We start from the raw sequence: 72,089 nt of genomic DNA on the forward strand, positions 1-72,089 counted from the left end.
GACCTAAAATGACCCATAACTCAACCCAATTGACGGGCCTAAGATACATACAGTTTTAAAATCATATTAGTTGTGAAGTATTTTATTTTCAATTAGAATATATTATAAATGAATGGTAGGTGTACGTTTTGAACTACTTTATTCGCTCCAAAAAAATTACTCATATGATATAAAAAAATAAATTTATATGAAAATTATTGAGAGTTATAATCTTTATTTTTAAATAATATTATAATTTAATTTGTGCATATGAAATAGAGGTATTTTATCAAAAATAAAACTCTAAAAGTTTTTTTTTAAAAAAAAAAAATAAAACTCTAAACCAATAATTTTATCCAAAAATTCTATCTAAATTTTATTGAATATAAAATTTTTAACTAACTTTTTTTTACCTATAAATTCTATCTAATTTTATCCAAATTTTTTATTCAAATAATATATTCAAATTAATCTTATGTGTCAAAATAATCCTTATTTATCGCCAACATGGCGCGACACTTAGCGAAAAGTTGGAACGCCAAATGTCGATATCTCGTCACCTGGCTAACGCCAGGTGTCGCTATTTCGTCACCTGGATAAAAGTTTAGCTTTATATATTAGTTATTTATAATATGATATTTCAAAAAACGAATCTTTTATGAAAATAAACTTTTATTTAGGAACGAAATTGACACACACATTTCTCATCTGACCTACTAGATTAATTATTGTAGCATATTTTATTTCAAAAATAAAAAAATAAAAAAAAATAAAAAAATCCTAGGAGCTGAGGTGGGGTTGCTATATAAGAAGAAGTGTTAATGTGTTATATAGTTAAAACTTAATTATCTTGATTAACTTGATTCCAAAACGAATTTCTGCCACCTTATTGTGAAGGGATATACGATAAATAACATCATGTGACCAGCTTTTGTTTTAGATGATAACGAGGTTCAAATCAAACTCAATCCAGTATAAAACCTTGTTTTTATAAAACTAATTTAGGGTAAAAGACAAAATGACCCATTATTTCCGATCTTTGTTGATTAACCATATGAAATTTCGATGAAAGTTCGTGTGTCGCTGCTTTAGTATTGTTTACGATTCATGTATTGTCATCTTTCGTTCTCTATTCTCTTTTATCATAAATTATATAACTATACCTTGTTTCGCTCTATAAGAAACAATCGCCTTGGTCGAGTTTGCGATGGGTTGATTGAAGACGAGGAAGTAATAAGTTAATGTCGAGAGTCTGTTCGACAAATCTCCTTCAATGCCTAAGTTAGCCTTTGGGCAAAGAGTGATAAGGCAGTTGTTACTAACTTACAAAAAATGTGAACAAATTATTACGGAGTACCCAGGCCATTAGAGGAGTTTGAACAATTATTAGGTTAATTAGGTCAAGATGTACATTGGGATGTGATTGCTTTATGAAGACCTTTATTGAATTGGTTGCGCCCTTTGCTTGGGGCTTATTCAAGCAAAGTCTGTACTGTTTTAACTAGACAGTGTTATACTTAGTATTTGATTTGTGCGAAACAATCAAATCAAACAATAGTCAGCAAAAAGGTAATTGATGAGGTAGTAAATATAAAAGGTAAGAGTAAACAAACAACACATGAATTTACATAGGTCAACGAGATCTTATCCACAAGTAGGCAAGGGACTTCGATTTTTTTTTTTCTTATTTAATCTTTTTTTTTAAACATGAGCTTAAATAAATAAACAGATTAAACCCGTGGTCCACAATAATATTATTGTGAACCTGAAGTTTATACGCACGTAACTGTCGTTATAATGAATATAGTGACTCTTATGTTGAACATAATGACCCTAATTTTAACTAGTAACCTTCATTGACCAGTATATAAAATATTGACCCTAATACGCACGTAACCTGTTTGTAATAGAATTCTGACCTGGCATTCTGTTGTAACAGAATGTTGAGCTAGACAACAACTCATAACAAACTATAGTTGTTTTGAGCTATCTGGGACCTTCCAGAATGCTTGATAGAAGCAATGCAGAAATGTCCCGAGCTATTTGTTCCATGTCTTCTTGTCTGTGGGTTGAGTTGAAAGAAGCAGCAGCAGTGTGAGCATGGGTATCACCAATAACCCCCCCTCAAGCTTGGGGTTGCTGATGGATCAGTAAGACCAAGTTTGGTTAGTAAACTCCTGAACTGTGGACTAGACAGAGCTTTAGTGAAAACATCAGCAAGCTGTTGTTGTGTAGGAAGATAATGCAACCCAAGAAGGCCATCAAGCACTTTGTCTCTAGTGAAATGCACATCAATTTCTATGTGCTTGGTTCGTTCATGATGAACAGGGTTTTTAGCTATGTGTATTGCAGACTGATTGTCGCAATACATAGTGACAGGCTTGAGATTATTAACCCCAAGCTCTTCAAGCAGCCTAACAGCCCAAGCAACCTCAGAAGCTGCAGAAGAAAGAGCCCTATATTCAGCCTCAGAGGAGGACTTTGAAACTGTGCCTTGTTTCTTTGATTTCCATGAACTTGGAGAACCACCAAGGAGCACAACATAACCAGTAACAGAACGTGTGCTGTTAGTACAGCCTGCCCAATCAGAGTTAGAGTAAGCTCTTAATGCAAGGGAATCTAAGGCTTTGAGAAAGATGCCATGACCAATGGTGCCTACAACATAACTTAATATATGATGCAGGGCATTCATGTAAGGAATTCGAGGCTGCTGCATAAACTGACTAAGTGTTTGAACAGAGAAAGAAAGATCAGGTCGAGTGTGAGTTAAAAAGTTCAGCTTGCCAACCAAAGATCTATACAAAGCTGGATCAGGACAAAAATCTCCATCATCAGTGAGACACTAGTAGAAAAATACAAATGGGCACCGAGTTAGTGACACTGGTTTTTAGTATAAAAGAAATGCCACAAGTTCAAACTAAACCGTTGTCAAATTGGTGAAATGGTACCGATTTGAACCGGTGGCAATTCATTAAAAAAAACCCACCCCTCTATTTTCTTTCTCTTTCCTCGATCTGGCGTGCTCTTTCTCTCTCTCTCTCTCTTCTTTCTCCTCTCTCCTCAACTAGATCTCCCTCTTCTCTCTCTCTCTTTCTTCTCTCCACCGTGCCGCCGTCTATCCCTCTTCACCGACGTCGGATCTTTGTAGTGGTGGTGGATCTATGGTTTCTGATTTTTACTCCACCTCACCTCTTATTCCATCTTCTCCTCAATAACTCAAATATCGATTTTTTTGAAGCAATCAAAACCCTCATAAATCTGCTTTTCCCGTGGCCGTCTAGTTCAAGTCCGAAACTGGGTTCTCTATTCCGGCGGCTTCAACAGTTCAACACAGTTAGTAGTACTGTAGCGTCATTCTAGGTAATTCGCTTCTACATATTCAATTTCTTAACAATTTTGGGTAAAATTGGTCTTTGAATTGATATAATAAACTATGGGAGTCGATTGATATAACATGCAAGGTAGAAAACCCAATTTGTTTGCCGAATTTGAGCGTCTATTGGAGTCAATTGATATAATCAATGAATCCTGTTACACTATTTTTTGTTCGTTTTCTCTTTTTTTTTCAATTGTTTTGCGATTCTTTGTTATTAGTTTAAATATGTTTATTTTCTTGCTAATTCTGTATTAAATTGTTATTTTATTTTCGATTTTATTGTGATTTCAATTGCATTTTTCTGGCAATTTTATAGACTGATTATACTCTATATTTGAGTTGGGTATGCAAAATGAAAGATTTTCCACCTAATTTTAACTCCAAATTCTCATAGCAAGTCTGAAAAATAAAAAATGTATTACTGTAGTCATAACTCTGATAAAGTGTAATAAAGAAAGAACTTTGATAAAATGATAAGTAGTTTATTTAACAAAATTCTCCTACCAAAGCTATTCGGGTTTGGGTTAAGGAGGGGCCTTTAGCTATTGCAGATGGTGTTGCTGCAGATTACAGCTTATTCTTCAATAATAATTAAATGCCTTTTGGCCTCTTATTAAAAAAAAAAAAAAAAAAAAAGAGAAGTCATATCCAATTATCCATGGTATTAAGTGCTAGTCTTTAGGCTGATAGCTGATAGCTGATAGCTTTTAGCTTTATAGGCAACACTATTTTAGGGAATCAAGGCCATTCTTTCCTTCTTTCTTCCATTTTGAGGATGTACACTACTTGTTATCTTCAATCCTGCATTACGTTCTAAAGCTCTAACATTTTAGTGATAGCCTCTTTTGTCAAACTCGTAAAGTTCTATCTACTGAGCTCTTGTTACATTAAACTCACTAGTTTTGCTTGTAATTAACTGATTCTAATTTTTTCCTTTATGTTCCTCTAAACTTGTCAGTATTTTAATATGCTAACCCCATCCCTACATAATATTCTATTGATACCTTAAATATATAAAGTATATTGGTATAAATCTATGATGATGTATAAAGTTTTACTAACGAGCTCCTAAAATTTTGGCTCATAGTAGTGTGTGTAAAACTGTAAATGACCAGTCACACATATAGAGTAAGTCTGTATAGTCAAAAACAAGTTAAGAAAAAGTATCAATATCAACGCTGGGCTAGTGTCATAATCCTTGAGTAATTTGGAGTTCAGAAGCCAATTATATCTTAGACAAACTGGGTTTTTAGTTGGTGGTGCTGTGGTGTTGTCATGTGGTGTCTCGGTGTGTGTTGGGTGTTGTGTGTTGCTTGTTTTGCTGCGTCTAATTGTGTGCAAGTGTTTTGAGTTGCTGTGTTTAACTGTGTGCAAGTATTTTGGGGCAATTTCATTAACCAAAGATAATGTGTTAAGACTGAGAATTGGCCTTGGATGAGGGCATACACTTATAGTTGACTCTAACTCTCAAGTGTACCTTGGTAATGGAGTTAAAGATAATGTATCAATAGGAATGGTTTGATTGTGAATTTTATTGTTATTTATGCTATCTATATGATTAGAATGTGAATGATTGAAAAGGGCAATGGGTGATTTTGAAATGCATAGGAAAGGTGAGAGTGAGATATTATGGATAAAAATTTTGGGATTGGGATTGTGCTCTAAAAAATGATTTCACATTCCTATAAATTATTTAGTGTTATGAAGCAAGTGTATGAATAGCTTTTGGTCTAACCGTTTATTTGTGTTGGACTTGTTTGTTTGGGCTAAGAAATGTGAGTATGTGACTCATGTGAGTCTTTTTTTTTTTTATAATTTTTTTTGCTAGCTCTTACCTTGTTCATTGGTAATTATTAGTCTTTTGTTTTTTACGCTTAGAATCTCATAGCTGCCAATCTGCCATATAGTTAAATTAGTACCTAAAAGAGTATATGAGTAGGAGTTGAGTACCTAAGTACCCAGTTTTGATACTTCAGACAGTGAAGCATTTCTCATGATGTTAGCTCCTATTCATCTGTATGTCTTGCTATGTTTAAGTCAGATGAACGTTGTATGGTTTGTCCAAAGTGGAAAAATGTACAAAATCATTTTTAAGCAAATTTTGTAATTGACTAATTGTGCATCTTCTTTGGGCCTGACTTTTTAATTACTCTGCTTTGCCAATCTTTGGGTCTGACTTTTCAATTCTTCATTTTGTTTCTTTGTCTCTGTCAGAAAATTATGAAGCAAACTTGTCAACTTTTAAACATAGTCATTTAATGTCACCCCAAAATTTATTTAGTAGAACATATACTTGTGAGCCTTCAGCTACATCTGGTTTTAGTCTGCCACCAAGTTCTAATTCTGTTTGTGGTGGGGAAGGTAAATGTAGGCTAATTAGCCGTGTTGTGTTACATTGGTGTGACTTGTATTTAACAGTGAACAGCTTTTGAAATACTATATATTTATTCAGTTTGTTTTTCCTTTTTTTTCATGATCAGGAGGATCAGTAAGAATAGTCAAGCAAGAACCAAGAGAGTTAAAGCAAGACCTTTTTGATAATTTGTTGGCAGGTCCCTTATTTGGTGCTCGCTTATCTTTCGATAGGGAGGCCAAAAAAAAAAAACTTTAGTGGTCTTGGCACTAGTGGAAAAAAGGTCATCCGTAACGGGCAAAAAGTGCCCATCCGTAACGGGCAACGGCCGTTACATATGCGGCCGTTACGAATGACCTTTGTTATTTGTAACGAGCACCGCCCGTTACGAATAATGTGTTATTCGTAATGGGCGTAACGGTCATTTTTTTCCAGTTACAAATAACGACTTGTTGCATATATATATGTACTTATTTGTAACGGGCAACAAATATGCCCGTTACAAATAGTGTGTAAAATAATTTTTTTTTTTTTTATAAATTTCGGCAGCATTTATTTATATTTATTATTAATAAATGTTAATTCTCCTGTGATAATAAACATATTCCTGTATATAGATACCTGTCAATAAACAATTATTCCGAACAAACATTCGTGGAAATTATTGACATGATAATATAAAGATATAAATAATACATTACAAATAAAAACTTGTTTAAGTTTATCCAACACATACAACAACACTAATAATATATTATGTTGTTCTACCTAATAGTTATGCATTCAATAAATATTTAGATCTAAACTATTGCGCCCATTGTTCTCGAACCACATTCAACTCGCCAACATCATAAGGGGCTTGTCTTGGACAAAAATCCTTCAAAAAAAAAACAAATGAATGAGGTTACAAAATTAAAAAAAAAAAATCATTACAATATATGTTTTCTTTCCCATATTCATATTAAAGAATTGCAACTCTATCTTTCCCATCTTTCATGTGTTGACTCTAGTCGTTTCAAAATTGCCTAAGGGATTTCTATCTTTCCCATCTTTCATGTGTTGGTCCAAATTATAGAAATAAAACTCATATCATCCATAATTAACTTATTTTTTGGTTTCTATGAAGTGAAATCAATGAAATATGACCATTTACTCACTTTTGAGAGCATTTAGAGCCAAAAATGCTTCAAAATTTCCTAAGGGACTTCTATCTTTCCCATCTTTCATGTGTTGGTCCAAATTAAGAAATAAAACTCATATCATCCATAATTAACTTATTTTTTGGTTTCTATGAATTGAAATTAATGAAATATGACCATTTACTCACTTTTGAGAGCATTTAGAGCCAAAAATGCTTCTAAATTGCCTAAGGGACTTCTATCTTTCCCATCTTTCATGTGTTGGTCCAAATTATAGAAATAAAACTCATAACATCCATAATTAACTTTTTTTTTGGTTTCCATGAATTGAAATCAATGAAATATGACCATTTACTCACTTTTGAAAGCATTTAGAGCCAAAAATGCTTTAAAATTTGCAAAAAAAGCTACTAACCTCCTCTAAGACACCTTTGCACTCCAAGTGAGAAGTAACATCTCATAATGTAGTAGTCACATTCAACGCCTCCTTGTTGTTGAGCACACTATAACATTGTACTGTTCAAATTTGAAATGATAGAAAAAGTTCAAATTCTAAGATAATCAGAAATAGCTTATAAAAGATTAATTAGAAAAATAAGGTTATGCTCTCAAACAGAAGCCAACCCAATTATAGTCTCAAATTGATAGAGGAGTCAGATGAATGTAGCTACTTAGAGTGTTTGTATGGTTACTACTTGGTTATTGTTCCAAGTTAGCTAAACATTGTACTGTTTTTTTAATTGGTTTTCATTTTTTGAGACAAATTGATTGTCATAAGTCTTTGATTTGGATTAATAAACCTTAAGCTGTTTTGTGAATACAAGATATTGATCTTATTATGAGCATAAATAAAAGTTTTTGACTTATCTCCAACATTCTTTATTTTAAGTTCTTTAAAAGGATACTACATATCGGTGAAGAAAGATGCAAATTTTGAATCAAATTCATTGTGGCATCAACTAACAAACTAGGAACATGGTCACACTCAAAAAGTATCAACCAGGTTACCCTCACACCTGCCCCCGTCATTGATAATGCCAAATTGGACTTTCTAGCATAATCACTACTAAAATTCAGCCAAATTGCGACCATTTATTTACGACCACCATAAAAACAGTCGTAAAAGTTGCAATTTGCGACCGTTTTTTAAGCGGTCGCAAAATTGCGACCGTTTTTGGCCAAAAAAACGGTCGTAAGGATATTTAAACAATTTTTTTAAAAAAAATAGATGTGTAAAATAATTGTAAAATAAAAATAATCTATTACGACCGTTTAAAGCGGTCGCAAATTTCACAAATTGCGACCGTTATAAATGGTCGCGAATATCAAAAATTGCGATCTTTTAAAAACGGTCGTAAAAGCGGTCGCAAAAGGGGTTAATATTTTTTTAAAAAAATAGGATATAAAAAGATACCCCTTTCACCCAAACCCTAACCCTCTCTTCACTCACGCCGTTCTTCTACTCTTTCTTTCATTCTCTTCTCTTTCCTTTCTCTCTCCTCTTTCCTTATCTTTCTCTTTCCTTTTTCCTTTTCTCACGCTCCTCCATCTCTCTTGTCATTTCTTAGCTTTCTCTTTCCTTTCTTCTTCTTACGTCTCTATGCCTCCATTAACCGACACTCGCACCACTATTTCCTCCATTTTCGGTTTCTTTTTCTACTTCAGTTTTTCTTTTTCTTCGAATTTTCGTCAACAAAGTATTTCGGGTGTTCGGATTTTCGTCAACAAACGAACAATTATGGTGTTTATGGTCAAATTGGACCATCAAAATTCCAGATCTAGAATTTTTATGGTCCAATTTGACCATATAAACCCAAAAAGGAAGAAATATGAGGAAAGGTTTGTGGTTTACTTCGTTTTTTATTCGATTTTCCAGGTTTATTTTTATACAAATTTTGTTTGATTTTATTTTCGATTTTTGTTTTGAGTTTTTGTTCGAATTTTGTTGATTTTGGGTTTAATTTTTAGTTTCGTTGATTTTGTTTGATTTTGCGAACTTTGTTCATATTTGGTTCGAATTTTGTTAACTTTGTGATTGATTTCGAATTTTCCTTGATTTTGTTAATTATTTCGGTTATTTTGTTCATATTTTCGTTGATTTTATTCGTGTTTTGTTGATTTGTTCATATCTTCGTTAATTTTGTTCGTGTTTTGTTGATTTGTTCATATCTTCATTGATTTTTTTCGTGTTTTGTTGATTTTGTTCATATTTTCGTTAACTTTGTTCGTGTTTGTTGATTTTGTTCATATTTTCGTTAAGTATAGTTTGATTTTCGTTAAATTTTGATAATTTTGTGGGGGGTTTTTTAGGATATTTATTTTTATAAAATCAAATGTTTTGGGTTGGCGGCGATGCTTGGTAAAGGTTGTTTAGGCAGGGTGGTGGTGGTGGGTTGGGTGGAAAGTGGCGGTGGGGCTGGCTTCGAAATACAGTCAGTGAGTGGTTTTTAACTTTTTATTTATTTTTTTAATTAATCAAAAGAATTTGCGACCGCCAGAAGCAGTCGCTATTTTCCAGAATTGCGACCGCCTAAACAAACGGTCGTAATTACATTAATTTGCGACCGCCAGAACCAGTCGCTATTTCCCAGAACTGCGACTGCCTGAACGGTCGTAATTATATTAATTTGCGACCGTTCCTCACACAGTCGTTGAAAATACTGAAAACGGTCGCAGTTTTATTGCGACCGTCAACTAGTCGTAATTTTTTCGTTTTGCGACCAAAGGAATAACGACCACCACATTACAACCGTTGACGGTCGCAATCACTTTTAGCGACTGTTTTTGCTATTTTCTGCGACCGTCAGAGGCAGTCGCAATTCGGCTTAATTTTAGTAGTGAGTGGCAATAGTGATTTTTCATATAAATAATCTCACTCATCAATCATTAAAGTATACAGTTACTAAAAGCCTAAAATTTCAAAAATTAATCACCTCGGATTCCAAAAATAGCAATTCGAAGTTCATAGTTACTAAAAGCCTAAAATTTCAAAAATCAGAATCAAAGAATCAATAATTTCTTTTCTGACTTTTGGGTTTCAGAAAAAATTGATTAATTATCTTTTCAAACACACGTAGTATGATTCTTCCTGCTAGCAACCATTAATTAAGAATCAAAATTTAGAAAAAAAGACCCATAATTACATCACTTTTCCCCCATATATTCATACACAGAAATAAAGTGTGCTAAAATCGCAATGTACTAATTATACAAAAAAAAAAAAAGCTACAAATCACTTACTAATACCAAATTAATGTTAATGTAGTAAATTTGAAACCCTAAACTAACTGAAAATCGAAATGAAAAATTTGTGAAATGAATGAATTTGCATACCTGACCACCGCTGGAGTTACGAACCCTAGCAATAATCGGATTGCCCTAGATTTTCGAACAACCGACTTTGGAGAGAAAAAGGAGCTACGCTTCAATGGAGAGATAAGGGAGCAGCGCTTCAATGGAGAGATAAAGGAGTTACGCTTCAAGGGAGAAGGGAGTTGCGCTTCAATGGAGAAGGAGCAGCGCTTCAATGGAGAATTTGCGAGGGAGAAGGGAAATGCGAGGAGAGAGCTGAGGACCATCGGAGTTTGGGAGTGAGAGATGGAGTCGCGACGACAGAGTTGAGGACCACCGGATCTGATCTGAGGATCGAAGCTAAGGTCATCCGCGCGAACTGAGCTTCAATATTGGAGAGAGAAAGGGGAAATATTTTGAGAGAGAGTGTGAGAAAAGGGGAAATTTAAAATGAAGCAAAATCCCACTTTTTGGCATCCCTCAAATGTTCAACGATTCAAAACCGGTACCATAGCAAGGTTTCGAATCGGTGCCATTTTACATTTTTCTACTAGTGAGAAGTTTAAGATTGATAGGAAGAGGTGTTGAAGTAGTCCTTGACAAATCCATTTCACAAAATGACAGCATGTAGTTCCTTAGTGAACTTTTTCTGAGTCAAAATTATCCCAGGTTCAAGATGAGTCACTTATATTCCAAGAAAATAGCTTAGAAGACCTAGATCCTTAATATTGAAAATGGAATCCAAATGAGCCTTCAGCTTAGATATCTCAGAATTATCATTGCATGTGATGATAATATCGTCAACATAGACAACCACAATAGTAAAATTGCCTTTGATTTTCTTTAGAAATAAAGAATAGTCATTCTTTGACTGATAGGAACCCTGCAAGATCAGTTCATTATGTAGTTTAGAAAACCACTACCTGGAAGCCTATTTAAGGCCATATAAAGACTTTCTCAGCTTGCAAACCTTGTTGTCAGGATTAGGAATACCTTGAGGCATCTTCATATAAACTTCCTCTTTTAGGTTACCATGCAAGAATGCATTATTGATGTCCAATCCATGCAACGGCCATTTGTTAATAACAGCAAGAGACAGAATACATATGACTGTAGACATCTTGTCAACAGGAGAAAAGGTTTCCTCGAAATCTATCCCATATTTCTGAGTAAACCCTTTAGCAACCAGCCTAGCCTTGTATCTCTCTAAAGTCCCATCAACCTTTAGCTTTAGTTTATATACCCACTTACATCCAATAGCCTTTTTGGATAGAGGTAGGGTAAAAATCTCCCAAGTACAGTTCTTCTCAAGAGCTTTTATTTCATTGTCCATGGCTTTCACCCAATTAAGATCCTGAGAAGCATCAAGATATGAGACAGGTTCCACCAGACTAGAGGAATATGTCAAGAAAGCTTTTGAGGTAGAAGGGAGAGAATCAAAGGACACTAGATTACACCTGTGAAGTTGAGAAGTATAACACTTGTAATCTTTCATCCAATAAGGGGGTTTAGTAGGTCTGGAAGATTGTCTAGGCTGAATGGATTGTTGTTGCTGAGTATGCAGAATAGGTGGAGTATGAGAGTGAGAGATAAGGCAGACTCTGAAGTACTATCTTCATGAGAAATGGAATCAGAATTCAGAAAAGAAGAGCTTGGTGAAAAGGGAGGAGAAGGTGGGGGTGATGGAGTAGGGGTGAGAAAAAGAAGCAAGATCATCTGTGAAATTTGTGGTGTGTTTGGGAAGAAAAATAGCAGGAGAAAGCTTATCGGATTCCTTGTAATGAAAAGGAAAATGATTTTCATAAAACACCACATCCCTGGTAATATGGATCTTGTAAGGGCTCAAATCAAGCACCTTATACCCTTTTTGGTGTAAATCATAGCCAATAAACACACCAACAGCATCCCTAACATCAAACTTGGTTCTATGAACCTTGGATGTTGAATAGAAACAAAGACAACCAAAAGATCTTAGTCTGTCAAAGGATGCTAGAATATTATGGAGTTTCTGAAAAGGTGTACAGTAGTTAATGCTCTTAAGTGGCATTCTATTCACCAAGTAAGCTGCACACAGAACAATTTCACCCCAAAACCTCTTACGCAGCTTAGATTGAAAGCTGAGAGCTCTGTCTGTCTCCAATAAGTGTTTGTGTTTGCATTCTACAACTTCATTCTGTTGTGGAGTGTCAGAACAACTTGCCTGATGAATAATCCCATATGTGATATAGAATTGCTTCATATAACCCTCAGTTAGCCCAAAGCATTATCAGACCTCACACATAAAATTTTAGAGTCATATTGAGTGTGAACATATTTGGCAAAACTGATCATGACATTTATAGCATCAGATTTATATTTCAGTAAATGAACCCATGTGTATCTAGTATAATCATTAACAATGGTCAGAAATTGATTGTATCCATTATAAGTATGATCCTCATATGGACCCCATACATCAATATGAACTAGCTCAAAAGGCTTACAAGACATTATTGAACCTTTAAGAAAAGATTTCCTAGGTGCTTTGCAATAGGACAGATTTTACACAAAATGAATCACTACAATCTTTGACGCTCCAAGGTAAAATGTGTTTGAAATTGTGAAATGGTAAATGGCCTAACCTAAGATGCCATAACTCTGCTATCTTAGTGGAATTAATAACTTTATTCCAGCTAGTATCATTACAAGATTTAGAAACTTGACTAGGCAAATCATGACTAGGAGATAATCTCTGAGCTTCAATGTAATACAAACCAGCATGTAGATTACCAAGAAGAATTGAATTCTGAGAAGGGCCCTAAGCAAAACATGCAGTATTTGTGAATAATACAGAATAGTTCATATCCTTGCATAGTTTTGGAACTGAGAGAAGATTAAAATTGAAGGCAGGAACATGTAATACATTAGTCAAATGTATACTATTGTTTATAACAACAGTTCTTATATGCAGCACCTCAATCTTACTTCCATCTGGAATTGTAATTGTATTATTAAGACCATTTAGCTTTTTATAGTTAGTAAACATGCTCAAATTTGTGCATATATGATCTGTTGCACCACTATCTATTAACCAGCCCATATTGAGAAGATGAGAAGCAGAATTTACCTGCCAGATTAGCTTGAGCATCTACATCAGAATTGGATGTCTGATTGGCTGTAGAATTTGTGTTTGGTTTGTTGAGAAGCTCTAGAAGATGGTTGTACTGTACTGATCCATCGTTATGACTGGAGCATTAACTTGCTCATTCTCTCCTTCAACAACTCCAATTGAGGTATTCTCAGATTGTTGAGCAGCAGCTGCAACTCCTTTGCCTTTCTGCCAGACATTTCTCTTCGTGTCTTCTGGATAGCCATGGAGCTTCCAACAGTTGTCAATAGAATGACTAGGCTTGTTGCAATGATTGCAAAAAGTTGATGCATGCTTCCTATTCCCTACCATAGCTCTAAGACAATTAACAGACTGACTACAAGACCTAGTTTCTGGAAGTCTGAAACCTCTATTCTGGAGTCTGTCATTGAACCTCCTGTTTGATGCAAAAACCATAAATTCATTCGAGCCTTGAGTAATGTGCATAGTGCTAAGCTCCTTGTGCCTTCTTGAATTAAGAACCTGTAAGCTTGACTTTAATTAGGTAGAGGATTCATCATCAAGATATTACCTCTCACAGCAGCATATTGTTCATTTAGTTTCATAAGAAACTGTAATAACCTCGATCTGATCCTGTTTTAGCTTAAAAATATTCTGAGTGAGGTTGCAAGTGCACTAATTACAAGTACAACCAGGCAATGGACTAGCAGCATTTAATTCGTCCCACAACATCTTCATCTTGGTGAAGAAAGAAGCAATAGAATCAGACTGACCTCTGACAGTTGTTGCTCAATAGAATACAGTTGAGGACCAGAAGTATAACCATATATATCCTCTAGATCCTTCTAGATCTCAGGGGCGGTGTTGAAATACAAAACACTGCGAGCTATAGTAGTGTCTAGTTTATACAGAATCTAGGAGATAATCATATCATTATATCTCTCCCATTGTTTGTAAGTAACATCATCTGGATTTGGTTTATGAATAATACCAATGACAAAGGCCTAGCTTATTCTTGGCTGAAAGAGCAATAGTCATGCTTCTTTTACAGTTAGCAAAACCTTCTCCATTGAATTTATTCGTGACAAATTGCATAGAGTTCATATCAGAAGGATGAATGTAGAAAGGAGATGAAGGATCTTGTCCAATTGGAAGAGGAATTTGATTATGTGCAGCCATTGTTTAGTTGTTCAATGCAAATTTGAGCTCAAAATCTTTGAAAACTTTTTACAAACAATTGAGATGCACAAAAAGATGCTAAAACTCAATTGTATTATCAAAATCAGAATGAATAACCTCCAAAACAATCAACAAATTGTAGAATATGATCAGCAAAAATTTTGGAAAATACCTCAAAAAACTATCAGAAAGATTTGAACATATTTTTGGATTGAAAAACAACACGGAAAACTTGCGGAAGCTTGAATATGATCAAGATCGAGCTATCAAAGCTCTGATACCATGTAGAAATCTGCAATTTCAAGCAGATTTTCTTCAACTAATTCTGATTTCTAATATAATTCTAGAGAGAAGCTAAGTTTAGAGAGAAAAATATAAAGAGAGGAATTTTGGGGAAAGATTTTTTATTATTGAATGAAATGAAGTATTAAAGCTCTAGGACTATTTATAGCTAAGTATACAAAATTAATCCAACAATAATATAAGCTATATTACAGCAGAAAAAGTTTCTAGAGCTATCTGGGAGCTTCCAGAATGCTTGATAGAAGCAATGCAGAAATGTCCCAAGCTATTTGTTCCATGTCTTCTTGACTGTGGGTTGAGCTGAAAGAAGCAGCAGCAGTGTGAGCATGGGTATCACCAATATTTTTAAAAGCTTTTTAAAATTGTAATTGTCATTGTCAAACTAAAATTGAGTTTTTTTAAAAAATAACCCAAGGGCATTTGGTGAAGAATTTGTAAAACTATTATGTGCCATGATCAGGATGATATGTGCCTTGCTCACTCATTTCCTCTGAACCTTGAGGATGCTATACTAAGCAAGTGCATTAATAGTTCGACAAATATAAACCACGGTAATATAGGTTGTTTCAAGGGTGGGGGGAAGTAGGGGTGGTTTTTTGGGATGGGGGGAAGAGGGGTGTCGTTTTGGGAGAGGGGATGGGGGGGTTTTCTAGTTGTTTGGAGATGAGGAGGGGGTCGATAGTTCGGGGATGAGGAGGGGGTGGGGCGATGAGGGTGGAAGCCACCAACGTAGGTGGCTGGCGGTGGTTTTTTTTTCTTAGTTTTAACTTTATTATTTTTTTAACTAGTATTTTTTTGGACTAATCACGTGTTAACACACACACACACACACACACACACACTAAAAAAACCTTATAAATTTAGAAAATCATAAAAATATAAACACTAATTACGACACTAATTTACGCGTTTTTTTTTGTCATAAATTCCTAATATTATACAATTTTTAAGAGTGTATTTAATACTTATATATGCTTATATATAGCTCTTATGCTTATAATTCTAATTATATATATGTGAAGCATGCATGGTTTCACTAAACGTGCATTTTTATTTTTTCATTAAATGTGCAAAATTGATTATCGAACTAACAATTTTTTTTTTTTTTTTTGAAATTTCTGAAAAATAAAAAAATGTGCACATTATCTTTAAAATTTATACACATCGAATTTGGGTCAAAATTTTTTTTGCACATTCAGTACAAATTCATGCACATTAAATCTTTATCATTCTATTCATCTTAAGGAACTTCTCATTAAACCCTTTCATCATTTTACTGGTTTTTTGTGATTGAAGAAAGAAAACATACTTTAAAATTAGGATTATTATAGAATAATTGAAATTTGAGATTATTTTAAGCAATTGGACAAAGTTGAGATTATTAAAATGAATTTTTGCAATAGCCAAATTTTTGCTGTATGCACATTCAGTACAAATTTACGAACAAAAAATCGTTCTCATCCTATTCATTTGAAGGAACTTCTCATTAAACCCTCTCATCATTTTACCGGTTTTTGAGATTGAAAAAAGAAAACACGCTATAAAATTAGGATTATTAGAGAATAATTGAAATTTGGGATTATTCAAAGCAATTGGACAAAGTTGAGATTATTAAAATAAATTTTTGCAATAGCCATATTAAAGCAAGGAAGTGAGTAGCAGTTAACTTGTTCCTGAAGTGTGCTATGAGTAACTTACTTCCGCATTTGAACTGAAGCTGGTTTTTTAAGGCTTGGTCCTTTGTGTTGTCGACACCCGGGACTATATCCATAACAATAAAATAAAATAAAATAAAAGTAATAATAAAAAAACAATAAAAAAAAAAGAGGGCAGTATATAGGCATTAGGCAGTATATAGTATATATATACATCACATTCAAATTTCAGAGAATCCAAAAAACAAAATAGAGAAATTTCGCGGAAAACGCTTTTTGTAATTCCGTAGCAGTATATATCAATGTACATACATAACAGTTCTTAATTACTCGACCAACATTAATTATCATCCAATTCTAATCTTTGTTGTTGTTGTTTTTGTTGTTGTTTTGGTTCCTAGAAACGACCGAGTAAATTCCTCATTTACTGTTATTCTTACTCTCGTATTCGACTACGTACGACAACAAAGAGAAAAATATGGACTCCTCGTCACGTACACGAGATGCAGTGTGGGCAGGTTTGGAGAATGGAGGATCCAAGGGGACTACGGCGACTAAGGAAGTCGTCCGCCCGGGGCGAACGGCACATAACATGTCCTCGTCTTCTCTCAGGAGAAAATCTGAACTTCAACTCATTAATAAGGTTCAATGTGGGTTGCTGAAAAATATACTAACTAATTTACAGGAAGTGTTTTTGGGTACTAAGCTTGCTGTTCTTTTTCCTGCTATTCCTTTGGCTATTGCTGCTCATCAATATAACTTTGGAAGGGTAAGAACCAATCAACAACATGTTTTCCATTTTTATTTTTACAATTTATTTTCATAAAATATAAAGGGAAAAAAAAAATTATGCATGTTAATTGCCATTTCTCAATATGCATGCACATTTAATTCAAGTGTTGGGAGTGTTGAATTTATTATACTTACTCCTTCCCGAATTGTTTACCCTATAGGCTATAGCCTATTTTACTTTATTATGTTTTGATTCGTTGAGTTGAATTGATAGAAAATAAAAAAGGGGACTTAATATATTTTTACAAGTATTGATTGAGTTTGTTTCATTGTGAGTCGATCCACCAACCTATAATGCATAAAATTTCAAAACAAACTTTTATAAAATGTCCAAAATTTATATTATAATTTAATTGTTAATATATTATAAAAGGTAAACAAAATGTCTAATAACTTATATCTGTCTTACCACGATTCAGACTCGTACAATATTTTTACTTTTGCTATAGATAAAATGTATACGAACAAAAAAATGAAAGGTAAAAAAAATGATACTTCGTATACCTTCTCAACAATATCAAATTTACAATACCAATATCAATTGTTGAAAGAGTATCATATCAATGCAAATAATACAACTACACTAGAAGTTTTATGGGGGAGATTGTGGTTGATTTTACTTTGTTTTATGCAACAGCCCATCACGAGATTATGTATGTCAGAGGATTTTAGTTGTAACGGACCACTTCCTTATTCAATTACATTATCTGAGAAGCAATGGCCAAGTGTAACAATAATAACCTACTAAGGTGCATATAAAGATAGTGAGCAAAAAGTGGTGTCACCAATAATATATGCTAATTAGGAAATAAACCTAACTATGATATATAACTAGTTCAGTCGATAAAATATTATTCCATGAGTATCTGTCGATAAAAAAATATTTGAAATTTGGCTATAAAGCTTTTACGATATCTTTATGATATTAAATTGCAAACAGTTACATTAATTACTCATAATATGCACAATATTATACACGATTATATAATTGATTATTTAAAAAATCATTTGAATTTAAACCTGCCTAGTTTCATATGGATTAATTTGTCTTACTTGTAACATTTGTGGGCAGGAATGGGTGTTTGCTTTGAGTTTACTTGCACTCACACCACTTGCGGAGCGTGTGAGCTTTATAACTGAGTAAGCTCTTCTTATTCTTCTTCTTCTTCCTTATTTTATTAATTAATCTATACTATATACTGTATTAAAAGACATTTCTAAATTTGTGTATGTATCACGTGTATCCTTTATCACACAACTACTACGCCACATCATCATTCGACGACCTTTAACATCATGCCACATCATCATTCAATGATCAAAATTAAAAATGCATACAAAGAGATTTGAATCCAAAACTTCATTGAATGAAAACAACTAACATCAAGATTTTTAAAGGAGCTATACCCAGTTAATTCCCCAGATAAACAAAAATTTGTTTATCTGGGGGTATAAATGTCTTTTCAAATACCAGTGGAGGGGTACATGTGTCTTTTCATGTACTAGTTGAGGAATACATGTGTAATTTCCTTACTAAACAGTAAAAGAAAGTGCAAACAGTAATTGGATAGCTCACCAAAAGTACTAAATAAATACCACGTTTTTTCAATGTATTTACATAAATGCCACCAGATTAACAAAAATTCGTTTATGTGGCAGATAAACTTGTATTTGCCCCTTTTAAAGCTTTTAATATAAAAATGAATTATTCAAAGTCTCACTTGAAGCGAAACCCGCGTCACACACTAGTTTATTGATAATAAAGTTGCATTATTTTATTTATTAATTTACTTATTTTATACATCGCATTTAAAATTAGTTAATTATATCCTAGTCTACAAAGAAAGACATTTTTATATATTGATTGAACTTAAACATCTTTCTAGCCTTTATAATTTCATATTTTATTAATTACTTTTTGTTGTCAAAATTAGTTAATTATCTTCTTTTAATTAATGATTCAATAATTATTTTAACATAACTTTGATTCCTTATTCTTACTATATGTCTATTTGGCTATAAATTTGCAGACAAATTGCTTGTTACACTGGTCCAACAGGTATTACAATTATATTTTACTCATCACTTTATTATAATAAATTCAATTCTATTAAATTTAATAGTTAGCATACATTACTCATTAGAATTATTTTTTCAATTACAAAGAATGACAAAAAATGTATTTGAATTTTGCAGTTGGAGGGCTTTTGAATGCAACATGTGGAAATGCTACAGAGTTAATAATAGCAATTCTTGCCCTAAGTCAGAATAAAGTAGCCTTGGTGAAGTACTCACTTCTTGGTTCCATTCTTTCCAACCTTCTCTTGGTTCTTGGTACTTCCCTCTTTTGTGGTGGCCTTGCCAATCTCAACAAGGAGCAAAAGTATGATAGGGTAAATATTAATTAACCCGCTTGTATATATGATGCCTTATTGTGTCTCTTCTGAGAAATCTAATAAAATTGAAATGATACAGTGTTATATGACTATTAAAGATAACATTATATTATTGTTGATATGAGTCAAGTTAAACCTAATTCCGTCAATGTTATTTTGATTTGGTGTGCAGAGGGGTTCTATTGATGAAAGTACTTAACCAAGTAAATAAATTTAAACTATACGAAAAGCCGTGAACAATATGAAATATATATATATAATTATTATATAACACTTACAAAAACGGAGGGAGACAAAGAATTTGAAAGCCAGAAAGATTGAAGAAAATCGATTATTGATAGATCAAGTACTAATTAAAAAGCCACACCTTAGGTTTTTATACATTTTTTTGTATATAAATTTGTTTAACAACCAACAAGAGTTGACTCAAGTGGTAAGCAGTTTGACCTTCCTTAAGGGAAGTCTCGAGTTTGAATCTCATGAATGCAGAAAACTCTAAACTCAAAAAGAATTTGTTTAACATGTTTTGTTTTAATCATTCAACAGAAACAAGCAGATGTAAACTGCTTCCTTTTATTGCTGGGATTATTATGCCACATTTTGCCATTGCTCTTCAATTATGGTGTTAAATCTGTTCAAGATGTATCCTACTCAACACTAATCCTATCAAGAGTAAGCAGTATAGTAATGCTGGTGGCTTACTTTGCTTACCTTGTCTTCCAATTATGGACTCACAGACAATTCTTTGAGGCTCAAGAGGTGATTACACGATCATTATTCATGCTGGAATCACCAATATTTAATTTGATTTTAATTAAGGACTTAATTGGTATGATAATGATTACTAACTAATTGAGCATGTTTTGAAACTATTATTAGGATTCTGATGATGATGCAGAAACTTCTGAAGAAGTTCCTGTTATTGGGTTTTGGAGTGGATTTGCTTGGTTGGTTGGAATGACTGCTGTTATTGCATTGCTATCTGAGTACGTTGTTGCTACTATTGAGGTAATTCATCAATGTATTACATTTTTCATTGTTTAATTCAAAATTACAAACATATTGTATATATTTTTAATAGTAGCCATTTTTTAAAAAAAATGATCAAAGTTACGTGTTGACGAGTGTAAATAGTATAAGTAGTACTTTGAACTATACACTGTTTATTGTGATGAAATGGAAGTAGTATGTCCATTTCTATTTAATTCATTCCAAATTAATTAATCCATTAAGATAAAATTTGAAAATAAAATTTTAAATGTTGTTATGTTATGGTATGTGACATTTTGGATGCATGCTGACAGACTGCTTCAGTGTCATGGGGCGTATCAGTGAGCTTCATCAGCATAATTTTGCTACCAATTGTAGGCAATGCAGCTGAACATGCTGGAGCTGTCATTTTTGCTTTTAAGAACAAGTTGGTATGTTTAATTTTCCTATGATTATATATATGATTACATATTAATATAATTATCGTTTAATACATATTATATTTCCAACTTTTTTCTTGTATTTGCCTGGAAATACATGACAAAATCACGCTTCATGTTTAATTTTAAATCCACTAAACCTACTGTATTCAAATTGAACAGGATATTTCCTTGGGTGTTGCTCTAGGATCAGCTACTCAAATTTCCATGTTTTTGGTAAGTACAAACACTTCTTAAATAATGTACCATCATTAATTTTGATGTATAGAGCTATAAAATTTCATAACCGTGTTATTACCATACTTATTCCTCCGTCCCTAAATAATGTATTGTACACTTTAGGTTATACCATATGACTATGAACTGTCGTATTACCCCTAATGAACATCGATTATTATGTTCTCGCAGGTTCCATTGTGTGTTGTAGTTGCTTGGATAATGGGTATCGAGATGGATCTTAATTTCAACACAATCGAAACGGGTTGTCTAGCTCTTTCCATAATTGTCACTGCTTTCACTTTACAGGTAAAATAATTCATTCCACTGAATTAAATTAGCATGAATAAAGTTCCTGTTAGCTAATTAATTTAACAATAACAATTTATAATGTGCAAATTCTATGATTTGCGTAGGATGGAACTTCTCACTACATGAAAGGATTAGTTCTGCTGCTTTGCTACGTTGTTATGGGGGCTTGTTTTATTGTCCTTCGAACTCCTTCAAGTAAGAGTTTATACCTTTATCGATAATTTATACTAATGAACTCGTAATTTGAATACTCCCTCTATTTCATATTATTACTTTCTGTAATCTCTTTTTCTAAAATAGGACTTTAAATACACCATTCAAGGGTATAATGTATATTAAACATGATTTCTACAAATAATTGTTTAGTGTGTAATGTGCAAACATGTTTGCTTACAGGCCAACCAAATATCATGAACGTGGCAAATGCATCTACCAACAACCAAATTTTCTAGAGGTAAAAGTAGTTATGTATTATTTCTCTTTGAAAAAATGTGTTATTTTATTGAGGAATATATTATATAAGTTTGTATAATTTATCCAATTATCCACACACCCATAAAAGCAACAATTGATATAGAAATTCAACATATTTGACATAAGATACACAACACTTTTTTTTTTTTAATTATTACACAAAGATACAAATTATTATAACACTGTGTATGTCATTTTTTATTTTATTTTTACATTAGCTTATATCACATACCAATTACATCGATTGCATATAAATGAAAAGTTGACGTAATATTTTAACAATTTAATATTAATACGATTAAAGGTTAAGAGTTCAAACATTGGCCTTGATTTAAGAAAATATTATCTCTATATTTATCACTGTAAATTTGTAGAGAGATTGATGAGATTACGTTATACAGGGTTTTTTTTCCAAGCGGGCACCATGGAAAAAAGGTATCAATGTTGATGAACCAAGCTAAGGATCGGAAAAGGAATTTGTTGATTGTTTCATCTAAACTTACGGATCGATTATGGAGTTCATCAAAGTTCACCTACATTATTTTGTGCCAAATAAAAAGGATGAGAATTTTTTTAAAAAAAAAAAAAGCAAAAAAAATAAAAAATGTACTCTCTGATCAGCAAACATAAAAAATTATTGGAAAGTTGCTACAAATGCAGCCAAAGGAAGGCTGATGGAGATACGCATATAATCGTATATATATGCATTTCAAGAATTTATTTTATAGTCTCCATATTACACAAAAAATTTCATTTTTTTGGGTAAGGAGAGATTTTTAATGGAAGAAAGCTTGTAATTTTTTTTTTTTTTTTTCTTGAGTTTGGTTTTATTGGAAAGTAATAAACGACACTGTAATTCAATTCAATTTAATTTGATTCTACTTTTTGTGCCTTTTTTTTTTTGTTGTAATAATGGAAAAATTAAATAGCCAAATTGCCCACAGGCTAGCTTGCTACTACTTACCAGTATATACTCATATAGACCTGATAAACGGGTCGTTTGGGTCGGGTCAATCAATATTCAGGTCGAGTCGGGTCAATTTGGGTTTTGGGTCAATGGTAATTCGGGTCGGGTTGAGTTTCGGGTCAACACTTCGGGTCGGGTCGGTCTTCGGGTCCAATTGTCGGGTCAAATTTGGGTCGGGTCAATCTTCATCTATATCGATGTAGAAATTAACAATAAGTATAAAGTATAACAATTGAATATTAATAATATATTTATTACACAATCCCAACAGTATTATATACACAAGACTGTATTGTTTCATATGTATGATCAATATAACAAGTGTTCCTTATCAAGTGGAACTCTTTATGAATTACGAGTACTAAATTACACGCACATTCGTTCCAACTGTACTATACACACAAGACTATAATGTTTATGTTATTTTCGATAAGTGTTTATTCGGGTAAAGTAATTGCCCTAAATCTGTTATGTTATTTTGAATATTTGTTAATTTTGGGTCAAGTCATTCGGATAAAGTTCGGGTCGTTTCAGGTTTTGGGTCACTTTGAGTCAAGATCGGGTCGGATCACTTCAAGTTTCGGGTCACTTTGAGTATCGGGTCAATTTTGGGTCGAGTCAATTCGGATATCAGGTCGGGTTAATTCATGTAATACCCAAATATTTTCTGATTTTATAAAATATAATTTTTAAATAAATAATTTATATTTCTAGTTATTAATTATATTAATAATCATTATTGTTTATTTTTATACCTAATATATCTTAAACCCTATATATATAAACAATAAATAATCATTATTGTTTATTTTTATACCTAATATGGCCGTAGGGTGCAGTCGTGTTTTTCCTTCTCAAAAACTCTTAGAGTTGACCTCTGCAAACTTGTTTCAGCTAGTTTAATTATCTTATGCTCAAACTTCATCAATTCCTTCTCAATATATATATCATGCGGCAATCATTACCCTTTTAATGATCAAATACCAAATTAAAGCAAATACCCATCAAATACCAAATTAAAGCAAATACCCATTTATTAACCAATTAGAGCCCATTATTACCTTACGCAAGTCATGTTATCCGGCAATTTAACCATGCTTCCGTAAGATAATCACACGATCTTAATTCTTTGAGTTGTTTGATTATAGATTATTGTTTTTATTAATTGTACTTCGTATTATGATTTGTAAATTTTATGATTTGTTATTTAATTTGTAAGTTCAAGATTTATATATATGTGATTAAAGTGTTGTATTATATGATTTGATTGTCGTATTAATTGATTGTGTTATTTATGCTAGGTTTTTAATGTTATTGTTATAAGAAGTATTGTTTTATGGAGGTTTTAGGGTTGTTAATGCAGAGTATTAATTCTTTTTGGGTTGTGAGTTAATTATATTTGATTATTGGTTTTATATTCCTATAAGAGTTGAGATATAATATTATTGAATCGAGTTCAAATTGTTATGTTATTTAATTTGGAAACATGTGCCATTATTGAGATATTATCTATTAGTTTGTGAATAATTATTTGATCAATGTATGAGATTAAAAGGTTGAAAATGATTATTTTGTTCTTGGTTTGAGGCTCAGCGTTATATACCTTAGTACTTGGCATGTTGTTAAAGAGATAATGATCATGAGTTAAGAATGAGGTACAATCTTTATTATTTATTTTTCTATGGTCCCCTACAGTGGGAATTGGCCCGTATGTGGTCTGGTTCAAGTGGTTTTCTGGTTATTGAGAGTATTCGGGTTTTTATACTTGTTGGTTTGTTATTCGAATTACCCATATCCAAGGCTAGGTATAAAACAAAGAGCATGGCACGCTTATGGGATATATGAGTTAATTGAGTAAAGGATCGTATTATTATTTCGAGGTTGAGGTTGACAAAAGTTATTTTTCAGAGTACAATGTAATGTAGTTTCGAACTACATTGATTAATTGATGAACTAGTAATATTAATTATTCTATTTTTCTTTGTATTCTGATATGTAGTGATTACTCAGCTTTTTGCTGACGTGTGTGTTGTTTTGTTGTGCTATTTGTGTGTGCGGCCATGCATGCCTTTTTTTTTTATGGTGGCCCTGCGACGATCTATTTTGGAATTTGTCCTTAATGGTGAGCATTCAAGATTTTCTAAGTAGGTTAAGCAAGTGATTGTAGCTAAAGGAGCTCAAGTGTTTCGATTAGTATGTTATAACGAGTCTATAAAGTTGTATAAATAGCTCACCTAGTTTATTGGATTGTAATTATTGGGATTTTGTAAGCCTTAGCACTTGACAGGTGGTCAAGTGTGGCGGTAATACCTCCGATTTAGGTTTATGATTCCGCAGTTTTATTCAAAGGTTGTTTATTTTTTTCCTTTAATTCTTATTTATTATTAATTAGTAAATTGGGGGTGTTACAATTCGGGTCGGGTCAATTCGGGTATCAAGTCAATTCGGGTATTGTGTCAACTCCACTTCGGGTCGGGTATGGGTCAGGTCAGGTCAGTTTCATGTTCGGGTCAATTTCGGATTTATATTTTTGGGTCACGGGTCGAGTCATTCGGGTCAGGTCAGGATAGCTAGGTCTATACTCATACAATTAAAGATATTCATGAAAAAAACTTATTGAAGGTGTAAATATTACGGGGTATGATGGTGAAAGGAAGTCCTAGTAAGTGAAAATGGTACTCTGTGTAAAGTTAAGTGAGCAAAAAAATAAAAAAAAAAATACTTCTTCCATTTTTAAATATTTGCAACTTGCAACACACCTTGCACTTCTAGAAAGAGATTAGACAATATTAACGAATAAATTAAATCATCAAAATATTTTATACACATTGTACCTAACTCTTCTTTTTTCGGTATTTAAATTATTTTGATAAAGTCATCTGTTTACCGATTTTAATCATTCTTAATGGCAATAAATATACTAATTAGTTAGAGTCACAATGTTCATGCTAGCTTGCACTATTTCTTAAAAAAAAAAAAATGTTAGCTTGCACTATGAACAAAAAAATGTTGGTACCATTGATTACAATATGCTAAAATATTTAAAATCATATCTTGATTTGAAATCAAATGAATGTTTAAACCTATGTATTATTTTAAGCACAACTACGAAGATTAGATTAAAAGATCAGAGTCAAGTACATCTAGATTAGCAACCAACCAAATACTTTCTCCGTCCCATAATACTTAACACAGTTCTCATTTCGTTCATCCTAAAATACTTGACAGGTTACTAGATATGGAATTGGACCGCTAATAAAAAAAAAATTTCCTATATTCTCTTTGGGACCACAAACCCCAAAACCTAATTAAATCCTACCGCTTATATGTTTTCTTTCCTCAATACCCTACTTCCTCCACTTTTTGTTTTTTTACAATTAAAAAATAAAAATCCTTTATATAATAAACAAATGTTTTAAATAGACCCACTAGTAATTTTTTTAAACTTCGTGTCCACCCCAACGTCCCAAATATTATGAGACGGAGGGAATATCAAACAATGATATAATGCTCCATTTCTTTATAAATGAAAGATACATAAGAATATCAAAAGAGAATTTTAATATAAATTGTGATCATTGTAAAATAAAAAATAATTTTAAGGATCAAAATTTCATTTTAACAACAAAATTGTCAGGTTAATGAAATATTTGAAGTGACATTATTATTTTTTTTTTTTTTTTTTTACAAGAAGAAAAGGGATTTCATTAATTTAGTTGAATGATAATTAGTTTAGATGGTTAAATAATGATTTTTCTTCTAAGAGGTTGAGTGTTCAATCCTTCTTATCCATGGAATATTGTTGAAACAATATGGAGTATTGTTGGTTGCGTAGGTGATGTGACATATTGAATCTTCATTTTTTTTAATAGGAAACATGAAACCTCAAAGTGGTTTGGACTTTTTTGTTGTCAGCTTTTAAAATAGGATATTTTGACTTTTACCACACAAAAAAAATCCAAAAATTATTTTTTACCACCAAAGCTTTTAAAAGTTTTATTTTTACCACCAAACAAAAAATTAAAAATTGTTTTTTAGCACTTGCCGTCAAAAACCAAACGGAACTTTTTAAATTCTTCGATTTTCGTGCGCAAAACATGTTCTTCATTGGTTTAGGGGGCATTTTGGTTCAAAGGATCCAATTTGAGGTCAGAATTGACAAAAAATGATCAAAAATGTCTCGTTTTGCGTGTTAAAAATACCTCGATTTGCGTGAACATGCAAAATGAGGTATTTTCGATTATTTTTTGTCAATTCTGACCTCAAATTGGATCCGTTGGGCCAAAATGCCCCCCCTAAAGCTTAGAAGAACATGTTTTATGCACGAAAATCGATGATTTTTTTAAACCGTTAGATTTAACGGTTTTCTTAACGGTAGGTGGTAAAAAACAATTTTTAGAAAATTTTTCTGGTGGTAAAATAAAACTTTTAAAAGTTTTGGTGTAAAAAACAATTTGTTGATTTTTTTTTGTGGTAAAAGTCAAAAAATCCTTTAAAATAATGATGATTCAAATAAATTTTTTTTCTCTCTAAGGTTCTTCAAAATAAACGTTTCATAGGTCAGAAATAGCCAAATTTTCAAGTTCTGGCACTTACTTTTAGTTTCTTTATGTTTATGTTATTAAATTCAATAAAACTACACTATTTGAACTTTTGAAGGTAGTAAGTACCCCTATAGAGGGTTTGAGTGTAGTAAGTGTCCTTATGGTGGGCTTTGTTCCTGTTTTATTTTTGTTTTTTGAGTTTAGTGTGGTACAAGTTGTTTCATGGGTAAAGATTTGTACAGAATAAAAAAGGAGGTTAATCCTTCGATTACAACAGGTTAATCTTGGGGTTAATACTTTATTGAAAATTAATGAATATGAGGGGACGAAATAATAATGAAAAAGTATTATAGAGTATTGAGTTTGGGTAGGGAACATGTGAAGAGTGAGATAATATTAAAATGCACTCGTAGCTTTTTGCCAAAAAAGAAAGTGTGTCACACTTAAAAAACACGACCATATTTAATAGGTTTAACACGAAGGAGTTATTATTTTCTATATCATATGACTTTCAAAACCAAAAAACTTAAAATCACAACTTGTAGGCTTGTAGCTCATATCTCGTGTTTAGAGGTGTCAAAATTTAACCTGATCGATCCAACCCGATATCCAATTCAGATTTCAACTAGCATGACACAATGATTTAACATGATTCAAGTTTGAAATAAAACTCGACCCGATTTCACCGAATTTGATTTAAACACCTAAATTAACACTTCCACACTTGGGTTCGAACGGGCACGAGCCAATGACTCAATCGGCAATCGTGCCGGCTCAGCCCATAACCCAATACCAATTCTTCTCATCCCCTTCCCTTCTCCCCTTCTCTAATAAAAGAATTGTAAAACCCCCCAAAATCTGACATCTTTCCCTCTCTTTCTCCCCTCTTCCCTCCCTTCTAACAAACAACTCTCTCCTTACCTTATCTTCACTCTCACCCTTCTCCTTTCTCCCCAAAATCCCAGGAATTTCAACAACACCAAGAAATGAAATCAAATCAAAATCAAGCCATTGTTACCTACCGAGCAATTCCAGGCCTTGAAACTTGCAATGTCACTTCTTCTCCAATCGAAATGGCTGATTTTAAACACCCCCATTTCAAACCCAAATGTTTCAACAATGGTTTTGCTTGTCTTTCAATGGCGACCAAGAAAGAGGAGAGAGAATTTGAACCCACTACTACCCAGTTGCTCGAACACCCTCTTGCTTTGCTTGCGCTTGTTCCTAGAGACGCTGCGCTTTTCGCCGCCGGCGCTATTGCTGGTGCTGCTGCCAAGACTTTCACTGCTCCGCTCGATCGAATTAAGCTTCTTATGCAGGTTATTTCTTGTTTTTGTTTTTTGAAATTTGGAAATTTTGGCAAGAAATTGTACCCAACTTGAGAATTTTGGTTCAATTATGTGAAATTTTGTTCTGTAATTGGAATTTTAATCACTTATATTCAATTTCTTTGTTTGTTTGAATAATTTACAATTTAGTTTATCAAAGGTTTACTACATGAAATTCATCAAATTCTTTCCGTAATAAACTAATAATATAGTTACTTGTCAGAAAACAATCAAATTATTTTTTTTTATTTTTTTTATTTTTTTTTTTTTTTTTTTTTTTTTTTGGGATTATAGGTGTAGCTTCTTAGAAAATGCAATGGGAAATTTTTTTTGTCGGTGCCTTCAAAAAAATGAAAAAAAAAAAATTTGTTTATGGTTGGAATATATATGGTAGCATAAATACTCAAGATAATTGTTATTTAGAATGTTATTCAGTGCATTCGATTCATGTCCATAAGATATGACTATGCTTTACGCTGGCTGCCACAGAAAGTTATTCAGTACATTAATTGAATAATATATACAAGTATTTAATTTAACTGTAAATTAATCTTAAATTAATCTTTGCCTTTTTCACTTGTTGACTTATGGAAATATATAAACAATTGTACGTTCATCAAAGCGAACTGCTTGAAATTGTCGTTACATGTATTATACACCCGGGTGTATCTGATAGATGTTTCTAGTAACCCATCGGAATGAGCATAAAAATAGTTTGGGGTTCAATGGTGAATGGACTCTCTCAAATTTGGAGTAAAGCAAAATTCTGTTCTAGCACAAATTTTTGTCAAGTTTGCAAGTATTTGGCTGTTTTTCTTATAGTGTGGCATGCCTCTAACCTGCCGCCTTTATGATACAATACATGAATATATGATCTAATGGTAGGTGTGCCTTGTGGCCGTTCTTTGGGGCCCATTCTATTCATTTGTTTATTTAATCACGTTGGGATAATGGACTAATGGTAGGTGTTACGTGAGGGCATGACAATATCTTATTGCTCAGATTATATACGCAGTATTATTAATAAATAAATATTTGGAATTGATTGTAAACTAATCTTGTCATTTTCCTAATGAACAGCCTGTTCGGAATAGAAATATATAATATGTATGTTTTAATCATCCTTTTTGTGCGATTTTGATGTTTAACATGTATTATTGTTGCTTCCAATTAAGTAGTTTTGTGAGCCTCCGTTCTGCTTCCTATGTATAGTTGTATACATTTAGTACAATCTGAATCAACATGTCGCTAATCTCTAACAAAGCAACAACGCCTCAGTCCACTATCATATTATATGTTTTATCTAGTGATCTGTACCTATTGTGAAATGTGAATGAACTTTTGTCGAATGCATTAGATGGCAATGGAAAGTGTTATTGGAAAGAAAATATAACCTTATTATTAATAAATTGTAAGTAACGGTGATCAGAAAAATATTATGTTGTAAAGTACCCGACTATTGGTGAGGTATTTATAAAATGAGCACAATAGACGAGAAAAACGTTGGTAATTCATTGCCTTTTGATTATCTTGAACCATTTTGTTTCTGAAGCTAACCGGGCATCCCATAGATTCAGTAGTGGGTGAAAGGTTTTACTTTCCTTCTGATAAAACCAATTAATTTGCTAATTAGTCGCACTTCAGACAACTGATACTTGTATCCTGTCCTACATCTTTATCGTGTCAATTTAATGCAAATTGATTACAAAATAGCTATTACTATGACAGAAATCCTCCTGATGTATCCACCATGTGTAACACTTCATTAACTTGTTTACTGGATATATGTAATCTATATCTACAAACTTGTTCCTCCTTTTTACCTGTATGTCCTGTGGAGTATGTTATGTCCATCTACCACTAGTGCACCACTTTCATTTTTCTGCTTTTTAACTGTTTATTGATGTTGGGCTAAGAATTTATGATGAAATTGTATGTGAAAAGGTCATTTAAAGTGATAATTTTGTGCTGTATGCATGTACTACGAGTTTATGTTTTAGCAATGAATTACATCTTAATCAATTCACATTCATGTATGGTTGAAATTTGAAATCTTATTACTGAAATGCTAGTTCGCTTACAATTGATGTTTACCTGCTTATATGCCTTGCAGACTCATGGAGTGCGAGTAGGCCAAGAAAGTGCAAAAAAGGCTATGGGATTTCTTGAGGTTTGTCAGCTTTTGTTATATTTTGGTAGCCCTATCCTTGCTCAGTTATACTCAGTGTAGTGTTTATACAATAGCTTTCCTTTTGGTTAAGTCATCATCGTTAGTATGGAATTATGGATTTCAGAAGCATTCCGCTAGAGAAGAGTATAGCATTTTTACATAATTATGAGAGGCTTATTTTGAAAATATTACATGGCATGTGGCTTATTGAATCTCAAACTACTGCATTGTACAAGAGTACATGCTGTTCAGTCTGTATATGATGATTTGTAAATTGTGGAGTATTATATTGCTGCAATTCCCAAGTAATTGACATTCGTAACTTTGTTGGCTAGGTTCTTGAGGTTGAAAAGAGGTGGTATTTTAGCATTTATGGCTTCTGTTACAGAGATAGCTATAGAGGTTGTTCTGCTGTAAGATTGTGTTGTTTTCTCAAGTCAGGGACAAGCTGCTCATTAAACTATGGTCCTCTTCCTTTTCCTTTTCTAGATACCGTGTCATTATCCAGCACATCATTACCTGTCCATCCACTTTAATTTTATGATACTATAATTATAATTTGACAGCACTTTTACTCTTGTTTTACTGCTATTGGTGAACCTTTTAATCTGCAGAAGAGTCATGCATTAAGAATTGCTGTTGTGGCTTATGTATACAATTCAAGGAAATATGCTGTCAACTTTCTTAGATCATTTGTGGACACCTCCACGGCTTTGTTTATGTTGACCATTTGGCTGAGATCATTTAGAAAAAAGGCCGAGTTTAGGAAGTTGGATGTTATATTCTTCAACATGTTTGCTAAATTTCTAAATTTGGACTCTGTTGTTCCTCTTGATTTTCTTCTGCACTACATCTTGTTTTGGTTGAGAGTTGGGATGAGGGTTTCATCCCTTAAAATTCTCATACACGGTTGTTTTGATGCAAAATTGTCCCATATACAAACTGCTTTAAGATCCTCATGCATAAGAACTAGTCAGTTGATTTGAAAAGAGATGTTCTTAGGACTCTAAGCAATTGGTCTCATAGTACTCTGTAGTCATTGTGGGTGCATTTGGATTATCAAGTGTCTATCTGATTATCTTGATTGCTTGTGCTCCTTGTGGAAGATAGAGGATAATCTTTACCTGACAATTGTGGTTCTATCCCTCTCAAATAATTTTCGCAAAGTAATGAGGATCTGCTCAAACCGCCTCAAAGTTATTTTCTGTTTGATGTTTCAGCCTTTAATATGATTTCTAACATTTACTTTCCAGCCGTACATATTGACAAAGATACTGCCGTACAGAGAGACAACTTCCGTATAGATTTAGTAACTTCATTTGTTTTAGAGAATTTTTGACTTAGAATACTAACTCATCTTGACATTGTTGGTCATCATGAATTGTCAGAATATGGGCCATATATATTCTTCCTCTCTTGCTTCTATACACATGTTTGAACCTCGGCTGTAAGATCCTATGCACGCACTAATAGAATTGCTAAGCTCATGTAATAAGAAGACTTGTAAATTATCACCAAACCTTTTGCACTGATGCAAAGTTTGCTTAATAGATGGATTCTCTGGCAGATGGTTCTTGGTATTTTTTCTGATCCTTGTAAATTGGATATAGTGACTTGTTATGAGGTATGACAAGCTGAAAAGAAACTGTGATAAATATATGGGATCTTAAATAATATGAATAAGATGGAGATGGTGACGCTAGGTTTGACATGCACATCAATGTTATCCTAATGCCTTGAAAGTTGCTTATGCTTTAGATGGGCTAAGAGAGGTTGAATGTATAATTGCTTACAACCTTGAGCCCTTTCGGCCTTACCTGAGTTACCCCGGCAATAAAGGAGAGGTTTCCATTTTATCCTTAATTCAGTGTGCAACTCACTTTTTTACTTCAATAAAGGAATCCGTACTGAATGAGTTATTATGTCTAGAGCTTTAGTCCACTATAATTGAAAGTCAAAGAACCCTTGACAAGTTTCATAGCTAAAACTGTGAGATTTTTTAATCACTGTTTGCGCTAATATGGTGTATCCTGGTACAAAATCTATTTGGAATTTTGGATTATGGTTTTTACCAGGCCAATATTGGAAACAGGGATGTTTTAAGATGAGTTTAGTTTGAATGATTCAAGTTATTCCTCTTCTCTTGGGAACTGGAGAGTGGAGACCTTGTTTCACCTGCTAATTCATTAATTCTCTGAATTGTATTCTTCAGGCAATAACTGTGATTGGAAAGGAGGAAGGCGTTAGAGGATACTGGAAAGGAAACCTTCCTCAGGTTTTAACTTTGAAATTAGCTGTTGCTTTATTACCCTATCACTATAGTTGCCTTTTTCTGATGCAGTTAGTTAAATATGTGTCTTTTACAGGTTATACGGATCATACCCTACAGTGCTGTACAACTATTTGCTTATGAGAGCTACAAGGTAATACTTGAATCTTTCATGGTCGTTGTAGTCAATGGTCTTTTCAATTGCTTGATATACCTTATACTTGGGTCCTTCAGAAACTTTTTCGGGGAAAGGATGAGGAATTATCAGTTTTGGGAAGGCTAGCAGCTGGTGCTTGTGCAGGCATGACTTCAACCCTTGTGAGTTAATTCAAGTTTTTGGATCTCTAAATTTTAATTATTTTATGTACTAGCTGTTGAATGTATCCTTACTCTCTTCACTTAATGATGTTTCCCTTGTCATATCAATCACCCTTTGAACTATGTATTCCTCTATAAATTTATATAATCTACAATGAACTTTTGAAGAGATTATGCATCAAGAACTCAAATGAATGACTACTAGTTTGTTTCCTTAAAATTAGGAGGTCCTGTGAAAAGATTGTCTATGCAAACTAAGACATGATTTTGTATCTCTCTTTTTAGGTGACATACCCCCTAGATGTCCTGAGGCTAAGATTAGCAGTTGAACCAGGATACAGAACCATGTCTCAGGTAAGCCGGCTGAGCTGTTAGTGTTCGTATGGGTAGGTTAAATTTCAAATATCTAAATCCTTCACGGAATTTTCAGATAGCCTTAAGCATGCTAAGGGAGGAAGGCATTGCTTCTTTCTACAATGGTCTTGGACCTTCTCTTATTGGAATAGCACCTTACATTGCTGTGAATTTCTGCGTTTTTGACTTGTGAGCTTACTCTTTTGCTGGTACTCTCTTTTTGCACTCGTTATGGAGACTAAAATCACAGTTTGCAATTAACATGTGATGTCACTCCTTTTGAACTATCAGGGTGAAGAAGTCCTTGCCGGAGAAGTACCAGAACAGGCCTGAAACATCCTTGGTTACAGCTCTGGTGTCAGCTACACTTGCAACACTTACATGCTATCCTCTGGATACGATTAGAAGACAAATGCAAATGAGGGGTACACCATACAATACAGTTCTTGATGCCTTTTCAGGTGAATTTTTTTAATATCTTTACATTTTAAAATCTGTCCATTGTGATGGACAGTTATTGACATTTTACAGTGTCATATTTGTGGGGCATATGCTTGCAGTTTCTCAATTTGGCAGGTGGATTGATACATGATATGGGGAGAACATAACTTTATTTGTCCACTACTAAAATCAGACATGATCATGAGAGTTTTTTAAACAAGAAATGCTGGCTAGATCCGAGTTCCAGACAGTAATGGATAATATTAATATAATATGTTTTTGGTTTAGTCTGTGTCTGCTGTGAATTTGTTACATATTTTCATATTGGTTATAAACTCAGTGAGCTTAACTTTTATCGTGTACTTGTGATACATTATGTTCTTGAATGTTTGATTTGTGAACCGGTGTAGATGATGCAAGTTGTGCGGCTCCAAGGTTTCTAATTTTCTGTTGTTTGTAATGGAAAAGTGATCGATGGTCACTGGTTGATGCAATACTATTTGACCATGATTTGTGTTATTAGTCTACTTGGGAACTTACAGAGTTGCAGGTGAAACTTAGTTTGATTTCCCATAAACAAATTTGAGTTTACTGTCTTGCTGAATCATTTAAAATATACTGTAATGTCCATCTTGTCACTAAGCTAAGTAATATTTATTGGCTATTTTTCCTCATTTATGTTAATATTACTGCCCCAATTGATGCTCTTCGATTTCTTTGCATTGTGAAGGAATTTTGGAGCGTGACGGCTGGGTTGGACTCTATAGAGGTTTTCTCCCCAATGCTTTGAAAAATTTACCCAACAGCAGGTATGTCTTAACCTATGCCCATCATCTTCTTCCTTTTGTGTTGCACTCAACATCTCCTTGAAATGCTCTACCTCGTAGCAATTTATACCCATGCGGCCTGTTTTGTAGCAGTATTGGTAATGAATTTGAATGCATTTTTTTTAAAGGAAGTCCTTTGCTAATCTTCATGGCAATAGAACTTCATCCCCAAATATGTGCTTATATTGCCCTCGTAAATTTTCATTACGACTCAACACTTCCTCTATAAGTGGTAATAGATGAAATGGAAATTTATAAAGAAAAATAGATATTTAGTGGAGGAATTGATAAGCATCACCATGGACATTGGCATGGGACTTTCCCTACAAAATTGCATACGAATCCGCCATCATTTTCACCATCTGTTAACCCTCCAAGGGCAACAATGTGTGTGTTTTATTTTATAAGTGGGAATCTTCCAGCTTTGCACTGCTAACTCATTTGGGATTGATTAAATTTGAGATCAGTTACTCTGGCTCCCCTACAAAATGTTGATAATATCCCAATATTTTCTGGTTGCAGTATTCGGCTGACCGCCTTTGATACTGTCAAGAGTCTAGTTGCTGCAAGTGAGAAAGAGTTTCAGAGTATTGTTGAGGGAAACCGTAAGGAGGCAAAAGCAAGTTCAGCTCATTGAACGTTTGCTGGCATAGTCTCAGTACCAATTTTGTAGCTAATTTTTTTGTGGATAATTTTTTCGCCAGTATTACACGTAGTGCAGTACTAGAACAGGTTGTGAGCCCATTTTGCTTTGTTTTTAATGTAGATTGTCCAAAAGGTTTCTTCCTTTTTGATCTAAGTAGGGACTAGGAAAAATCATGGGAAATTCCTCAGTAGAATCCAACAGGCTTGTCATAGTAATGAGTTAGGAGTCTTATGAAATTTTCTTGGAATTTTATTGGTGAAATGCAACTATGCAAGCAACATTATTTTGTACTTAAAAGAAATGTTGTTTATGTACCCCTCCTTCCCGAGATTAAAGCTTAAATTGGTTGGTATTATTTCATACTATCAAACACCTAATCATTTACATTCATCTGAATCAACTTTCCTGAATTCCAGAGAAAGGGAAAACGCCTTTAAGTTCGAGTTTTTATAGGCTAAAAATAAAGTCGAGTTAGATTATTTTTAATCGGCTATAAATGAAGTTCTAAGTATATTGTTAATCATAAATAAAAATAATTTAAACTGTCAATAATTTTTCTGAAATATCTTTCATTAGAAATAGTGAAGGCTCTACTATATGTTACAACTACATAAAAGGGGGTTCATATTGTCATATTGAGCTAGCTTTTGACAAATGCTTCGCACAATGTTCATAAACTTCCTCATCAGTGCACCTTAGACGATGCCAACTTTGAACTTCTCTCCAAGTGAATAAGTGATACATCCTCCTCTGAGATATCGAACTACAAGCTTTGATTCCATGAACTAAATGGATGATTAAGTGCAACATGATATCAAAGAAAGAGGATGGATTATACATTTCAAAATGAGATAAAGTTTCAACCAATTAAGTTATTCGGTAACCCATATTAAGTTCCTCCAAGTTAATTTGCCTTGCTATAGATAGCATTGAAAAATACACAAAGCTCACATAATTTGATTATATATTTGTAAATCGTTGTATTCGTTACATTTGTATGCGTATCTTTGAATGTATTACATTCAATTCGTATACACTTGTATGTTATATACTTTCTCCATTTTTTTTTATAATTGCAACAGTTTTACTTTTACACTATTCATGTGTTTAATTTTGACTAACTTTGACGATTTATACTTAAGTAAAAATATAGTCATGTGGGATCTTGTTAGATTCGTCTCGATTTTTTTAATATCTAAAATTTATAATTTTTACATAATGGTAACCAAATATATTAACGATTGAAAGCATGCATCGGCAAGCGTGAAAAGAGAAGTGTTGCAACTATAAAAAAAACAGAGGAAGTATATAATTGATGTACTATTAATAACGTGTATGTATGATTATTGCCATATGTGGTTTACAATGCAAGTCAATTTGCACTTAGTATGTCGCAAAGTAATGGCACATACATGTCGATGTTTGATCTCTGCGAATGATACGGGGATTACAGTTCATATGAAGATATTCAAGTCCATAAGACATTCCAACGGCTATCTTATGTAGAGATAACCAGTCGAACTATGTGCTTCCATCGGCTACTTTTACCATTAAGTCTTGCAAACTAAGCTACCATTTTCCATGTACTCATACACAAGTAAATTACAGTTTCAACGTGGAACATGAGCAAGGAGATTTAGCAAATTGCGGTGCCTTATTCTTCCTAAAGTCTGTATCTCCGACTTGAGTGCACGCATATTGCCCTATAAAAGTTTCCGTATCTTCTTCACAGAGCCCCCAAATGCAGTCCCTTTAACTTCTTTATTGCAATCATCTTGCCATTGGTCCCTGGCAACTCTGCTTTGTATACTTCACCACACCACCACCTCTTCTTATCAACTCTAAATTTGACAAATCATGAAACCATCTTCTTCGTCCAAAAAAGCAAGTTCCTTTTCATTTTTTATAAGTCTACTGAATATTGTCATTGGTTGCTCACCCTTTTTCGTAGGCCGCCCACTTCTACTACCACATAACATAGCCAGACTCATTCTCACAAATAATACAAATATTGTCACGCCTATAGCTCCCACTATTCCTCCAGTAAGAAATCCAAGTAGCCACGCTCATAGGCGAAGCCAATTTTAAGATAATGGGGTCACTCGACCCCACTTATTAACTTACTCTTGTAAAAGTTTGCTACATTATTCAATTGTAATAAGAAGATAAGGCAAATAAATTATTTTTCTTGGAGAAATAATCTACGAGTTCGATCGACAAATATAAGGTACCCAAACTTAATTAAACAAGTCAATTAATGTGCGGAAGCTATATGTGCAATATTAAAATATGTACATGTACTATATATATGATATATGTATAATATGTATACAAATATAGTATAATAAACACATGTAAGTTTAATTAGAATTTAGTGTATATTAATTTATTTGAATCCACTTGAAAATATTGCTAGGTTAACCACTGCCCACACTGAGAGCCCATGTTGAGATTTTCTAGTGTTTGTGGTGGCCATTATCAAGAAACTAATATACTACATTACAACAATAAACTAAAAAAATAGACGCACTAGATATGCTTTTAATTTGGTGTGGCAGAGAATTTTATACTAAAGCCACACTTGTACTTGGGTAACTGATTTGATCCAATATGCAACAAATATCATGACTATTAGGCCTTTGTTCCAGGCATTATGGGTGCAATAGCATGCAAATTTTAGCACTTTGAAGCATTTGCTCTTCATACCCATTACCTGAAGGATCAATTGCTCTTTTAGGATCTTCCGAAGACATAATATTCTTCATCCATATACTCATGTCCACCTCTCTTGTTTCTTAAAAGAAATGATCTTTTAATGGCTTTTCTATCACCAAACTTCCAAGAATCAACTCAAGGTTGTATACATCACATTTGTCTATGAAGTGACAACTCTCGAAATAGACTTGAGCCATGTGTGCAGTAATGTTCATGTAGCAACTGAAAATGACATGTGAGTGTTATCGATTAACATTTTTTTTTACTAGTCCAAAATCTGCAATACGAGGCTCCATGCCATTGTTAAGAAGGATGGTACTTGGCTTGAGATATCTGTGAATGATACGGGGATTACAGTTCATATGGAGATATTCAAGTCTATAAGCCATTCCATTGGCTATCTTATGTCGAGATAACCAATCTAACTATGTGCTTTCATTGACTACTTTTACCATTAAGTCTTGCAAACTACCATTTTTCATGTACTCGTACACAAGTATATTACAGTTTCGTCGTGGAACATGAGCAAGGAGAGGTGGCGAATTGCGGTGCCTTATTCTTCCTACACTTTGTATCCCTCACTTGATGCACGCAAATTGCTCTATAAAATTTACGTATGTTCTTCACAGAGCTCCGCAACCTCTTTAGGCAATCCCTTTGTCTTCTTTATTGCAATCATCTTGCCACTGTTCCCTAGCAACTCTAGTTTGTATACTTTACTGATAGATATTATAGGATTATTATAATATTTGTCGCAGAGTAGGATATATTTGTATATATTTGTGATATAGTTTGTATTCTTATCGTACTAGGTTTCCTAACAGGATTAGGACTAGTATTGTAACACTATATATATTATTCAATGGTACACACTCCAACCCAAGGAGTTTTCCCGAAATCTAACATGGTATCACAGCTTAGGTTCTTTTAGGGTTCCACAAAAATTTTTATTTTTCCTAAAGATCCGACCTTCCGCTTCCTCTCTTCTCACGTGGTAATTACATTACCAACTCTTACTGCTTTTCTTTATTGTTCTCCTTGCTGCACATTAGATTTGTTTTCAGTGGCAAAATTTGACTTTTGTTTCTTTGACAATGGCCAAAGATGATGACAATCCTACCCCACCACCTCCTCCTCCCCCTCCATCAAACGATTATCACCCTGCTAATGCTATTAGCAACATCAAGAATGAGGTGCCTGAAATTCTTGACCGTGAAAAAGGGAATTATGGTAGTTGGGTTGAACTCTTCGAGATTCATTGTCATTCCTGCAATGTAATCGATCATATAGATCCCAAATCTTCTCATCCTACGGACCTCACAACGGCGCAGTGGAACCGCCTTGACTCGATTGTGAAAAAGTGGACTTATAATACAATTTCTGCAGATTTACGAAGCACGGTGTTGTATAAGAATGCTACGGCACAGGAAACTTGGGATAGACTCGCCAATATTTTTCAAGATAATGGTGAAATTCGTGCTATTTACCTTGAAAATCAATTTAACAATTTGTTTATTGAAAATTTTCCAGATGTGGCTTCCTACTGTCAGAAATTGAAGGAACTCAAAGATCAACTAGCTAACGTTGGTCAGCCCGTGTCCGAGAGAACTTTGGTTTTACGTCTTTGTGCAGGTTTAATTGACTCAGACTATGATGGAGTGGCTCAATCCATCACTCAAATTCGACCTCTTCCCGGTTTTGATGAAGCACGATCACGAATTTTATTAGAAGAGTCTCGAAAATCTGCAAAAGAGCACTCCGGACAGGAGTTTGTTACACAAGCAAGCAACACCACCACCACCGCCTCCGCGGCAGCCACCCAGCAGCAGCCACCGCCGCAACAGCAGGGCAGGGGTGGTGGTGGACGAGACAATAAGAGCCGGGGTGGAAAATCCAAGAGCAAAGGTAGAGGCCGTGGGCAGCAGCAGCAACATCAGCCGGCCCAGGCCCAATCCACCCCTTCTAATCACGCTGGCCCAAATCAGCAACAGCTTTGGGCAAGCTTCCAGCAGTGGGCTCAACAACAAACATGGGCTAGGCCTCCTGCCCCCTTTCCAGTTCAGCAGCAGCAATCCATCCTTGGACAGCCCAAGCCACAGCAGCAGGCCTATGCAGCCCAATACGGGCAGCCTATGACCCCAACGGAGTTGGCATCTTCTTTCTCTACAATGACTCTTCCGAACCCCGACAATCAGTGGTACGTGGATTCGGGTGCCACATCTCACATGACGAATAATGTTGTTAATCTCTTACCCTTGTTTAATTTAAGCACTAAAAATCATATTTTAGTTGGTAATGGTCATCGTATTCCAGTAACTGGTTATGGTCATGGCACTTTTCCCCACTCTAAAACACCACTTGTCCTTCGTGATGTCCTTTTAGCACCTCAACTCATAAAGAACCTTATTTCAGTACGTAAAGTTACCACTGATAATTCCGTGTCTATTGAGTTTGATCCTTTTGGTTTTTCTGTGAAGGATCTTCGTACGGGGACAATAATAACGAGATGTGATAGCTCAGGGGATTTATATCCAGTCAAACTCACAAAGTCCACTCCGTCAACCTGTCTTGCTACCTCCCTCACTGCCGTTTCCCCTTCTACTTAGCACAGTCGTCTAGGTCATCCTGGAGCTCAAGTTTTTAGCTATCTTAAGTCTAAAAATTATATTTATTGTAATAAGGAGCATGGCTCCCAGTTCTGCAATTCTTGTCAATTAGGAAAACATACTCGCCTTCCCTTTGATAATTCTAATAATACTACTGTTTGTGCTTTTGATATTATACATGCCGATTTATGGACATCTCTTATTCGTAGTGCTCAAGGTCACAAATACTATCTAGTCTTATTAGATGATCATACTCATTTTGTGTGGACAATTCCTCTAAAATACAAATCCCAAGCTTTTCAATCATTCATCAATTTCCGAAAATATGTTGAAACCCAATTTGAACGTCAAATTAAATGTTTTCAATGTGATCATGGTAGGGAATTTGACTGACCCATTTAAGCAAAAATGTATTGACCATGGAATGCTTTTCCGCTTTTCTTGTCCACACACATCCTCACAAAATGGCAAAGCCGAGCGTATGATTCGTACACTTAATAATATTAAGCATACAATTCTTTTTCATGCGTCTCTTCCCCCTTCGTATTGGTTTTATGCTCTTGAAACGGCCACTTATCTTCTAAATATTTTGCCAACAAAAGCCCTTAAAAACAATACTCCCGCTTTTGCCCTGTTTGGAAAAACTCCTTCGTATGATCATATCCGTGTTTTTGGGTGTCTCTGTTTTCCTAATTTGTCTGTAATAGCTCCACATAAATTAGCTCCTCGATCATCACCGTGTGTGTTCTTGGGTTATCCTATTGACCATAGGGGGTATAGGTGTCTTGATCTCACCACCAACAAAATAATCATATCACGTCACGTCACTTTTGATGAAGTGACTTTCTCGTTCCGAAATATAGCTCAATTTCGAAGCCAAGATTATGAGTTTTTAGGTGACGATACTCCATCACCTCACTTGTTGCATCCTATTCTTCATAGCCCGCAACAAACAAACCCACACCCACACACCCTTGTCAGCCCTCCTGCCCAGCAAACCAGGCCCACTTCCACGGCCCAGCAGACCCCGGCCCAGCAAACCTAAGGCTCACCTCCACGGCCCAGGTCTGCCTTACCAGCCCAGCAGGCTACTCCGCAGGCTGGCTGTGGCAGCCCAGTCCCAGCCGCGGGTAGCCCGCGGACCCCACTGCCCACGCCACCTTCTGTCAGCAGCCCCACCACATCCACACCCGCCTACTCCCCGCCACCAATGCGTGGCGTTCCGCCCATACAACCCACTCGGCCACCACCTCCCTCTCCCCGAGTTACCCGTAGTCAACGGGGAATTTTTAAGCCTAACCCGAAATATTGTAACCTCACCGTTCAACCTTCGGGTCCTCATCTTCAAAAATCACCTCTTCCAAAGTCCTATAAACAAGCTTTAAATGACCATAATTGGAATGCGGCGATGAATGATGAATATAGTGCTTTAATTAAAACAGGGACATGGGAGTTGGTACCTAGGTCTGCGGGGGTGAATGTTGTTAATTGTATGTGGCTCTTTAAGCATAAATACAAGTCTAATGGTGACCTTGAAAGGCACAAAGCTCGTCTTGTATGTGATGGCAGGTCGCAGGAAATTGGTGTGGATTGTGATGAGACTTTCAGTCCGGTAGTTAAACCGGCCACTATTCGTACTGTTCTCAGCTTATCTCTGGCTAAGAAGTGGTCGATACATCAATTAGATGTCAAAAATGCCTTTTTACATGGTGACTTACAGGAAACTGTATATATGCATCAACCTCCAGGTTTTATTGATCAAAGAGAGCCTAACCATGTCTGTTATCTTCGCAAGGCTCTCTATGGTTTAAAGCAAGCTCCCAGAGCTTGGTACCAACGCTTTGCAAATTTTCTTATTAAGTTGGGCTTTGTCATTGCTAAGAGTGACACCTCTCTCTTCACTTTCCGACAGGGTGATGATATGACATATTTGCTTCTTTATGTTGATGATATTATATTAGCTACCTCATCTGACAGGTTGCGTGCAGGGATTATATCTCAGTTACAAACTGAGTTTCCTATGACTGACTTGGGTCCTCTGAGTTATTTTTTGGGTATTGCAGTGACCCTAAAACCTTCTTATTTGCTACTTTCACAGGAAAAGTATGCACAGGAGAAGTATGCACAGGAGATTTTAGAGCGTGCAGGTATGGCCTCTTGTAAACCTGCAGCCACTCCAGTTGACACTAAGTCCAAACTTAGTGCAGATGCAGGGCCATCTTTTCGGGATCCTACATTGTATCGCAGTTTAGCAGGTGCTCTACAGTATCTCACTTTCACTAGGCCAGATATTGCATATGCGGTACAACGGGTGTGTCTTTTTATGCATGATCCCCGGGAACCTCACTATGAGGCATTGAAACGCATTTTGCGTTATGTTCAGGGTACCATTGATCACGGCTTACATTTATATCCGACTGTTTCTCATCGACTTATTACTTACATAGACGCTGACTGGGGAGGTTGTCCCGATACCCGACGTTCAACATCGGGCTATTGTTGTTTCCTTGGGGACAACCTCGTGTCTTGGTCATCTAAGCGTCAGCATACATTGTCTAAGTCGAGTTCAGAAGCAGAATATCGAGGCGTCGCAAATGTTGTCTCAGAGGCGTGTTGGCTTCGTAATCTTTTACTTGAGTTACATTGTCCTCTACGGCAGACTACTATTGTTTACTGTGATAATGTTAGTGCAATCTACCTTTCTGGCAACCCGGTACAACACCAACGCACCAAACATGTGGAGATGGATATACATTTTGTTCGAGAAAAGGTTGCTTTGGGAGAAGTTCGGGTTCTGCATGTTCCTTCTAGATATCAGTTTGCAGACATTTTCACTAAAGGCCTACCACGAGAATTATTTCTGGAATTTAGGTCCAATCTTAGCGTACGCCCTCCTCCCGCTACGACTGCGGGGGTGTGATAGATATTATAGGATTATTATAATATTTATCGCAGAGTAGGATATATTTGTAGATATTTGTGATATAGTTTGTATTCTTATCGTACTAGGTTTCCTAACAGGATTAGGACTAGTATTGTAACACTATATATATTATTTAATGGTACACACTCCAACCCAAGGAGTTTTCCCGAAATCTAACATTTACCACATCCACCTCTTCTTATCAACTCTAAATTTGACAAACCATCTTCTTTTTCCAAAAAAGCAAGTTCTGTTTCATTCTTAATAAATCTATTGAAGATTGTCATTGATTGCTCACCCTTTTTTGAAGGCCGCTTACTTCTACCACCACATAATATAGATAGGCTCATTCTCTCAAATAATACATATATCATCACGCTTATAGCTCTCACTAGTACTCCGACAAGAAATCCAAGTAGCTACGCTCATGGTCGGAGCCATGTTTAAGATAATGGGGTCAATTGACCTCAATTACTATCTTATTAAATCCCTATATCTGAAATTCGATCTGATATCTATAATTTTCGGATCGGATGCGGATAGAATTTTTAGATTTTCGAATTTTAAGATAGTTTTCTTAGCCCTAGTTTTAAGTTTTTTTTTTTTTTTTTTTTTGTTAAAAAAAAAAAAAAAAATTTTGATCACCTCATTGGCTGGCTATACTATAACCAGACGTCTGCAATCAACGAAATCAAAAACTGATAGACAGAGCAAAATGTGTAGTACCCTGCATTCCTCAACCTCAATTCTGAGTTCTATCATATATTCTCACCCTAATTTGTTGAAGAAATCATCCAATTTTCATTGTTCCTGCTTATCTTCTTCCCCCAATCCTCTTAACTCACAAGATGATGAATCTTCCATTAATGGGTAACTCTCGTCTTTCACTTTTATTTTTGCTCATTTCGTATTTACTGTAAAATACCCAATTCATCAATTCTCTGTATAATTGATTTCTCTGTATAATTGATTTCTCTGTTTTGTTTTACAGTGACCCTTTGATTTTAGTGGAGAGATATAGCAATGGTGCTGCCAAAAGGTTTGGTTTTGTTGGGGAATTAGTAAAATTTTCATATATATTTTAATACTATTTATAAAGAATATTTATATTGCAAAATCAATTGACATGATTGCGTGTTATCAAATTCTGAACTACAGTACTCCCCTCAGTCTGGAATCAGTGGTTGCGTTGATAGTGTAATTTAAACTTGTCCGGTTGCCAGAGTGATTGTATTTTGATGAGAACTTTTAGTATAGTAGACTCCATAATTATGTGAAATATAAATTTTAATTTATGTAGTTTGAGATTAAAATTAATTAGATATGGTTAACAATTGATAATTTATGTGGAGTGCAAACTATCATTTAAAATTTGTTTTTGTCAGTAAAAATGACCCATAACTTGATCAACCACAATTTAATAAATTGAATTTAAATTAGTTTACTTGATCAGGGGAAAATTGGATTATTAGCTCCTTGATCATTAGATATTATTCTATACTTAAAATATAACTGTGCATTGACCTTGAAAATCAAAGTTATTGTGGAAAAAAAAAAAGCTAATGGTAAAGTTGCATAATTTTTTTTTTTTATTATTAAATAATACAGTATTTGTTTAAGAAAATGTAAAATTATTTTATCTTCCTTACATTAACCTTCATGTGGAAGCAGGTATGTTTTGAATGGAGAATCAAGTAAACAAACACTACTTGAGCAGCACACTGATAAGCTGCTCAACCCTGATACTGCAGCTAACTTGAACTGGCTTCCTGTTAGCATTAAAGATTTCGTTTTGCCTGCAGGATTCCCAGGTAATTATACTATTACTGCATCATTTTGCAAAAACTTTTCGTGACTTATTTTATTTAAATGTTTTATTTTTTATTTGGGGTTAAATCATCTCCCCATTTATGGAATTTAGGCTTTGATTGATTTATTGATTGGGGTTAAATTATCTAGATGCTATTGATAGATTAATGAGCTATACTTTGTTGTCACATTATTAGCCTATTAGGTTTGTATAACAGGCTTGTATAATGTAAGTTGGTTGTGTTTTGAATTTTGTTATATGTTTCTGCAGAATCAGTATCAGATGATTACTTGGAGTACATGTTATGGCAGTTCCCTACCAATGTCACTGGATGGATCTGTCACGCCTTGGTTACTTCAAGCTTGCTTAAGGCATGTTTATCAAAACCTGGTTACTCTCTCTCCAGTTATCTAGTTGAATGAACTTGGATTTGTATGTCTTTTTAATTTTTACTAATCAATTTCAGAAGAGGTAGGATTTAAGATTGAAACTTATTCATCAGTTTGGAATGCAATTATCAAGCATACCAAGTTGCAATGTAGTAGTCTAATCTTTCTGGAATGCATATAATGTTACATGTTTTAGTATATCTCAGTTTTTAATCGTCTTAAAATTAGTTTAATAGGACCTTGGAAGTGAATTTTTCCTTCATAAAATTTGCCACCGAAAGAGAGCCTTTCCTCCTTGGACCCCTTTTTTTAATGCGTTCAAGTATGATGTGTTGAAATATGTTACTACCTCCGTTAATGGTTATCTGCAACTTTGGAATTTTTTACATCTCACAAATAATACCCCAAAGTTGCAGATAACCATTAACGGAGGTAGTACAACAGATAGTAGCCTCGCTCTACTAAGGTTATTGAATTAATGTTGGTATACTTCTGAATTTGATTTCACCGTTTATCTGATCAGAAGGATTTCTATATCTTCTAAGAGTATCTCCATTGGCAAGTTGCCTTGCCGCAGTAAATTTTAAGCTAGTTTCCTTTCTAGCTATTTGTACACCAATGGCTTGCTTAGCTACTAGCTTGAGTTGGCTACCATTCTCATCTTTTTATCCAGCAAATTAGCTTGCCAAAGCTAATCCTTGCCTGCTAATTTCCAATTATAACTCCAATGGTCAAGCTAATTGCTTGAGAAATTTAAGAATTGCAAGTAAGTTCCTAGCTCCAACCATTGGAGATGTTACAGTTGCTTTTTGTCTTGAGGCATTAAACTCTATAAAGGTTCACCTTCGTTTTTCTATGCAATAACATGATAATTATGCAGGCAGTTGGTGTTGGTTTTATCTCAGGAAGCACTGCTGCAGCATCTGCGGCAGCATCAGCAGCTGCAATAAGGTTATTGCTTATCCTTGCAAATTTTGTATGTAACTCAGTTTGAAAACCTTGAGATGTTCCTTCCCCATAGGGGGAAAAGGGTTTGGTTGGGGAAGGGAGGAATCCAACACCTTGAACTCAAAATTTCATTTTTAGCTCTTCCTGTTGGATTTTCTTGCTTTCAATAATACTTTGGCAAATTTTGGTTCCCATGATTGGACACTAGCAGTTTCTCTCCTTGTACAGATGGGTGTCAAAGGATGGCATTGGAGCTGTTGGTCGACTAATCATTGGTCTGAGATTGTGAAGAAATGTTAGGGATACATGTGTTTATCAGATGGATTTTACCATTAATACATTTCTTTTATTCAGGTGGACGATTTGGGAATTTGTTTGATGATGATCCGAAACAGTGGCGAATGTATGCTGACTTCATTGGCAGTGCAGGAAGGTGAGTTATCAACCAACTTTTTAGTTCATAGTATCTGCTCTCTTCAAGTCATCGTTAAACTTCTTGTTTTTTTTTTTTTTTTTTTTTTTTTTTTTTTTTTTTTTTTTTTTTTTGCAGCATTTTTGATCTAAGTACTCAGCTGTATCCAGCATATTTCTTGCTACTTGCATCTCTTGGAAATCTTGCAAAGGTTCTCATCCCTTATATCAATTATTTGCTTCTGCCTCTCTTTTACTATATTTCACGTATGAGGGATGTATGTGTCATATCCTTTTGATGATTGACTGATTTGATTTCTGGGGTACTTTGAACAGGCCATCGCCAGAGGCTTGAAAGACCCTTCGTTCCAGGTGATTCAAAACCACTTTGCAATGTCAGGAAACCTTGGAGATATATCAGCTAAGGTATATAATAATGTAATGATTTCATGCAAGCAGCGATTGAGATGTTGAGAATAATTTCATTAATCTCTCAGTATATAATTTAGTAATAGATGACTTTATTACATGAGTTTTCAAGGCAAGTCCTCTTCCTTTTTCTTGCTTGAATGATAGTATGCTGAGAAAATATATATATATATATATATATATATATATATATATATATATATATATATATATATATATGCTGAAATCTTTGACTTGCCAAACATTTTTTTTTTTTTTTTGGTTTGTTTATGTGTGGAGGTGGTGATCTTATCTCCTTAACTTCATTGTTGGACAAGTTTAGTCATGTTGGAAAACAATATTTCAAGTGGTATATTGCAGTGAAAAATAGTTTAATTTATAGGCATGTACTGCAGGAGGAAGTATGGGAAGTTACTGCTCAACTTCTTGGACTTGGTATAGGTATACTCATCCTAGTAAGTGATTTAATTTATAGGTCCCTATTGAACACTGCATTATAAATTGTTTCTGTTTCCTAGAAAAATCTTATTTGATTCATTGACGCTTATTTTAGGATACACCAGGCTTGGTGTCATCATACAGTGCTTTGTTATCTACTTGGACGAGCATGCGTCTTCTCCACCTATGGTTACGTTTCCAATCCCTGTCAGTTCTGCAATTTGAAACGGTGAGAATATCTTCCTAGTACTGTTCATTTTTTCAGGGAAATTTTAGATCGGTAAATGAGCATTATTGCAAACGAGATTGTCTATATCTAATGCAATTACTTGCTTTGGAGTACTACTGAACTGGATATTTTTTATTCATATAATCTCATGTGTTTCTCCTTGAGCAACAGATTAATCTTAAGCGTGCTCGTATATTGGTGAAAGCAAATGTAATACATTCCAAAGCACTTGGTATATCTTCTTCTATAACTTGTTAGTTTTGAATTTTTGTGGCATCATTTTTATTTATTTACTGGGGTGGGGGATTGTGATAGTGGTTAACTTGGATTCCTCACTATTCTCTTAAGCGGTAACTGTTCCTCTAATAGAAAATTTTAATTTTTTTTTTTTTTTGGAAACATAAAAAATTTAAATTTACATAATCTAATTTGCATATTTCCTTCCAGGATGCATTGACTGCAACAGGGAAGAAAACATATTAACATGGGAGCGGTTCCTGAGTCCTCGAATCATCTTTGGTGTTCCTTTTAGTGAGGTGATTGCTACTGAGAGGTCATCATCAATGGTATAGTTTTTGTACTCATGCTACAAATATTAAACATTTTGAATTACTGAGTAGTTAGATCTGAATCAGGAATTCATGATGGTTGTGAGTTTCCATTTGTGTAAGAGAGGGTTGCAACCAACTACGAAATTCTTATAATTGGTGGTGTCATTGATAATCTCAAAGCTGTTCTTCTAAATGAGCGTTACTTGAGGAGTTTAAGGGTGACTGACTATATTAATATACAAAGTACACTATATGGTCAAGGAAGTAGTTTTCTTCACTGCTTAGATTTTGTTTTTTCTCCCAAAAAGTATGTCGAACCTACATAAACAGCAGTTATTGTAATGCCTCTAACAAGGCTCCTTCTCCCAACAGGGTGAGGGGGATTGGATGTAGGAAGCCTTACAAATGTGATTAACTGATTATAAAAGAAAACGCTACTTTGGATGAATGTGTTCATTGGTCAATTATTTATATGTTCTAAGATGAAGTTGGCAACGGGCTTGCAATCCTTTAGTTTCTGGCTTTTTCGAATGCTTGATTTATAATGCTGAGTGAAAACTTTCTTTCAGTTGGTGTTGTAGTACATTTCTCACTCTATACTGTGCTTTGCAACAGGTGAAGAAGATATTTAAACTTTACACTAACAAAAAATATGTCCTTACAATAGATCAATGGCAGAAGAGAGATTTTGAGGTTTTAGTATCTTTCAAGGTATGTTTTATTCATTTCTTTTATATCAAATTTCGTATTTCTGAAAATTGAAACTCAAATACCTGGTAATTGTATTCTTTGAAAGACCAGCAAGTTTTCCCACCTTGGGGATGAAGTCACAAAGTCATCTTTTCTAATTTTTTAGTAATCCAATCTAACATGTATAATGATCTTAAAGTTCTAAACAAAGTTATTGATTCATTTTGCTCAAGATCTTTGTATCTCTTATCTGCTAATTGTGTGAGAATTATGTTTTCGCTTTTCTACTTACCCTTGCAACGTTGTCGTGGGGGGTTTTTTCAGGTGGGTGCTACAAGTTTATCGGTCTTGCAAAGTGTATGGCAAGCTTATTGGCTCTATGAACATTGGGATGATTCTATTGATGTTAGTAGAGCATTGGAGGAAAGCTTGATTAATTTGGAGTGCAGATTTGACAACTTCATGGAACTGCTCAAGGAGGCAGGCTGGAACACACAGAAACTTAATCTAAATGTACCCAAGGAACCATTCATTGAGTTCAATGACAGCCAGAACCGTTGATTCCGGGGAAAGTTGAAGCAAATGCACTGAATATTCTCGGTTGTTCATTTATTTACCAGACACCATGTGAAAGTGGCTATGCAACATCATAGAAGTGAATAAATCACAACAGCATCGCGCTAACACTTCCTTCGCAACAAAACTTGGCCAGGGGATTTGTTGACACTTCTATGAGAGCGGAATTGATCACAAGTGTTGACAACAAAGGGAGTTTTGAAGTCCATCAAATGAGACTATTATATCCCCTGATTGAAATTTTCTGTTAGAACCTGACTGGAATTGTCACCTCTTCCTTAAAGAAAAGGGTTGATATAAAGCAATAGTTACTCACTCCAGTCTCTTGTATGAACTAACTTGTTTTTTTGGCTGCCCTATTATATTTTTATTTTCTAGAGGGTTGATATAAATCAATAACCCCTCTCATTTGGAAGTGTCATACCCAGAATGTCAAAAGTGGGTGGCAGAGCAAAGAGATAACAGTACTAGACCTGGCAGTCGGGTTGGGTGTTCTGGGTTGACGATACCTTTTAGTTCGGGTTTGGATCAGGTTGGATTAATTTGGTTTGGGTATGTTAGGGTTAATAGATAAGTGAAGTGGATATTAGTTTTGCGTTAGGGTCAGTGTTGGTTGAATTGAGTTTGTGAATAGTGTTTTTTCTTATCTATGCTTAGAAACCATCGAAACGTAGATCGAGTGCGATTGATCATGTCATAAGGACATTACAAAAACTTAAATAAAACGGATTTTCATTAACATAATATAAGGCAGGTTAAAGTTACTTTAAAAATATTTAAAGTTATCATTATGCTCACTCTGTCTCAGAATATCTGACACAGTCAACTTTACACACATGTCAATCCAGTTAGTCTTTATTTTTATATAAATGAATATTAATGAAAATTATTTAAAAAATTATATCATGAAACTTTATATTAATACCTATCTAACAACATATTTTCTGACAAAATATGTTTTTATTATGTTAGTAATTAAAAAATTATAGTCAAAACAGATAATCGAATAGTGAAAAAAGTCCAATGTCCCAAATATTCTAAAACGGAGGGAGTATAAAATAAAAGCTATTTTTTTTCCATAATAAGTGTTACCTTAGAAATTCACTAATAATGTATTAGATTAATCAAACTAGCCTTTACATATCCACTAGATTATTCATCGTACGTTAAAATACAATTAAATTCATAACAAATTAAAATTTACCTTTTAATGTGTAAAAATTACCATAAATATCAGGAAATTTTGATTTTTAACACCACAAAAAAACACAAAAATGGTTTTTAACACCACCAAAAAAAAAAAAAGTTTTATTTTAACACCACCAAAAACCTCAAAAGTTTGGTTTTACCACCACTGAACGAATTTTAGGATGGAATCCGTTAATTGGGGTCACAATACCACGTATCTCCATATAGTTGGCTAAAAAAACAGAAAAATAAAAAAATAAAAACAAATAATAATAATAATAATAATAATAGAAAAACATGCCCGGCCACCCCAACACCACCACAGACAACCTTTCCCCCACCCAACCAGCGTAACCCTGGCCCCACCTCCGGCGAACCCCATCCCGGGACCGACCACCGAGAACCTCCTCCCGACCCTTTCCCGCAACCCTAGCCCAACCGACACCTTTATAACCCACCCAAACAGCCGGCCTTCAATTCCTTAAAAGCGGCTACGAAATCAGCCACTAAGGCCGAAATCGACTAGTCTAGGGTCGAAATCGATCACTCAGCCCCAAAATCGGCCGTTTTCGACCGTTAGTGGCCGATTTCATAGCCCTTTTGGGGTAGTGCAGTCGTTTTAAGGATACAATGGGCGTTGGTCTAGCTGCGAGTGTTGGTCTGGCTGCGGGTGGTGGTTTTCGGTACGCCAGATGTAATACCCAGTATTTTTATACGTATTTTATTTAAAATAAGTATTTTGTGAAGTATTTAAATAAATTGAAATGTTTTATTTATAGTATTTTAATTATTTATTTTAATAAGTTTAGAAATACTTTATAAAAGGAAAGTTTATTTAATTAATTATTTTATTTAAGTTGGGGTTTAATTTAAGAAAGTTTTATTTTAGTAAAGTTTTATTAGGAAAGGGATTAGGAAAGATTATAAAGGAAAGTTTAGGAAGAAGGGTTTCTAAAGAAGGGGTATAAATATTCAACACTTGGGGCAAATCAAACTTTGCCCAGCGTGGAGAAAACCCAAGGTAAACTTTCTCTCCCTTCTCCTTTATTTTCCTTTTCTTTTTTCCCCTTCCCCTTCCCCTTTTTCGGCCTCACCACCACCGGCCACCACTGCACCACTAGTGGGCCGCCGGCCACCGCCAGCAGCAGTGGCGCCACCAGCAGCACGGCGGCAGCTGGCTGTGGTGCCATGGCTGCTGTCCGGTTTTCCGAAAACAAAAAACAAAAAAAAAAATATTAATCTTTTGTTTTAAAAATTGATTTAATCGTAGATCTAATTACTAAATATGAGTTTTGCGATTAATATTATGATGTTTGATTATAAGTAGTATGTAATTTAGTTTTCAGATTTTAATTCTAATTAAAAAGCCCCAATTTTGAAACCCTAGATTCATAAATTATTAATTATTGAAGGATTATGATATAGGATGGTTTAAACATTTGATTTAAGTGTTTTAAAGCCTAATTACAGCAAGTTTTCATTAAAATATAATGCTGGAATTTTTGGTAGTGCATTAAAAATCAAGTTTCTTTAAGGAATTTTAATTACCCATTAATTGGGATTAAAGTATGTTGTTTTAAATATAATTTCAGCTTATTATAATTAAATTATGAAGGGTTTAATAATGGTATATGTTGCTGGAAATTTGTGTAGAGTGGATTTTAATACTCTTCTATGATTTTAAATTGTAGGAGACTTCGAAGTGAGTGATTTCTATTAGTCGTGGCGATATTAAGATCGTATTCAAGGTACGTTCGCGTACTTAGCATAATTTTTATGATGTAGTAGCATGCTAAATGTGTTTAATTGATTACAAGTAGTATCATCCTAAATTTGGAATGGAAATTATGATTTGGTTGTTATTGGTGATTGAATTATGAAGCATGATTTATTTGTGATGGATTAATGGTTGGAAAATAATAGTTTGGAATGTTGAATATGAACCACACTTTTATTTATGGCATGATAGAAAACATGTTTAATTAAACTAAATGTTTAATTTGGTTTGGAATATTAAAAGGGAATTTTATTATGGTTCATATAATTTTTATTGATGCTATAAGCATGGAAAAAGAGCTATGTAAGTATCTATGTACACGAGGAATAAATTGTATGTTGGTGCCTTAGTGCACTTAAGGTACTTTTAACACCAAGGGATAGGATTTTTGGCGCATTAAGCGTTTAAGGTGTCTTTGACACCGAGGTAGATTTAAAAAGGGTTCAACATTAAATATTATGTGGTCACTAATTATTCAAGAATTAAATTGGAGTGTTTAATTGTTTGAATAATTATAATGTTTGATGTTATTATGAATTGTGAGTCATCACCAAGTTTAATAATATGTAAAGAACGTAAAGTGAAAGAGATTACCACCAAAACTCTTGGAACGTATATACCTTGAGTATGAACATATGGGGGGAGTTATGCAACTTTATATTTGACCATAACTTCTAATGGGAGTACAGGACGCTGTATTTTCCTTTTATTATTATGCGCAGGAATTCTGCCACTTACAAGTGGTTCTTTTATACTGGCACGGTTAGATCCCGTGTTAGTACCCCTTTATTAGGGCAGGTTAGGGGGGAAACCCATTCGATGCGTAATCAAAACTAAATAAATTATTTAGTTACGTAGTTGAGAAGTTTTGTTGAATGTTGTATGCTTGAAAAACAGGTGCAACAAGGTAAGTTGTGTGTTGATAGGTAACTGCATGTTAGTGTGTTTAATTACGCTTATGTATCAGCTTTGCTGATTGTGTGTTTGTGTGTTTGTTGGCTCTGTCTTTACCTTGGCCCTATGATGACCCATTTTTAATGGAGAGTAGTGAAAATAAGTAGAGAGAAACTTTTCAGGTGATGAACATATTCATGATGGGCATGAGTGAAGAGCGAATCATGCTAGTTTCCATAAGTAATCGATGTGTTATTGCTTTTATTTATTTTATGATATTTCTATTGCGAGACTAACGTAAAGGTTTAAAATTGAATTGGTTTGTTAACAGCCTACAATGGTTCCAAGTTGTAGGTTTGACTTTGTTTTACTTGGATTTGACTTTATTTTTGCGAGTTGACTTTTAAGTTGATTTGTTTTAAAATATTTTAAAGGAGATTCTTCCGCTGTGTGTCTTTGATAGTTGCTTTAGCCGTTTTCACGGTGGCAGTAATATCTTAGATGTTCCTATTTAAAGTTTTAAACAAGGCAAAACAGGTATTTTAAAAGAAAGGAATTTCTAGGGTGTTACACCAGAGGTAAGGTTGGGGGCGGGGGCTGTACATATAGCGTGGGAAGAGATTCTTGTGGTTGTGAGTTTTGGTGGTGGTGGGGTGTCGGTGGTGGTGGTAGGGTGGTTATATTAGTTTAGGGTTTTTTTTTTTTTTTTAAACAAAAAAAAAATCTTTTTTTAGCCAACACAATTGTGAGTTTGTGACACGTGTACTGTGTGGGCCCTGCCTAACGGATTTCATCCAAAAATCTGTTAATTGGTGGTAATATCCAATTTTGTGATTTTTTTGTGGTGTTATAATAAAAACTTTTTTTTTTGTAGTGTTAAAAACCATTTTTCGCATTTATTTATGGTGTTAAAAATCAAAATTTTCTAAATATCGTTAAAGTTATCCTCAAATTAACCTTTTTATTTTATTAAAATTAACAAAAGTCCACCTTATACAAGTTTTATTGTTGAAACATTGACCGAGTTGATTGGCATGGTTGATTCTTAACCATGCTTAGGGGATAACATAAATACAAAATATGTTTCTTGTTATCTATACATCACAAAAGATACTTAAAATAGAATCTATGACTAGTATTATAAAAACAAAATGTGTCATCTAACATGGAACGGAGGAAGTAGAATAATTGAAAAATGTAAACACATTAACTTCATTTACCTACTTTATGACCGATAATAGACGACCAATTATAATTACAAAGATTAAATAATATATGTTGCCTTTAAGGTTATGTATAAGCATTAAACAAACTCACTAAGATGGAATAAATTTTTAAATTCATAACAAAACACGCATAAATTAGTGTAATTAATATGTATATATTTTTGGAGAAATACACTTTAATAATCCCAACTATCGGCAATTTACTTCTAATAATCTCAACTAAGGTTTATTATCTAATAATCTCAACTATGTTTTCAGTTTACCTCCAATGATCCCAATGACCAATAAGCCTGCTGAAAGAGTGTTTTATTTTTTTATTTTATTTTATTTATTTATTATTATTATTATTATTATATTTTTTTTAAATAATAGTCATGTGTCAACACGTGATTAGTCCAAATTTTTTTAAAAAAACAAAATTCCCAGCCACCTTTTCCGCCACCGTCAAATCTTAACCCCACCCCCTAACCTCAGTGGAAATCGGCCGGCCACCCCTCCTTAACCATCGAAAACGGCTGATTGGCCCTCTACCACCTATTGGACCTACCCTCGACCTCTGAAACCACCCACCCAGCCTACCCCAACGCCAAAAAACACCAACCTAACCCACCCCCATCCTCGAAACCAGCACTCTCCCTTTCTCCGCTGCCAAAACCGCCTCTCCTCCCTTCCCCTACCGCCGAAACGGCTGATTTCGAGTTAAAGAGTGACCGCTTTCTAGCTTCAATCGATTTTAGCCTATTTTAAAGCTTTTGGTTGATGTTAACTGTGGTGGCGGCCTGCAGTTTTGGAGCTTGCTTCCAACGGAATTGTTGTCTTGGTCGGGTGGTGCAGGCTAGTGTGCTTGGATTATTGAGATGATGTTGGTGCGGTTAGGAGTGGTGAGAGCTGGTAGTGCGAGAAGCAGGGGAGTGTTGTTGTTGGGTTGTTGGTTTTTGGGGTTGGGGTCGGGGTGGGCTGGGTGGGTGGTTTCGGGGATCAGATGGGTGGTAGTGGGTTGGTTAGTCGGTTTCGATGGTTAAGGAGGGGGGTGGGCAACCAGTTTTCGATGAGGTTAGGGTTTTGGCGGTGGGGGAATGGATGGCTAGGAATTTTGGGTTTTTAAAGAAAAATTATGTTTTTATTTTTGGACCAATCACGTTTTGACACTTGTCATGGTTACCTGTTATAATAGGTCGTTGATTGGTTGAGACCGTTGGAGGCAAATTGATAGCATAATTAAGATTATCCATTAACTATTACTAAAATAGAAATTTGCTGACATCATACACCCCCTCCCTATCCTAAGTGTCGCTTCCACATTAAAAATTTTCCTGCCATTTTTTTTTTAATTTTTCAAAAAAAAAAAAAAAAAAAAACTACAAGTATTGTATTAGATAAAGTATTGTACTGTATTAGATAATAATGCATAGAGGTGTCCGTTCGGACTTTGGATTGGACTGAAGCCTAGTCCAATCCAATCCAAAATATATTTGGACTCTCATTTTTTAGTCCAAATCCAAATCCAAAGTTTTCAAAATCCAATCCAATCCAATCCAAATTAAAATCCGAATCCAGTCCGATCCAATCTGAATTTATAATAACAAAAAAAAATTCCTAAATAACTCATAAGAATCATAACTCTAATAAATAAAACAAATTCGAATTAATAATAATAATAAAAAAAATTCCTAAAAATTCATAATGGGCTATTGGGTTTGGGCTTACTAGTGTTATATGGGTTGAGGTTTATATTATTATTATTATTATTATTATTATTATTATTATTGTTATATGGGTTGAGGTTATAGTATTATTATTGTTATTGTTATTGTTATTGTTACTGTTACTGTTATTATTACTGTTACTATTACTATTACTATTATTTATTTTATGTATTTATTTATTCATTCATTGCTAAATTCGGACTATTTGGACTGGATTGGACTTTTTGGTCTTCAAAAATTTGATTCCCAATCCAATCCGAAAATCCAAATTTCAAAATTTTTGAGTCCAAATCTAATCCAAATTAAAAAATGTCCTATCTGAATAGCTTATTTGGACCGGATTGAATTGGATTTTGGACTGGAGTCCGAATAATGAACACCCCTAATAATGCATACTACGGTTCTTGGTTCAAAAAATAATCTTTGTTCAAATTGCATAACATAATCTATATATATATATATCCATTTAAAAAATAATCTTTGTTCAAAAAAAAAAAAAAAAATCTATGAATACGGAAACTACCAATGATGAAAAGTGACTGACTTTTGGCCACAATGCCAAAGTGAATTATAAGTATAAATTAAAAAAAAAACTCTAATTATCCTAAATTCCCTCCTATTTAATTGTGATGACAAGTGTAAATAAAAAAAAAACAATAATTATCCAAAGTGATTGACATTTTGTTTTAATATCTATTAACTATTACTAAAATAGAGTATGCTGTTGTCACCACTGCTTACATGTCGCTTCCTTAATAAAATTTCCCCATCTAAATGCATGGATGATGTCTCATTTTTATTTTTATTTTTGTGTGTGAAGCTATCATATTTAACAATTTTGAAATTTAAATGTTGGAAGCTTCCACATCACAACTAAAACCTATCAATTTGTTCTAGGAATTTTAAATATAATACTAATAAATTACCTCCTACATTTTTTTTTTTGAGGCCAAATGATCTCCTACATTGGAATATTTATTAGGTGACGTTGAACCGATACTATTTCATAATTTTGATGAAAATCTAAAATTTTAAAATTACTTTATTTTTTTTTTATTTTTTTTTTGTACAAGGTGCATAATTCTTATATAGGTTTTATATAAACCGTGCATCACACGGGTTATAACCTAGTTAGATAATAAACCTTAATTGAAATTATTAGAAGTACGTAAATTGCCTATAGTTGAGATTTTTTAAAATATATTTTTCCTTTTTGTTTAAATCTTTTACTTAATAACTTCTTATATATGGGATCCAGACCTAGATTAGCAAGCAAGTTAGGCTCTTATTGGAAGTGGAGAGAAGGATAAGGAAATCTCCACTCTAAAATGTATCTAGTAGAATTTGACAAATTTTATCACTAGGTCAAGCTTTGCTTGGTACTAGCATGACAACGTTGCTAAGTACGATGTTGGTTACTTAGCTTAACTTAATTAATTAGCTTAAGTTATGGTATATAGTTTATATATAGAGGGAGGAATTGAAGCATATATAGTTGGGTAGCTGGGGTTATCATGTGGTGCAACTATTTCCGTAGAATCATATCGTCTTTGATAGAAGGATAACCCACATTTTACGTCTAAATATAATATCCATCAACAGTTTTTCGAATTGATCATGACATTTTTAATGGTTTATATGACGACAAATTTCATAGGATTTGAATTTTCATCTTAATTTGCAAATAAACTGAAATTAATCTAACAAGGTCCAAAATTAAAGTTTGAAATGTTTTAACGTACCACACACATGACAAATTTGGGGTAAAGAGTTAATACTACACTAGAATAGCACTTGTGCGACGCACAATTTAGAATAAAAAATTTAATACAGTATAAAATAATTAATTCACAAAATGAGGGATTTTAGAAAGAGAAATATCACTAATACATTTTTGGTTATTTGATGTTCACACTTTTATTTATTTATTAAAAATTAGTTTCCCAGTATTGAATTTAGATGGAGAAAAATATGATAAAAATGATGTCATAAGCAATTTTGAAGGGAAATTTTTTCATGAAAAATTGACATGTGTACAATGGAGATGTAAGCGGTTTTTTATTTTAGTTATAGTTATAGATTAGTTTTGTGCCCATGCGATGCCCGAGTTATTTATTACTCCGTAATATTTAAGATACATTTTAAATCTATATGTCAAATTTTAAAATATATTGATACAAAATAAGTTAGCAATTGATGTGCTTTTGTGACGATTTGCTATCTAGTAGGAATGTAATGACATAAAAAAAATTAAAATTAGCAAAACAACATAAATTTAATAAAAAAAAATGTTCAAATCCTGTTGGATTGACCCAAACCCAAAACTTTGGGCAAGGGTTGAACATATCTTGGCCGTAACCTAAAGTGACCCGATCCGAGATGACTCATGACCCGACCCTGATTGATAAGTCTACATAGTAATAAAATTATATTAGATTGTGAAGTATATTATTTTAACCGGTTAGTATATATATTAGAAATGAATGTTTTATGTTTTGAATTATGTCTTTCGCTCCAAAAAATATTTTTTGAATAAGATTGTAATTCAATTTGTACATCTGAAAATATTGGTCTTTTATCGAAAATAAAACTCTAAATTAACAATTTTATCCTAAAACTCTATCCAAATTTGATGAAAATAAAATTCTAAACTAATTTTTTTTATCCTTTGAAGTCTATCTAAATCTATCCAACGTGGCGCGACACTTGGCGTTCACTTGGAGAAAAGTTAGAACGTCAAGTGTTACTGTCTCGTGGCCTGACTAAAAGTTTAGCTTTATATATTAGTTATTTGATATGACAAATTTGGGATAAAGAGAATGACTCCTTTATTATTTAATACTCACAATAGATAGAGTATTTATACAAAACCTACTCTTATAAGATAGGAATTAATGTTTTTAAAGATACTAGTTTTGTGCCCTGTGCGTAGGGTTGTTCATCGGTCCAAGACCGGATCGGACCAACCCGAACCAGACCAAAGACCGAAAATTAGAATTTCAAGAACTGAAATTGTATCGATTAAGCTAGGACCGAACCCATGGCCAGACCGGATCGAAAAAATCGGTCCAAAACCCAGACCAGACTGCTTTGGACTGATTTTAGGATTTATTAAGAAAAAATCTTTTTTTTTATGGAAAACTAAAAACAAATAATAATAAATAAAGGAAAAACAATATTATAATGTCTTTTTATGTATGATTAGTATAAAAAGCTCATATAAGTAATTTTTTCTAGGCATATTAATGATAGTTTTAATCATTATTGAAGGTTTTATGCATATTTTTAAGTAAAAAATTTGGTCTGGTCCGGTCAGGTCCGGTCCATTTTTTTCAATCCGGACCGAGTTTTGAACACCCCTACCCGTGCGATACTCGGGTTGTTTATTGAATTTCAAAATAAAACTTTTTATCTAAAATATATATGTTATTTGAATTTTCTACTCATGGATTAATAATTGTTTGACAATCATACTTGTTCGTTTATGGGTATTTTATGGATTAATAATCACTTGATAATCTAAAAAAGTAGAAGTACTAATGAACAACTAAAAAGAACGGTTGTCTAAGCTGTGATCTCTTTTCATTTTCTCTAAACCTCTACGAAAAGGTTGGTTGCATGTTAAGACTTGAGAGAGGTTATATATAATAACAGGTCTCTTTGATTTTTATTTTTTTCCTTTTGTATCTCTTTGGATCCGCCATTTTGTATAAAAATATTGGTCTTTTATTGAAAATAAAATTTTAAATAAAAGTTTTATTGAAAATAAAACTCTAAATAACTTTTTATCCTATTAATCTATTCAAATTTTATTGAAATAAAACTCGAAAATAACTTTTTTATCCTATTAAATTCTACTTGTCATATTATAAATAATTATCACCTACGTGACGCAATAATTGGCGAAAAGTTGAAATGCCAAAATATGGTTATCTCGACTAAAAATTTAGATTTATATATTAGTTAAATAATATAATTATATATACTGTTGTTATATTACCATATATCATAAAGATATTTACTATAAATTATTTTAATATAAAATTCTCTTAATAATCACACATATATTTTCTGATATGGATGATATCTCATACGAAGTATCTCTGAGAACATACTAGCAACATCATTACAGACGGAAAATCTTGCGTGGACCTGGTCCACAATAATATTATTGTGGACCTAAAGTTTATACACACATAACTAACATTATATTCAGCATAATGACCACTAAGTTTAATATAGTAACCTTATTTTTAACATAGTAACCTTTTTTAAAACTTGTGTGACCGTTAATGTTATTATAAACTTAAAGTACGACATTATATTGAATCCTGACCAAATTTTAACATAGTGGTCATTATTATTCATATTGACCATTATATTAAAAATTTCATTAAGAAAATTAACCTCTTATAACTTTTAATGTCACACTAACTTTTATTTCAATATAATAACGTTTATTTTAATATAATGACTTTTTTTTTATTAATAAAACAATCATACTGTCTCTTCTGTTGGTGGTCCACAATAAATTAGTGTGAACCAGGTCCATTTAAGAATTTATACATTACAGAAATGACAATACAATTTTAAAACACGTACATATTCCTTAATGCTACGTAATTATTTTTTTTTGAGAAAATGCTACGTAATTATTGATGATTGTATATATGTATTTTGTGTAGATCTATATATCTTAATTTCCATGTGAAATTACACATGATATTTAAATTCGTGCATTGCATAAAGTCTGGAGTTTGTATCAAAGTTTTGGATTCTTCCATAACCACACCAGTATAATTTATGGCACATTATTGATTAATTTTCAATCATACGAATTAAATAAAACATTGCATTAGAAGAATTATATAATTGATAAGTTATTTTGTTTTGCTCGGGTCTTCCCAAATTTCTCCGAATACGAAGAATCAATTGACAATTGCACATAGTGGCTAATCAGAATTTTCATGAAACAACAAAACATATGAAAGCTAGTCGGTATCTTGTTTACATTATTCGCCCTTGTGACTTTCTCTACAAAAGAAGAAAAAAATCCACTTTATTAAATATGAATTGCACACGCGCAATATTGCATGCAACACGATCATACATAAGATTGGGTAACCAAAAATGCTCATGAGGAAAATAAAATTGGAGGAGAGAGAAAGTGGATAGAGAGAGAATGAAGAATTGTTGTGAGTGCTCTTAGGGACTATGTTTTGATTTCTTACAAGTATTCGTTGGCTTGCTGTTTAAGATTTCTAGGCTCCAAAAATAAAGGCAATATTAATGAAAATTGATTTTTAGGTTATCTGATCTTCATGATTAGTCTTTTTGTTGTTGTTAGTTTCCTAATTGCATAGTGTTACACTGTTACTTATAGCTTGTTCCGATTTACGGAAAACAATTGAACTGAACCTGATTGAAACTAAACTGAACTGAATTGAACTGATTGGGGCTGAACTGATATGAACTGATTGGAGCAAAACTAAACTGAACTGAACTGAGGGTCTGTTCCTATTTACTGAACTGAGCCGAATTGAACTGAACTGATTGGGTCGAATTGAACTGAATTGAATAGAGCTGAAATGAATTGTTTATAAGAGAAGAAAATTAAGAACTGAACAGAAATTAAGCTAAACACAACACACCCTAAATAAACCTGAAATGAATTGTTTATGAGCGAAGGAAATTTGGAGCTGAATTGAAGTGAACTAAATTGAACTGAATTGATAAGAGCTGAAGTAAACTGATTGGAGCTAAACTGAATTGAACTGAAGTAAACTGATTGGAGCTAAACTGAATTGAACTGAAGTAAACTGATTGGAGCTGAACTGAACTGAACTGAAATTAAGCGGAACAGAACATGCCCTGAATAGAGTTGAAATGAATTGTTTATGAGAGAAGGAAATTAGGAAACGAAATGAACTGAACTAATTGGAGTTGAACTGAACTGATTGGAACTAAACTGAACTGAAATTAAGCTAAACTGAACAGACCCTTAGTTAACCTAAAAATTTTGTGTTCATTGAATAGAGCCTCGTCATTAGGACTGTAGTTTTTTTTGCTTTTTATTTTTATTTTTTTTAAAAAAAGTAAGATGGAAGATCTTACTAAATCGAAACCTCTCACAGGTTTAGCTAGATCAGTTCCACAAGTCGACGCATGAGAGTAGATGGGGGAGGTAAGAGAATCCCCTTACTCCAAAGCATTTTGTAGTAGTTATTGGGATTCGAATTTGTGACTTAAAAGTCACAAAGTGAGTTTTCCAGCAACTTCACTAAGCTTTACTTGGTGTCATCATTAGAACTGTAGTTGATACTCCGTACTATAGTAGGAGAGGAGATTGGGATTTTATACTAGGTACTTGACAAAAAGAGGAGTATAAACTATGGAGTATAAAGCAAAGTCACTGGGACTTGATTCTTATATTATACTATACTTATGCTATTTAATAATGTGCAAGACAGCTTGACAAGTCAATTCACACATGACTCAGATCTAACGTTCAATGCAACTAAATTATAAATTTCACCAAAGTATTAATTAATAATGTATGTACTGCCAAAGGAGCTTCGACACGAGCTAATGCCACGGCACTTGGCCGTGATACGGGATGGCAATCGGAGGTGGGCTAAGCAAAGAGGTCTTAGCCCTATCGGTGGTTACATTCCTGGTGTAAAGAGTTTAGATACCTTTCTTTCGTTGTGTTGCAATTGGAAAATTCCAATTGTCTCACTTTTTGTGTTCTCCACCGAAACTTGGCTTCGCCCTAAGGTGAGTTGTATAGTTCTATGGCGTTATGGTTCTTAATTTATTACCCCGTATTACTTTTACTTTGATAAAAACCTATTTAGTATAGGTCAATATTCGATCAAATAAGTTTTGATAAGAACTATCAATACTCTTTAGCTTATACGTCAGTTCAAATTTGAGGCATAAATTTAGATTAGTTGTTGGTTGAAATGAGAAAAATATGTTCATGCAAGATTATTGCAAGCTAATTAAGCTCACCTAAATGACAAGTATTATTGCAACCTATTTAGTAAAGATTATTGCAAGTATTATTTCAGACAACAAGAACAACTCTCAACTACTTCATCAATTATTCTTTTTCGAAAATTTGTTAAAAATCATTTTATAAAAACCAAAATTTGTTGAAAACCATCTTATAATTTTTTTTTTTTATTTTTTATTTATTTATTTTTTTTTGTCAAAACACACCTGTTTTAAATTTTTTTTTGTCAAGGCACACCTGTTTTAATTTTTTTTTTGTTAAGTCCCACCATTTCTTCGAGTTCCAAGTAATTACTTACATTTCCGGCGTTGACTAACATGTACACCTCACGTGACCCACTTAACCCTACTTTTCTTTTATTTTTCCCCCCATTCCCTCCATTCATTCCCCTCTTCGTCAATCCTCTTCATCATACTTTGGTTTTTATAGCCTTTTATATAATTGCACGGAAATATAAGTGACAAAGGAGGAATGAATGAAGGGAAAAGGGGGGATAATAATAGAAAAGTGGGGTTAAGTAGGTCACGTGAGGTGCACATGCTAATGAACGCCGGAAATGTCAATCGATAGTCGAAATCCGAAAAGTGGTGGGATTCAACAAAAAAAATTTTAAAATAGGTGTGCTTTGGCAAAAAAAATTTTATAAGATGGTTTTCAATAAAATTTGATTTTTATAAGATGGTTTTCAACAAATTTTCCATTCTTTTTTAAATGACATAGTTTGACTTTTGAACTACTCATGTACTCTATTTTAATTTTGTTTTATACATACAAGCTATGAAACACACACACGTTGCGTGTGCATTATAAGAAATACTATCATAAGATTTTTCTTATAAACTATAATTTAATAATAATTAAAAAATATAATTAAAATATTTATTGATGAGCAAAATAAAACAAAACAAATAAAAAAAATATACAAAAATAGATTTTAATAATTTTGCATTTGCACGTTCTCCAATAAACATATACTCGTATGATCATGAATATCTTCGACTATGTATAAGTGAAAACTATCTATTTTTGATATTTAAAAATTTTATAACATGAGAAATATAATAAGATCCCACATGCCAATTGATTTTACTTTGACCACGTGAATTTTAATGAGTCGAACTCTATAGTATTATAGTTTGTTCCATAAAAATTAGAAGATCGAACACGTGGATTTTCTTACTATCTAAGGTGAAGCATGAGCCAGCATCAAATTCTAATGAGAGTACCGAGTATTACGGAATAGCAAAAATTTTGTATACATCCGATATACAGTAATTTATTGTAAATCGGGGGTCACTTTTATATTTAGGGTCACTTTTATAATTTTTTGGGTAACTTTTATCAATAAAGTATAAATACTTTGTAACTTTTATTTATGTCAGGATAACTTATATTTATATTAGGGTAACTTTATAACGGATAAACAATATTTATTGTACATCCACTTTATTTAAAAGTTATGAATGTGCATTGTTAGTATATTGTTTATATATCAATATGTACAACCACCCTAATTATGCTTATCACTCTTAGCTTGAATAATACACTTTCCTCGTAACAAAGTCATCGGTATATCAACTAGTGTATATATATAATAAGATTATATACCCGAAAAAAAAAAGACTATGTGGAGCTAATCATGCTGGTAATGTTATATGCAGCCCTAAGCATTTAATATACTTCCCTTTTTAGTATTAAGTTGGGAATTTATCGACAATTTACGAGTTGATCGGTGCAAATATCTTTTTCCTATATTTAAATGTGTACTATCAAAAATTTGATACTCTGTATTAAAAAACTACACATTAATACATACTTGTATTACTGTATTAGTTGTATATAACAATATCTTATAATTGTATGTATATTTTATTTATAAAGTAAGATTGTTGGCCAAAGCTTTCAAATTTTTACCATAAGAACTCAAAATATAATTTTATGACGGAGAGAGGGAGTATTAGCCACTCAAAATGAAATTAAACATTTAAAGGGATTCGGCATGCAACATAATTATACGCTAGGAACTTGTTACTTGGAGGATAATTGAAGTAAATTAGGCTTTTGACCCGTCTGACGTACGGGCTTATTATATAGGAATAATTTTTAAAATTTTGTATTATAAACACATGGTTGATCTGAGTACGGTTTAGTAGTTTGTTAGCATGGTTGATCTGAGTACAGTTTAGTAGTTTGTTAGCATGGATAATTTTGCCTCTCATACAATTCTAAATGATTAAAGAATTATCATTTGGAGTAATGAATTCAAAATGAGGTTACTAATGAAGGGTGAAGAATATTGATGGACTAAAATTGAAGGCTAAAATGGACAATTAAGCCTAGCTTGATCAAAGGTTGAATTGAAAAGGGGGAGATGAAGATGAATTGCGTGGGGAGATGAAGAAGTTGAAGATGCATTTCTATTTTCTTGGTCTAAGATCCTTAATATTAATACTATTTTTATTCTAAGAAATATGAAAAGTTTAGTTAAGAAGATAGGAAAATTTAGACACGCGGCTTTTTTGATTGAAAAGGTGAAGATGGGAAAACGTCATAGAATGATGACATGTGTGTTTTTTTTTTTTTGAGTTTTTAAATATTATGTATAGATAGATTGGTAAATTTTACAAAGCCCTTAAGGATTTTTTTGTTTTAATTTTTTTTTTTTTTTTTTTTTTGAAACTCAATTTCAGTTAGAGTGTTCAAATAATTACTGTTTTCATTGTTGATGTTTCAACAGGCGGAAACTGATTTCTTGCTCGAGTTTTTGGAGCAAAATTTACTACGTATTTCTCGTAGTTATGAACTCTGTCCTCCTAATTCGAATGATTGTTCAAAGCATTGAGGTTATTAACACTTTTTTTAATTGTAAATTGAAGTTAGATGCCCCTTATTGACTTTTATAAGCGCTTATTTTTCTTTAACCTAACTTATATAAAATTAAGGTAATGCTATACGTAATCTTTAGGACTAAAATCTTTAGGACTAGAAGTAAGCATTTGACATGTTTTCTTATTTGGTAAAAATTTAGAATTGCATGAAAAAATCACGCGTAAATTAGTGTAATTAATGAATACGAAATATATTTTTTATTAATATTTTCTTCTTTTAGCTTCTTATATAGGGATATGTATAACACTTTTATTAAAATTATGATCTAAATTTAATTTTCTTAAAATAGACAAAAATAAGGTTAACTACTCTTATCAAAAAAATAAATAAAAATAAATAAAAAATAAAAAATAAAAATAAGGTTAACTAAACAAAATCTCTTTCAGCCATTCTATGTCCAAGAAAATATTATTATCAAATAACTCTTGGATAGGAGTTCTATTTTTGGAGGATTTATCTGAACTTAGGACATGTTCTCTTCAGCTTATTTTCAATTCAGTTCATTTTCTAATTTCATTCTCTCATAAACAATTCAAATCAGCTCAGTTCAGTTCAGTTCAGTAAATCAAAACAAGCCCCTATTACCATTATTTCTCACCAATGTCAAAAGTGAAAAATGATGAATAAAATATATATTTGAATATTCTTTTTAAGTCGATTTGACCATATTATTTCTTATAGATCATATCAATGACAATTAATTGTAAAAGTCTTAAAAATTTTGACTCAAATATTAACAATGATGCAAAATTTTAACCAAGTACATATTTTAATGAGTGTTAGTTAGCTTACCCTGAAATTATATTTTAATCACATACTTCACTTCACTAAATTTTATATTTATGTACGCAATTTGACTTGACTAATGGAGCAATGGCTATCACACATTATATTCTATAGTACATAGGGAAATGATTTTGACATACGAAGTATATTATAACTTATAAGAGCCTAATTTTCTATGTTCCACTCACATGGAGATTTGTCAATATCAATAATTGGTGTGTCAAAATCAGTTTTCTTATACACAACTACACAGTTGATGAATATTATGTTGTACAGAAATTCTAGTTATAACCACTGGATTTATAATTGCAATCATATACAAAGTATGAAGTAGCCAAGTAGTTATTTTTCATCTCAATTTTCACAAGCAGCTAATAAAAAATAATGAAAAATGAGTATTAAAATGCAGCATAATTTTCCTTAGAGCTTGTTGCATGAACGACATACTAATTGAATTAATTAGATTATATTGATAAACAGTTATGAAGGACGAATTTCAGTGATTGGTGATGCATCTTTACTGCCCGATTCCTTGCAAAAAGCAATTCAACACATTGAAGAAGAAACAAAAGACAACACCAAAATTCATCTGATTTTAGCAATGAGTTATAGTGGCCAAAATGATATTGTTCATGCTTGACAAACTATTGCTACCAAAGTTAAGGATGGCCTTCTTCAACCCGACGATATAACAAGTCTTTGTTTGAGCAACATCTTCGAACTAAGGTTACGGACGTTCCAGCTCCTGATTTGCTCATTCGAACAAGCGGCGAAATATGTATAAGTAATTATTTTCTTTGGCAATGTGCTTATAGTGAGATGTACTTCACTAATACACTTTGGCCTGATTTTGGAAAACAAGAGTTTATTGAGGCATTACGCTCATTTCAACAAAGAGGGAGATGCTTTGGCAAAGTATAAATTTTGTTTAATCAATTGTAATTATATTATACTCTCTCCATATTTTATTACTTGTTCTATTTACACTTTTTGCATATTTATTTGACCTACTTTGATTAATGTTTGTAATTTATAAATAAGAAAAGATTTAGTCTTGCAAGTATTTGTTGGAATCGTCTTAGTAAATAGATTATTAATTTTCAATTTTTATAATTTATACTGAATGATAATTAAAGATATTACTGCTCAAAGGTTAGTTTCGGCATACGTGCATAGAAGAAATGAAGCAAGTAATAAAATACAAAAGGAACTGTTGGGGAGTCAAATAATACTACTACTACTAGGATAAGGATTAGCAGTTTCATTAATTCACTCAACAAGTAGTTCTAGCCCATCACGTTTGTCCACGAGTGAGTTGTGGGGTCATGTCTGATCTTTTGATTTTTTTCTCCTTCTCTTGGATTCTCTTATAACGTTTCCTTAACTTCCTTTTTAATGGGAAGTTTAATGGATTGATTAAGCCTCATAATTTTAATTAAAATCTGTCTTTTATCTTCTTTAACTTTTCATATAGCCTTGGTAATTTTATAAGTACAATGGAGAAAAATCAGATTATAACCTTAATCAAGCTAGCTAAACACATTCAATTCTTCTTCCTTGGCATAAGTTTATATGACTCCACCTCTCGATCTTCTTTCCATGTGGGATAATATTCCCTTTGCTCATTTATATGACTCCACCTCTCGATCTTCTTTCCATGTGGGATAATATTCCCTTTGCTCATACAGTTTAAGACTACTTCAACAATCATAAAGAAAGAAAAACAACTACAAAATTTTCTAATATCACCATAGAAGACAGACACTGGAAAATGGCCACGGATTTCTTGTTTGATATTCTTCACAACTTACAAAGTATCACTCTCAACCCACACTTCCTTATACTCGAGGAGTACTTTCGTGTTGTATAAACGGTAGTCTTCAACCAGAGGAACAAAGCCATTAGCGGACACTAGCATATCCATATTCACTTGTTCATGCACAATGTTGGATTTCGGAAAAACTCCTCAATCTGGAGTGTGTACCATTGATAAATATATATAGTGTTACAAGACTAGACCTAAACATGATAGGAAATTTAGTTTGATAAGGATACAAAATATACAAATATATCCGACAACTACGACAAATATTATCTAAATATAATATCCATCACACACCCGCAATCGTAGCGGGAAGAGGTCGTACACTAAGACTGGATCTGACGTCCAAAAACAGGTCTCGTGGTAGGCCCTTGGTGAAGATGTCTGCAAACTGATATCTAGAATGAACATGAAGAACCCAAACCTCGCCTTAAGCAACCTTTTCCAAAAAAAATGAATATCCATCTCTACATGTTTGGTGCGTTGGTGTTGAACTGGGTTGCTAGAAAGGTAGATAAGGCTGACATTATCATAGTAAACATTAGTAGCCTGAAGGAGAGGACAATGTAGCTCCAAAAAGATAACGAAGCCAACAGGCCTCAGAGACAACGTGTGCGACGCCTCGATATTCTGCTTCTATACTCGATTTAGACAAAGTACGTTGACGCTTCGATGACCAAGCTAGAAACGAGGTTGTCCACGAGAAAACAACAATAACCCGATATGGAACGATGGGTGTCGGGACAACCTCCCCAGTCAGTGTCAGTATAAGTAATTAAGCGAGTAGAAGCAGACGGATATAAATGTCAGCCATGATCAATGATACCTTGTATGTAACGCAGAATGCGTTTCAAAGCACCATAATGCGATTCCCTAGGATCATGCATGCTGTACCGCATAGGCAATATCTGGCCTAATAAAAGTGATATATTGGAGAGCACCTGCTAAGCTATGGTATAGGGTAGGATCCCGGAATGGTGGTCCCGAAATTGCACTAAATTTGGACTTAGTGTCAACAGGAGTGGCTGCAGGTTTAAATGAGGCCATACTTGCACGCTCTAGGATCTCTTGTGCATAATTCTGTTGAGACAAAAGTAAGTATGATGGTGTTCGAGTCACTACAATGCCCAAAAAATAACTCAAAGGCCACAAATCGGACATGGGAAACTCACTTTGTAACTGAGAAATAATTGTGGCTCTCAACCTGTCGTTAGAAGTGGCTAATATAATATCATCAACATATAGAAACAAATATGCCATAACATCACCCTACTGAAGAATAAAAAGTGAATTATCACTTTTAGCAATAACGAAGCCCAATTTCTACAAAAATAATGCAAAACGCTGATACTAAGCTCGTGGAGCTTGTTTTAAACCATATAGAGCCTTACGAAGGCGGCATACGAAATTGGGTCTTTGTCGATCAACAAAACCTGGAGGTTGGTGCATATAACAGTTTCCTGCAAATCACCATGTAAAAAGACATTTTTCACATCTAACTTATTTATAGACCACTTCTTAGCCATAGCAAGACTGAGAACTGTGGGAATGGTTCATCATAATCCACATCCACCTCCTGCGACTTGCCATCAAAAACCAAGCGAGCTTTGTGCCTTTCAAGGTCTTCGTTAGACTTGAATTTGTGTTTAAATAACCACACACAATTAACAATATAATGTTCTCCCCCGTAGGTCTAAGCACCAAATCCCAAGTCCCTATTTTAATCAAAGCACTATACTCATCGAACAACGCCGCATTCCAATTAAGGTCAAGACGAGCTAATTTATTTGACTTTGGTAGCGAGGATTTATGAGGAGTTGGACTTAGAGGGTGTACGTTCAAGCTGAGGTGTTGGTATTTGGGATTTGGTTTAGTAATGCCATGTTTGCTACGGGTAATAGGTGGGGACGGTGGAGGTCTAGTTGGTCGGATGGGTGGTGCGCCACGCATAGGTGGCTGGGTGTATGAGGGAGTTTGGCAGCCACTGTGACGAGTTGGGTTGCTGGATTGGGGCGATTCAACAACTGGGCCTGCTGGTGGAGAAGTTGGGCTGCCAGGTTGGGTAGTAGTAGTAGCTGGGCCGGTTAAAAGAGTGTGTGGTCTGCAGGTGGTGTGTTTGGAGTGTGGGGCAGAGTAGTCTGCAGGTGGGCTGCGGGGGAAGGCTGTGGGCTGCGTCCTGCCTGTGGAGTTGTTGGGTTGGAGTTTGATGGCGCAAAAAATG

General features: G+C 33.7%; 4 protein-coding genes and 1 pseudogene across 4 annotated transcripts; all 5 read left to right on the forward strand.

The window, feature by feature from the left end:
* Positions 1-16,788: 16,788 nt before the first annotated feature.
* LOC145567649 (vacuolar cation/proton exchanger 3-like) lies at positions 16,789-22,840 on the forward strand. Its single transcript, XM_081626991.1, has 12 exons — positions 16,789-17,132; positions 18,228-18,295; positions 19,186-19,214; positions 19,352-19,548; positions 20,098-20,310; positions 20,431-20,559; positions 20,856-20,972; positions 21,144-21,197; positions 21,390-21,506; positions 21,614-21,704; positions 21,906-21,963; positions 22,385-22,840. The coding sequence occupies exons 1-11, from the start codon at positions 16,842-16,844 to the stop codon at positions 21,959-21,961; spliced, it is 1,362 nt and encodes a 453-aa protein (XP_081483117.1). The 5' UTR covers positions 16,789-16,841; the 3' UTR covers positions 21,962-21,963; positions 22,385-22,840.
* Positions 22,841-28,352: 5,512 nt separating this feature from the next.
* On the forward strand, positions 28,353-36,163 carry LOC145569004 (putative envelope ADP,ATP carrier protein, chloroplastic). Its single transcript, XM_081628379.1, has 10 exons — positions 28,353-28,813; positions 30,936-30,992; positions 33,205-33,267; positions 33,359-33,415; positions 33,496-33,579; positions 33,865-33,933; positions 34,010-34,122; positions 34,225-34,394; positions 35,105-35,183; positions 35,724-36,163. Exons 1-10 carry the CDS (start codon positions 28,481-28,483, stop codon positions 35,836-35,838), a joined length of 1,140 nt encoding a protein of 379 aa, XP_081484505.1. The 5' UTR covers positions 28,353-28,480; the 3' UTR covers positions 35,839-36,163.
* A 3,493-nt stretch (positions 36,164-39,656) lies between these two features.
* On the forward strand, positions 39,657-41,168 carry LOC145566727 (uncharacterized). The gene has a single exon (XM_081626054.1). The coding sequence runs from the start codon at positions 39,657-39,659 to the stop codon at positions 41,166-41,168; it is 1,512 nt and encodes a 503-aa protein (XP_081482180.1).
* Positions 41,169-44,501: 3,333 nt separating this feature from the next.
* LOC145569005 (protein root UVB sensitive 5-like) lies at positions 44,502-51,210 on the forward strand. Its single transcript, XM_081628380.1, has 15 exons — positions 44,502-44,961; positions 45,083-45,130; positions 45,763-45,902; positions 46,172-46,276; positions 47,175-47,241; positions 47,467-47,513; positions 47,593-47,671; positions 47,789-47,861; positions 47,986-48,075; positions 48,474-48,533; positions 48,632-48,745; positions 48,917-48,977; positions 49,193-49,311; positions 49,912-50,007; positions 50,311-51,210. The coding sequence occupies exons 1-15, from the start codon at positions 44,519-44,521 to the stop codon at positions 50,545-50,547; spliced, it is 1,779 nt and encodes a 592-aa protein (XP_081484506.1). The 5' UTR covers positions 44,502-44,518; the 3' UTR covers positions 50,548-51,210.
* Positions 51,211-63,905: 12,695 nt separating this feature from the next.
* LOC145566728 (dehydrodolichyl diphosphate synthase CPT5, chloroplastic pseudogene) lies at positions 63,906-68,967 on the forward strand (annotated as a pseudogene).
* The last annotated feature ends 3,122 nt before the right edge of the window (positions 68,968-72,089 follow it).

The sequence above is a fragment of the Chenopodium album genome, chromosome 11 (genome assembly GCF_948465745.1).
Source record: "Chenopodium album chromosome 11, dcCheAlbu1.1, whole genome shotgun sequence".
Lineage (NCBI taxonomy): Eukaryota > Viridiplantae > Streptophyta > Magnoliopsida > Caryophyllales > Amaranthaceae > Chenopodium > Chenopodium album.

Excerpts from the sequence above, each read along its gene's own strand:
- LOC145567649 (XM_081626991.1), top strand. The coding sequence starts at position 16,842 with ATGGACTCCTCGTCACGTACACGAGATGCAGTGTGGGCAGGTTTGGAG. Across the intron at positions 17,133-18,227 it reads ATCAATATAACTTTGGAAGG|GAATGGGTGTTTGCTTTGAG; the intron begins GTAAGAACCAAT and ends ATTTGTGGGCAG. Across the intron at positions 19,549-20,097 it reads AGGAGCAAAAGTATGATAGG|AAACAAGCAGATGTAAACTG; the intron begins GTAAATATTAAT and ends ATCATTCAACAG.
- LOC145569004 (XM_081628379.1), top strand. The coding sequence starts at position 28,481 with ATGAAATCAAATCAAAATCAAGCCATTGTTACCTACCGAGCAATTCCA. Across the intron at positions 28,814-30,935 it reads GAATTAAGCTTCTTATGCAG|ACTCATGGAGTGCGAGTAGG; the intron begins GTTATTTCTTGT and ends TATGCCTTGCAG. Across the intron at positions 35,184-35,723 it reads AAAAATTTACCCAACAGCAG|TATTCGGCTGACCGCCTTTG; the intron begins GTATGTCTTAAC and ends TTCTGGTTGCAG.
- LOC145566727 (XM_081626054.1), top strand. The coding sequence starts at position 39,657 with ATGGCCAAAGATGATGACAATCCTACCCCACCACCTCCTCCTCCCCCT.
- LOC145569005 (XM_081628380.1), top strand. The coding sequence starts at position 44,519 with ATGGTCGGAGCCATGTTTAAGATAATGGGGTCAATTGACCTCAATTAC. Across the intron at positions 45,131-45,762 it reads AGCAATGGTGCTGCCAAAAG|GTATGTTTTGAATGGAGAAT; the intron begins GTTTGGTTTTGT and ends ATGTGGAAGCAG. Across the intron at positions 48,978-49,192 it reads AATACATTCCAAAGCACTTG|GATGCATTGACTGCAACAGG; the intron begins GTATATCTTCTT and ends ATTTCCTTCCAG.